General features: G+C 37.5%; 1 protein-coding gene and 1 long non-coding RNA gene across 2 annotated transcripts; both read right to left on the reverse strand.

Moving 5' to 3' along the window:
• Positions 1–14,220: 14,220 nt before the first annotated feature.
• LOC131160111 ((S)-hydroxynitrile lyase-like) lies at positions 14,221–15,337 on the reverse strand. The gene is made up of 2 exons (XM_058115453.1): positions 15,221–15,337; positions 14,221–14,799 (listed from the first exon to the last, which is right to left on the reverse strand). The coding sequence occupies exons 1-2, from the start codon at positions 15,335–15,337 to the stop codon at positions 14,221–14,223; spliced, it is 696 nt and encodes a 231-aa protein (XP_057971436.1).
• An 11,770-nt stretch (positions 15,338–27,107) lies between these two features.
• LOC131159598 (uncharacterized) lies at positions 27,108–50,710 on the reverse strand. The gene is made up of 3 exons (XR_009137837.1): positions 50,447–50,710; positions 27,776–27,844; positions 27,108–27,522 (listed from the first exon to the last, which is right to left on the reverse strand). It is a non-coding gene; the product is annotated as an uncharacterized LOC131159598 (long non-coding RNA).
• Positions 50,711–72,089: the final 21,379 nt, after the last annotated feature.

The following is a 72,089-nucleotide window of genomic DNA, read 5'->3' on the forward strand; positions in this document are numbered from 1 at the left end:
GGTAAAATCATTGGAGTTGGTAAGGTTGGTAAGGAAACTTCACTTGTCATTGATCACGTGTTATTTGTTGATGGATTGAAACACAACTTATTGAGTATAATTAAATTATGTGATAAAGGTTATAAAGTCTCATTTGAACATGACAAATGCATTGTAGAGAACAAATCTAAAAGCAAAGTACTGTTTACTGTAGATCGTAATGAAAATGTCTACACCACTAGCTTTGACAATCTTGCTTCTGAACATGCTACTTGTTTTTATGCTATGAATGAAATTAGTTGGATTTGGTATAGGAGACTAGGACATGCAAACATGGACTTGATATCTAAACTAGTTAAGGGAGACATAGTTAAAAAATTACCTAAGGCTAAATTCGTGAAAGATAAAATCTGTGATGCATGTCAACTAGGAAAACAAGCAAGATCTAGTTTTAAGAAGATGAAAGTTACTACGAGGCCACTTCAAATGCTACACTTAGACTTATTTGGTTGAAACCCAACTCAAAGTTTAGGAGGAAAATCATACATATTCGTCATAGCTGATGATCATTCAAGATATACATGAGTACTATTTTTAGGTCACAAAGATGAAGCGTGCGAACAATTCATAAGTTTGTGCAAGAAAATTCAAAATGAAAAGGGATATACTATCACTAAAATTCGAAGTGATAGGGGTAGAGAATTTAAAAATCAAGGCATGGAAGACTATTGCAATTCATTATGAATAACTCATAACTTTTCAACTCCTAGAACACCACAAAAGAATGGTGCAGTTGAAAGAAAGAATAGGTCTATACAAGAAATGGCCAGAACTATGCTCAACAAACATAAACTACCCAAGTACTTCTGGGCTGAGGTAGTAAATACCGTCTGCTATGTTCTAAATAGAGTTTTGATTAGACCATCTCTAAATAAAGATCGTTACGAATCATGGAATGGCCATAAACCAAACATAACGTATTTTCATGTCTTCGGCTGTAAATGTTTTGTGCTTAGATACAATGAACACTTAGGAAAGTTTGATGTAAAATCAGATGAAGGTATCTTTCTAGAGTATGCCTTAGATAGAAAAGCCTACAGAGTATATAATAAACGAACATTAACTGTATTAGAATCTATCCATGTAGTATTTGATGAGTCAAATCCCTTCTCCAAAAAGACTTATGAGGATGAAATTGAAATAAATAGGGAATTTGAAAAACTGTCTATGAAAATGATTCAGATAAGAGAAATGAAGTTAAGGAACCATCTGCTAAAAATAATCAAATTGAAAATGAGATTAATGAACCACCTAAAGAATGGAAGTATATAAAGCAAGGTGGAAACCATCCCAAATCTAGGGTAAAGCTTTATACTCAATATTTGGATTTTTGACAGTTGAGGAAGGTGTTATACACTTAGAAATACTGAACTTTAGTTATAGGGAATATTGTTTCCAGGGTGTTGAGTTGAGAACCCTGCGGGTGCGGGGCAGATTTTTTTAGGGGTTTTTCAGGAATCAAGTAAAGAGATAAACTAAGCTAGTATTATATAAAAAAATATGTATACTGTTATAGCACTTGGTTTTAGGAAAATAAATATATTTATATATGATTTATATTTGGGAAAATATTGTTAAAATGATGGTATGTGGAATATGTGAAAAACCTTATAGTGTGGCATGAGTAAAAATGTTATGAAATACTATTTTATGGAAATGTGATTATGATACGAATTTTTATAATGGAAAATCGGCGTATGGGCCTAGATTTTTATATGTTTTACTAGTGTACGAGTCGTGCTATGTGTATGATTTGCCAGCGTATGGGCTGAGCTATGGATATATTTTGTCGGCATACGGGCTATGCTATGGATGTGATTTGCCAGTGTACGGGTTGTGCTATGATATGATTTGTCAGCGTACAGGCCGAGCTATGGATGTGATTTGCCAGCATACGAACTGTGTTATGATTTGCCGGCGTACGGGCTGAGCTATGATAAAATGTATAATACCGGCGTATGGGCCGATGATTTTTATGATATACGTATATATGCAAAATGACATGATCGATTTGATAATTAATGATATGAGATATCCATGTATCATAGTTTTCGTATATGTTATATGATATCAGAACCTGATTGGCTTGGTCTAGGCTAACACTTGCACGGTACCATTACTATGTGTCTATGGTCTTTGTGATCATGATATATGTGTTAACGCCGCTGTACGGAGTGGTGTGAGATTGGATGGTCGATGTAGTTTTTAATAAGTGTGTGAGCGCCCCTAGTGTACGGACCAGGTCTAACAGACCCATCAGACTTACAGACTGTACTTTTGACTTGGCAATAGTCGGCCAACCATTGTCAGGTTTCGCCTTCGGGCCACACAAACCAATCATGTGGGGGTAATACATGACATTAGCCAGCTAACCTACCAGAAATGTTTTTGTGTTATTATTACTATATAAGATGAGATATGTTTATGAAAATACAGTATGTTCTGCCATGTTTTGATGATATATATATATTTTTCTAGATTTGACAAAACAGTTACTGAATATGTTATGTATGGTATATATATAACAAAGAATACTCATATTGCCACACACTAGCATTAGTTTATTTCCCTTACTAAGAGGTGTCTCACTCTAAAATTTTATAAACTTTTCAGGAGCCCCAGATAGGAGAGCGGGAAAAGCCCCGCTGATCTAGAGCTATTGATTTGCCCTCTATGAAGGGTAAGTTTTTGTAGGGACAGTTAGATTTTGTAGGAAATGCCCCTAGATATGACTTTTGGGATGTATAACTGAAATACAGTGATTGTAGTAACTCTGGTATTGTGATATATGGTATTGAGATGTATATGATTGTATGTTTCCAGCTACTTAGGCTTCCGTTATGTGTTCTGATGTATCCTTTGTACCCATGGGTCTAGGTGGATTATGATCTACTAAGGTGAGATTTGTGATATTGGTTTTATTATATTTTATTTTTTAAAAAAATGTGGAAACTAAGTAGGTCATCACTTGAACCATCACGTGGAGTAGTCACACGATCCTCACTTAGAAACATGGTTAGTCATTGTGCATTCCTATCTCAAGAAGAACCTAAGAATGTGAATGATGCAATTAAGGATGAATCATGGGTGATGTCCATGCAAGAAGAGTTAAACCAGTTTGTTTGATAGAAATAAAGTATGAACATTAGTTCCTAAACCTAACGATACGACAGTTATTGGAACAAAATGGGTATATAAGAACAAGAAAGATGAGCATGGGATAGTTGTTAGAAAGAAGGCAAGACTAGTACCTCATAGATATAACCAGGAAGAAGGAATAGACTTTAAGGAAACCTTTACACCTATAGCTCGAATGGAAGCCATTCGAATGCTTTTAGCCTATGCTGCTTTTAAGGATTTCAAGTTGTATCAAATGGATGTCAAAAGCGCATTTTTAAATGACTACATAAGTGAAAAAGTTTATGTAGATCAACCCCCAGGTTTTGAAAACCATAAGTATTCAAATAACATTTATAAACTAACAAAAGCCTTGTATGGTTTAAGCAAGCTCCTAGAGCTTGGTATGAAAGATTAAGTTGTTTTCTACTAGATAATAGATTTATCAGAAGGAAGATAGACACAACACCTTTCATAAAGTCTAAGAATTATAACATACTCCTAGTTCAAGTACACATAGATGATATCATATTTGGAATAACAAATGAAGAGTTGTGCAATAAGTTTGCAAATAATATGCAAAATAAATTTGAAATGAGCATGATGGGTAAATTAAATTTCTTCCTAGGACTTCAGATCAAACAAACAAAGTATGGAATTTTTATAAATCAATCGAAGTACATTAGAGATGTGCTCAAAAGGTTTAATATGGAAGATGGAAAAATACTAGGGACACATATGAGCTCTTCATTGAAATTAGACAAAGACGAACAAAGTATACCAGTGGATGTCAAGCTTTATCGTGAGATGATTAGTAATTTACTATATTTAACTACCAGCAGACCTGACATAATATTCAATGTATGTTTGTGGGCAAGATTTCAGGCTGCACCAAAAGAGTCACATTTATTAGCTGTCAAACAAATATTTAGATACTTGATAGGAACCATTGAACGGGGATTATGGTATCCTAAGTATACATCCTTTGAGATTATTAACTATTCAAATGCCGATTTTTCTGGTAGTAAAGTGGATAGAAAAAGCACGAGTCATACATCATTCCCTAGGACATTCTTTAGTATCATGGTTTTCAAAGAAGCAGAGTTCAATTGTTCTTTTCACAGCGGAGGCAGAATACATAGCGGCAGAAAGTTGTTGTGCCCAAATGTTATACATGAAGCAACAACTGATGGATTTTGGATTAAGTTATGATACAATTCCTATAAGATGTGACAATACAAGTGTAATAAACATCTCAAAGAATCCTATATTACATTCACGAACTAAACATATAGAAATTAGACATCATTTTCTTCGTGATCATGTACAAAAAGGAGATGTGACACTTGAGTTTGTATGTACAAATGAACAATGGGAAGATATATTCACAAAACCACTTTCCGAGGATAGGTTTATCCAGATTAGACGTGAATTAGGTCTTATGCATAGTCGAGAAGTTGTCTAGAATTACATTAGACTACATACTTGCGGGGGGACCAAAATTAACAATTAGTTGAATTTATCGTATTTGGTATCACACTTGACAAAATTTTCTAACATTTAGTATCAGAATTTTTCCAAGGTCTCTTGATATCTGGCATTGAACTCAAGACATGGTTATCACATGGTTAAGTGTTTGGATTTTAATGACTGATTTTCTTATACATGCCTATGTAAATTGAAATACTGTGTTTGTACACATTGACATTTGATTCCATAACACAAATATACATTAGAAAGGCTGAGGAGTAAATTGAATAACATAGGGGGAGAAGTTGAGAATTGTTTTGCAGAAATGAAATATTTAAGTCAGAACATTTGGATACCTACCTTTTTGTTGATGTCAAAAGGGGGAAAGGATATAAGTTTTATAGAAAAAATAGTTTATAGCAAGCATAAGTTTGCAAAAAGGGGGAGAAAAGCACACAAGCACATGAGTTATACATGCAAAACTATTGCTTGTTTTTACATTGTATATGAGCATATTTCATATTGCTAAATTTTTATATTGTGCATTATTTGAGGGGGAGCCTTGTTAGGTGTAAAACTTTTTTCTATTTCTACTCGTGTATTTGTCGTAATAAAAAAAGAGAGAGATTGTTGACTTTATGAGTCCGATCCTATTTTGATAATGACAAATCACTTGGTATTTGATATGTGCATTGACAGTGTGAATAGGAACATTATTTAGCATGCAAGGAAGTTTAGGAATTCATGGAAGCCATGAGAATTAAAAAATATACAACCAGGCACAATCCATGGAACTAAAAGAGGAGAAGAATGGAGATGCAAGCGTCAAGTTCAAGATAGTCATGGGAATGGGTATTTATATTTCACTGTATTTGCATATTTTATATGATATATCTAGAAGCTCAAAATCATACCTTAGACTGACCTTAGGATACATGCATATCATGAAGAATTTATTTAAAAGAGTCTAAGTTAAACTGAATTTTGGAGGCAAATATTTAGAGGTCTCGTCGACGAACTCAATGGCTTTGTCGATGAATGCATGAAGGCCACTCGGTGATGAACACCTTGTTCTCGTCAACAAGAAAATATAAAAAGCAAAAAAATTTCAGACAGGCCTCTCGTTGACGAACTCACGTTCATGCCGATGAACGAGTGTTTAACACTCGTCAACAAATGTCGAGCGCAGAACTTCGGATCAGCGGGGATACGCATTAAATTTTGCTAAGATAAAATGATCAAACTGCTGGGATTAAACCTAGGGTTGAGAACACATATAAAATTAACCTAAGAACCCTAATGCCTTACTTTTTTAACATATCTTGAGAGCGTTCAATGGAAATTCTCTACCGGCCTGCATTCCAACTTCTATACATCAAGTTTTGGGCATTCTCATTCAAGAGTCAAGAGCTTTCATTCATATCTTACTACAACGTTTCATTCATCATGAGGTTTGAGATTTGTTAAAAGTATTTTACACATTTAAATCTTATTTTTGTTTTCCCTTAACTCATAATATATATATATATATATATATATATATATATTACCTAGGAACAAAAATAACAATCCGAATATTGTATTCACTGATTTAATATACATACTTGAGAAAAAAATTTGATTAAACTAAACTCTTTGAGATATTCTTGAATAATTTATCGTTCTAAGATTGACTACTACAAAAACTATTTGATTGCGCAATTTGAGAGTGTTTTAAACATATATGTGTGGGAAATCTTTGGAATATTTCAAGTCATATTTTTATTCAAAGAGTTAATCTTACAAATTACTTGATAGTTGGAACCTAGATTTGAGTGCTACTAAAATTTTTTTTTTACAAGGATCATATCTTGATTTTCCTGCATCAAGTGGATTGGTTTGAAACCCTAAAATCTCCAAAGTGTTTATTTATAAGAAATTAATTTTTTGGAGATATTATCTTGAAGGTAATTTTGTGAAGCATATCATACATATAACGATTTTATCGTTACATACATATTGAGCTTCAAGTTTTATCATATGAATATGTATTAGGGATTTCTATTGTACTCACCAGTTTGTGTAGAAGCATTGTTGAGTTTTTGCATAATAGTTATATTATAATCACAGTTCGGGTTGTGAACCAAGTTTGAGGAGACAGATGCATCTCTTGTAAGCAGCGGATTAGGAGAAAGTTGTATCTCTTGTAGGTAACGGATTATAAGGGAAGCTCTGTCCCAGTTAAAGGAGCAGAGATTTAGTGGAATCCTTATGTGGGTTGCTCAAGGCGAGGACGTAGGACGGGTTGGCTAAACTTCGTAAAAATTGTACTTGTCTTCTCTCTTCCTTTAACGCATTTCATTACCTATCTTGCGTGTGTGTATGTTGAATAACCTTAAAAAACACTTGGTAATTAATTGGGTATAGTTGAATATAAACTTATTGGATTGAATTAATTTGAAGCCCTGGTGATTGTTTGTGTTAAATCTTAAAATAAGGACTAATTGATGAAATAAAATTAAATATTTTCAAAATACCCAATTCAGCCCCCTCTTGGGATTACACCTGAATTCACACTCAGTCAAAGGTGCAGAAGGATGTTCAGAAGTTTATTCAACAAAACATGTATGGAGGAATAATGCTCTCTTGCTTTATGTATGCATGTAATTGCTTGTGATGCTATAATGTAGGGATAAGTCGCTATAACACAAGCCGACATGGCAGGGCATAATTGAATAAAACACGTTGATCTATCTCATACTATTTCATCCAATCAGGCCAACCATATGAGCTCATGATATGTCATGAGGCCATATCATCGAGCATTTTCCAATGCCAAACCGCAGTATTTACGGTAAAGATTTGGTTTCACCATAGGTTCCCATAAGTCGGTTTCATTGTTGTATTTGATGCTAATAATGGATCTCTAATGGTTGTAATTCTTACAACCAAATTCCCAAAGCCTTTTGTAATTTGCTAAACCATTCTGTTTCATAGTTGTATTTGATGCTGACAATGGATCTCTAGAGGTTGTCCTTTTTACAACCAAATTCCCAAAGCCTTTTGTAATTTTCTATATCCTATTGGTCGATATGATATTCCTAAATTATGAGTTTAGAAGGTTACTTATATTTGTGTGACATGAGTATAATATTTTCATGAAAATTATATTATATTGAAATAATATAATTTTTCCAAGATAAGTAAGTTATACCAGTTTTTAACTTTCTTCTCAATTTCTCTCAAATCTTCAAACTAAGTGATGATCTGAAATCATCACGTGATTTTAGGAACGTTTCTCTGCAAGTTTAATGAAGCGAATTTTTGAATTGGATTTTCGAGACACCAATTGGATAAAACACGTTGATATATCTCACCTATTTCATCCAATGAGGCCTACCATATGAGCTGATGATATGTCATGAGGCCATATCATCGAGCATTTTCCATTGCCAAACCGCAGTATTTACGGTAAAGATTTGGGTTCACCATAACTCTGTTTCATAGTTGTATTTGATGCTGACAATGGATCTCTAGAGGTTGTCCTTTCTTACAGCCAAATTCCCAAAGCCTGTAATTTGCTAAACCCTATTGGTCGATATGATATTCCCAAGGAAAGAATGAGGCAAACACAAACAGTTTATTCCGGATCGAATTGAACAAAACACAAAACAAAGGGAACATTATTACTTTCTCTTTTCTTTTTCTTTTTTCTTTTTTGCTTTTTTACCACACAAGTCATATTATTCATGTGCTGGTTTCTTTCGGCACTACAACGCCGATCAACCAGAGCTCTTAGTAAGATTCAGAATTATGCATATTCTTCCGCAACCTCCACCAGCGGTCCGAGGGCCGCCGCCGGGTTCGTCACCGCCAGCAAATGGTCGCCGTCAACTTCATAGTACTTGTCAACCCCAAAGTTCTCAATCTCCCACAGCATGAACTCCGGCGGGATTGCTCTGTCATACTTGCTTATAATAAAAGTCCTCGGAATCGATCCGTAGCTCTCGTTCGTAAACCGTTTTCGTGTCTTCAAATCCGCTTCGAAGAACGACCCCGGCCTCAATAGCTTCTTCGCTAATGCTCGATCCTTCCAAACCAATGCACAGAGTCATTAGTTGAGAGAGAGAGAGAGAGAGAGAGAGAGAGAGAGAGAGAGAGAGAGAGAACCTGATCGAAGCCAAGTTGATAGAGGTCGGTGTCTGTTGGGAAATAAATAGACCTGGAGCAACAATCACAAACACGAAGAAAAGAAACACATACAATGAACACCGGATTTACGTGGTTCGGTCTAAACTGACCTACGTCCACGGGAGCACACCACTGCACTATAATCTGGGAGAAATAATACACGGAGGAGCCACTGCTCAACTCTCTCTCACTATCACACCTCTCTGCTTTTCTGCTCTCTGCACTCTGCAATACACACACTCTCACTTCACGCAGCTCACAAAAATTCACACATCTCACAACTCACAGCACATATATATATATATATATATATATATACATGAGAGGGAGTAAAAAATCAAATATGGTGGCTAGCAAATTCAACAAAGCCTGCAGAGCAGGTGGCCATCCATCTCCAGTGTCAAAGATGGTGGTTGGTTGTTGCGGCTGTCTGCGGCTCCATACCTGCAGAATTCAACAATCTCCCACTTGGAGGCGGAGACAGCATCTCAACCAGTGTATATGCAAATGTTGTGCTCATGTCTGTCTTCAATCATGAAGACCAACTGAAGTTGAGCATAACTTCAGTTTCTCTGTAGTTACCACCTTTGTCAACATGTCAGCTGGATTTCTGCTGCCTTGAATCTTTTCAAGTGCCAGTACTCCATCCTCTAATAGAGATCTGATGAAGTGATAACGCAATCAGATATGTTTGGTTCTGGAATGAAATGCTGAGTTCTTTGCCAGATGTATCGCACTCTGACTGTCGCTGTACAAAACATTCCTCTCCTGCTTCAACCCAAGCTCTGTCAACAAACCCTGAAGCCAAATCATCTCTTTGCTAGCTTCTTTCACTGCTACGTACTCAGCTTCTGTAGTGGATAGGGCAACAATCTTTTGTATCTGCGACATCCAACTAACAGCTGTTGTGCCAACAGTGAAAATGTATCCGGTGGTGCTCCTGCGGTGATCAATTTCACCAGCAAAATCGGCATCTACATATCCTTTGACTTTTAAGTCTCCTTTGCCGAAACATAAGCATTTATCAATAGTGCCTTTGAGGTACCTGAAGATCCATTTCACTACTTCCCAATGAGTCTTCCCTGGATTAGACATGAATCTACTGACTGCTCCCACTGCTTGGCCAATGTCCGGTCTCGTACAAACCATAGCGTACATGAGACTTCCAATGGCTGAGGCGTAAGGTACCTTAGCCATGAAGTCCTTCTCTTCATCAGTCTGGGGAACCTGATCCTTGGAGAGGCGAAAGTGTCCTGCCAAAGGTGTATTTACTGCTTTGGCGTTGCTCATGTTAAACCTCTGTAGAACACGGCCAATGTACTTCGACTGAGATAGCTGCAATGTTCCCTGTCGCTTATCTCTGGAGATTCGCATCCCAAGTATCTGCTTCGCTGAGCCTAAGTCCTTCATGTCAAATTCCATTGACAATTGCTGCTTCAATTTCCTGATCTCTTCTATATCTGGTCCTGCGATCAACATGTCATCCACATATAACAACAGAATGATATAGCTAGACTGATACCTCTTGAAGTAGCAGCAATGGTCGGCGTTACACTTTGTCAAATCATTCCTGTGCATAAAGCCGTCAAATTTCCGGTACCATTGTCTGGGAGCTTGTTTGAGACCGTACAAGCTCTTCTTTAACCTGCACACCAAATTCTCTTTTCCTTTCTCTGAGAATCCTTCTGGTTGATGCATGTAGATTTCCTCTTCAAGATCACCGTGAAGAAACGCCGTCTTCACATCTAACTGCTCAAGATGTAAGCCCTCCGAGGCAACAATACTCAGAACAGATCTGATGGTTGTCAACTTCACAACTGGTGCAAAAATGTCGGTGTAGTCAATTCCTTCCTTTTGCTCGAAGCCTTTAACTACCAACCGAGCCTTGTATCTCCTGGAGCCGTCATGCTCCTCTTTGATTCTGTACACCCACTTGTTGTGAAGGGCTTTCTTACCTTTGGGCAACTCAGCTAGTTCCCACGTTCTGTTGGAGGTGAGGGACTTCATCTCGTCCTTCATTGCAAGCTCCCACTTGCTCGCATCTCCTGCCTGACATGCTTCATCATAGCATTCGGGCTCTCCTCCATCTGTAAGAAGTAAATAATTTATATACCTTCTGTTTGGTATATGAGGCCGAGTAGATCTCCTAAGCTCCGGAGCTGGAGTAGGAGGCGGTGGTGCGACGATCTGCTCCACTGGTTCCTCCACCTGAGGATTCTCGGCATTTTGCTGTTGTGTCCCGACACACTCTGGGACATCATCCATATCTGCATAGGTTGGTTCTCTCTGAACTGGTTCGGTGGATTCAGCTGTGTGCCTATCTTTGTTCATCACTTTTTCATCAAAAATCACATCTCTACTTCTGATCACCTTTTTTTTTTCATCATCCCAAATGCGGTATCCAAATTCATCTCCACCATAACCGATGAAAGTGCATTTCCGGGATTTCGGATCTAGCTTATCCCTAACATGATCATTGATATGTACGTATGCAACACAACCGAAAACTTTCAAATGTGAAAGTCTTACCTCTTTGTTACTCCAAACTTCTTCTGGTAGGCAATAGGCCAATGGTACTGAAGGGCTTCTATTAATCAAATAAGCTGCTGTGTTGACTGCATGTGCCCAAAACATCTTTAGCAAGCCTGATTGCATACGCATGCTTCTGGCTTTTTCTGTCAACGTTCTGTTCATCCGCTCGGCTACGCCGTTGTGTTGAGGCGTACCTGGCACAGTCCTTTCCATTCTGATGCCGTGCTCATAGCAGAATTTCTTGAACTCGGTGTCAACATATTCTCCACCATTATCAGTTCTCAGCCTTTTGATTTTCAAACCAGTTTCGTTTTCTACCATTGCTTTCCAATTTTTAAAAGCATCAAAAACATCAGATTTATACTTCAGGAAGTAAACCCATACCTTCCATGAATGATCATCGATAAACGTGACAAAGTAATGCTTTCCTCCTGTAGACGAAACTGTTGTTGGTCCCCATACATCTGAATGGACTAGCTCAAGTCTCTCCTTCTTTGGGGTACTGAGGTTTGTCTGGAAACTGACTCTCTTCTATTTTCCAAATATGCAACCCTCACATGTGTCAATCTTCACTGACTGTAAATCACTCAACTTACCCTTTGAGTGTATTACCCTGAGTCCCTTCTCACTCAGGTGTCCGAGTCGTTGATGCCATAGGTTGCTATCATCATTTCCTGTAGCAACTGTAATAGACATACATGTATCATGAGTTACATAAAGAGTACCACTTTTCTTACCTTGAGCAATTGTCAATGCACCCTTCGAAATCTTCCATTCATCACCAATGAAAGATGTGTTATAACCTTCATCTGCCAATTGACCGACTGAGATCAAATTCTTCCTCGGGTCTGGAATATGTCTGACATCCTTCAGCTTCTATACTGACCCGTTCATTTTGATCTTCACTCTCCCCTTACCGGCAATGTCGCAAGGTTGATCGTTGCCCAGATATACTTTACCGAAATTACCTGATGTATACTCCTCTAGGCAATCTCTGCTGCAAGTGGCATGGAATGAAGCTCCAGAGTCTAACACCCAAGACTCCTTTTTGCTCTCCAAAGAGCAGATCAACAAATCATCGTTCTCGGAAGCAATATTTGCTTCTGTCTTTGCCCTCGTATCTTTCTTCTGACTTCTACACTGGTTCTTGTAATGACCAGTCTTTCCACAGTTCCAGCACTCAATAACTTTTCTGCTCTAAGAACCTGTGTCCTGAGTACCTCTGGAATCTCTGGATTTGGACCTCCTAGTCCTGGATCTGCCACGATTGTTAGATCGTCCATGCCCGCTTCCCTTTCCTCGGCTTTCCACATTCAAAGCTGAACTCGAAGTGGAGGCATTGTTCGACTACATTCTGATCTCCTCTGTCAAAATCATGCTGATAACCTCGTCGTATTTCAGCTTCGATTTTCCTGCAGAGCTACTGATCGCAGTTACAATACCTTTCCAACTCTCAGGCAGCTGGCTGAGAATTAATAGGGCACGGATTTCACTGTCAAAGGTAATCCCGACCGAGGCGAGTTGATCCGACAACTCGTTGAAATTATTCAAGTGTCTGTTGAAGCTTTCACCTGCAGACATGCTCATGGTAAACAGTCTCTTCATTAGATGTACCTTATTTGCGGCTGATGGCTGCTTATACATGTTCGATAGCGCATCCATAAGGGACTTGGTGGTTGTCAAGTGCTTGATGTTGAAGGCAACAGACTTTGCCAACATCATCCTCACAACTCCGAGGGCTTTTCGGTCAAGCAACTCCCACTCGCTCTCCTTCATGGAATCCGGCTTCTCCATCAGTGGTAAGTGCAACTTCTTACCAAACAAGAAATCCTCGATCTGCATTTTCCAGAAACCGAAGTTCGTACCGTCAAACATCTCGATGTGAGAGCTTTTCTGGTTCGACATCTCGATTCACTGATCTAGAGACGGAATTAGCTCAATCGGACAGCACGGTTGGATCCGAAACGGTCGAAAACCCTAGAAATGGCTTAAGCCTCGGTCAACCCTGCTGACGTGGCACTGTGGGACCCACTGCTGACGTGGCACTGTGGGCCCAACTGCTGACGTGGCACTGTGGGGTCCGCTGCTGACGTGGCACTGGGACCCACTGCTGACTTGGCGCTGACGTGGCGTGGGCCCCGGGGGCTGACGTGGCGGCTTACTTGGCGCCACGTGGCTCTGACGTGGCAGCTGACTGGCGCTGACGTGGCGGGATCTGGCTGACGCGGCGCTGACGTGGACGCTGACGTCAGCGTCTTCAATCTTCTGCTGGTCGCCGGACGTTCACCGGTGCGTGGGGGCACGTGAGGACCACTCCCGGCGTGCTACCGGCGCGTGGAGGCGCGTGAGGGCGTGTGGGAATGTCCTTTGGACGTTGTGGGCGCGTGCGGCTTCGTCTGAGCTCTATTTGAGCTCCGGTTACTGCCGTTGGCTTCGTCTCGGCGAGAGGAGTTCGATGGTAGCCTCAAAATTAAATTTTGAGCTACTGGACAGGGGCTCAAAATCCGGGATTTTTTCTCGATCTAGCGATTTTACTCCGACCAAAGCTCTGATACCAATTGTTGGGAAATAAATAGACCTGGAGCAACAATCACAAACACGAAGAAAAGAAACACACACAATGAACACCGGATTTACGTGGTTCGGTCTAAACTGACCTACGTCCACGGGAGCACACCACTGCACTATAATCTGGGAGAAATAATACACGGAGGAGCCACTGCTCAACTCTCTCTCACTATCACACCTCTCTGCTTTTCTGCTCTCTGCACTCTGCAATACACACACTCTCACTTCACGCAGCTCACAAAAATTCACACATCTCACAACTCACAGCACATATATATATATACATGAGAGGGAGTAAAAAATCAAATATGGTGGCTAGCAAATTCAACAAAGCCTGCAGAGCAGGTGGCCATCCATCTCCAGTGTCAAAGATGGTGGTTGGTTGTTGCGGCTGTCTGCGGCTCCATACCTGCAGAATTCAACAGTGTCGATGAACAGAGGGCCCAACTTGACGGTGGATATGTTTTTCTCGCCGCAGAGATACCAGGAGGAGACAGAGTCTTCCCAATCGTCGTAGATCTCGGAATACTTTTCGATGACGTAAGAAGGTGCGTGGGTGGTGTCAGGCATTAAGGCATTGAGGAAGACGGTGACGGCGATCTTGTTCGGATAGGCGTCCATGGCGATAGCGGCGTTGATGCCGCCCATGTTGTCCCCGACGAGTACCACCTTCTCGTCTTCGGGGAGGGCCTCAAAGAAGCTCAGCAACGGTTGTGTATACTGATCGGCAGAGCAAATGGCCTCGATGGGCTGGATGTCGACTCCGGAGGCCGACATGTCCATGGTGGTTACCTTGTGGCCGGCGGCCTCCAGCATGGGTCGGAGCTTGAACCAAATCCAGGCTCCGTGGGCAGCTCCATGCACCAGTACGAAGTGCTTTCCGGTGCTGTTGCTTTTCTCCCCCTGCACAGACCTAGGAAATTCAGGTTGAGAAAAGACATACATTTTTTGAGAATCGAAATATAGTGAAACATTAGTTGACACGTCCCGTATGCATCTGTGAAACATGTCATAAATTTAAACAAAATTTACTATGAGCCAAGTCGTATTGTACTGGAAGCAACTAAGTATGAAAATTTCAAATTTATAAATTCATGTCCAAGTTTATAATTAAATGGAATCCAATTTGAGGGTTTGAAATTTCATAGACAGGATTTTATACATCTTCTCGTTACAGCTAAATTCACTATGTGCATGCTATGTATACGCACGGTATGATTTAAATAGAATTAGCCATGCGTGCTATAAACATGAAGCTTGCCGGCAGGCCGATGCACGTATTCGTGCAGCATATTTATGAGCTAAAACCGAGGTATATACGTACATGGCCACCATCGTTGAGGCGAATGGTTGCTCGGCAGGCATTGCAGAAGAGCACGGAGGAAAGGCAGAGGAGCCCTACAATCTTCACCACAACACTCATCTTCTTCTTCATCCCCATTTTCCTTTATTCTTGTTTCTGTAAATATGCAGACAGATATATAGAGCAACTCTGGTTGAGGAGGCTGATGCTCAATGCTGGGCTATTTATAGATCCATGGAAGGGGGAGGGGCATGGGTATTTGGCCTGGTATAGCTTCACCATGTTAAAGTTATATACATTAAAGATAAATACATTGTCCCACGAACTAAAAGCTTAAGTTTTTAGATAAAGTGAAATCAAATATGGTATCGGAGCTCGTATTTATTGTGTGTTTATCTCTACACGAGTCGGGAGAGTGTTAAAGCTTATACATTGTTGACTCACAACCTAAAAGTTTAAACTTTTAGATAAAGTAGTAATCTAGCACACCTCATCCCCATTGTAGTTCGTGCCTGTTGTGAAACTTGAGATTGTTCCACCTAACTTTATCACAGTTACAATTGTACAGGTAAATAGAGAGTGAATAATTGTGCAAAATTATACCAGGTAAATTCCCAAGGAAGTGGGGGGTCACAATGAACCGCTTAAATCCCTCTTTCCTAGACAGAATTTTCCTTAGACATGTAATTAACACAATATATTACTACAACTATACCCGACAAAAGTTAACTACTGAATAGATAAAAGGAAGAACACTAGAATTAATGAGGTTCAGCTAATTGTGCCTACGTCCTTGGACACTATCAATCAATATTTCTCTATTGTAGAAATATTACAAAATGAGAGAGAGAAGAGAGAATGTGCCTAAGAGAGAAGTAGGCAATTTTGGGGATGAGAATACAAATGGAGGTGATGGGTTTATATAGGTTAGGAAAAACCACTATTACAACCACTAATCACCTATCTTTGAAAAATAGCCCACCATTGAAGACTTCAATGGCAATGGTAGGCTTCTAGAATGAGCCATAATTCAACAAATCTCCACCTTGGCGAAATTCCATCTCTTAACATCTCTCATAGATTCCATAATGTCTACAAACGCGCTTGTAGCGCAAATATATCAATTTTCAACAATGTTGATCAAGTTCAAGCAATGTTGAAACTTGATCACACTCACCACTTTTGTCATCATATCAGCAAGATTCTCAGTGGTTCGAATCTTCTGGATTACTACTCCACCTTCTTCCAGAATTTCTCGAACAAAGTGATATCGAACGTCGATGTGCTTTGTCCGTGAATGGTAGACTTGGTTCTTTGCTAGATGGATAGCACTTTGGCTATCACAATGCACCTTGATGTGCTTATGTTCAATTCCCAAATCTTTCATCAATCCTTGAAGCCAAATTGCCTCCTTCACAGCCTCTGTGACTGCCATATACTCTGCCTCTGTAGTGGACAAAGCAACTGTTGACTGTAAGGTAGACCTCCAACTAACTGGCGCTTTCGCAAGAGTAAAAACATAGCCAGTAGTTGACCGACGCTTATCTAAATCACCAGCGTAGTTGGAATCACAGTATCCAACAATACTATGATCACCTTGCTTATCCTGCTCAAATATTAGTCCAACATCTACCGTATACAAAATGTATCATAGAATCCATTTCACAGCTTGCCAATGTTCCTTTCCAGGATCATGCATATACCTGCTCACAACTCCAACGGCTTGTGAAATATCGGGCCGTGTACACACCATGGCATACATCAAGCTACCAACAGCACTTGAATATGGTACTTTTGACATGTATTCTCGTTCTGCTTCAGTTTTTGGAGACATAGATGTATTCAGCTTGAAATGAGGAGCAAGCGGAGTACTAACAGGTTTTGACTTCTCATCCATACCAAAACGCTTCAGTTTTTTCCTCAAATATTGTTTTTGAGTCAAACAAAGCCTCCCCAATTTCCTTTCTCTTCTTATCTCCATACCGAGAATTTTCTTTGCTTCGCCTAGATCTTTCATCTCAAACTCCCTATTCAACCGAACCTTTAGTTTGTCAATTTCTGTCTGACTCTTGGAGGCTATCAATATATCATCAACATAAAGAAGAAGATATATGAAAGATCTATCTTGTAACTTGAAAAAATACACACAGTGATCATATTTGCTTCTTCTGTATTTTTGCCCCATCATAAACTTGTCAAATCGTTTGTACCACTGCCTTGGGGATTGCTTTAATCCATACAACGATTTTTCAAGTTTGCACACCATATTTTCTTTTCCAGCAACTTTGAAACCTCCTGGATGAGTCATGTAGATTTCCTCTTCCAAGTCTCCATGTAAAAATGCAGTTTTTACATCTAATTGTACTAGTTCCATATCCAATTTTGCTACCAAAGCCAATAAGATTCTAATGGAGGAATGTTTTACTACTGGAGAAAATACTTCATTGTAATCAATTCCCTCTGTTTGTGCATAGCCTTTAGCCACCAACCTTGCTTTGTAGCGAACACTATTCTTGTCAGGAAATCCATCTTTCTTTGTATATACCCATTTACACCCAATTGCCTTCTTTCCCTTCGGAAGACTAACAAGCTTCCATGTTCGATTCTTATGAAGGGACTACATTTCTTCATTCATGGCTTCCCTCCACTTTTCTTCTTCCGAACTTTGGATTGCTTCATTGTAGGTAATAGGAGTATCATCGTTTGCAATTGGAGATGCGTAAGCCACCATGTCAACAAAGCGAGCAGGCTTTCTAATTTTTCTCTTTGGCTTACTCAATGCAATAGATTCATGTTGCTGTGGAGGTTCTTGGGTTGAAACCTCTTCTACAGGCGACTCTTCTTCTACCATAGGAGAGTCTTCATTTTCTAGGTAAACAATTCTTCTATCAAACTCCACCTATTTTGGAGCACCATCTTTTTGCTCAACACTTTCTGTTGTCACCTTTCTTAAAAAAGTAGATTCATTAAAGGTAACATCCCTGCTGAAGATTATTTTCTTTGTTTCTGGACACCAAAGACGATATCCCTTTACTCCAGAGGTGATTCCCATAAAGATTGCTTTCTTAGCCCTCGGATCCAGCTTTGATTCCTTGACATGATAATAGGCAGTGGAACCAAATACATGTAAGGAATCATAATCTGTAACAGGCATTCCAAACCATTTCTCCAATGGTGTTTTACCACAAATAGCAGTAGATGGTAGGCGGTTGATGAGGTGGCAGGCATATGTCACAGCCTCAGCCCAAAATTCTCTACCCAACCCAGCATTGGATAACATACACCGAACCTTCTCCAACAATGTTCGATTCATACGTTCTGCCACTCCATTCTGTTGTGGTGTACTTCTCACTGTGAAGTGTCGTATAATACCTTCATCTTCGCAGACTTCAAGAAATGGATCACTTCTATATTCTCCACCATTATCTGTACGGAGGCACTTGATCCTTCTGCTTATTTGAGTTTCCACCATATTTTTCCATTTGAGGAAGACTCCAAACACTTCATCCTTAGTTTTCATAGTATACACCCATACTCTTCGAGAAAAATCGTCAACAAAGGTCACATAGTAGTGTTTTCCTCCCAGTGAAGTTGTCTTGGAAGGTCCCCACACATCAGAGTGAACATAATCCAAAATACCCTTGGTATTATGGATTGCAGTACCAAATTTCACTCTTGTTTGCTTCCCTTTGATGCAATGTTCACAGAAATCTAGCTTGCAGGTCTTTGCTCCCTTTAATAATCCTTGATTTGTAAGAAGTCCCAAGGATTTTTCACCTGCATGCCCCAAGCGTATATGCCATAACCTAGTTGCTTCTATTTCTTTATCATCAGAAGAAACTGTTGCTGCCGTCCCAATAACTGTACGACCTTGATAGTGATACAAGTTATTGTTCTTCCGAATTCCCTTGATTACCACAAGTGCACCAGAGATGATCTTCATGACTCCATTTTCTGCTGTTACTTTGAATCCCTTTGATTCTAGGGTTCCCATAGAAATAAGATTCTTCATCAAACTTGGTACATATCTAACGTCTGTCAATATTTTGATTGATCCATCTTGATTCCTCAAGCGGATTGAACCAATCCCATGTGTGGTAAGAGGGATATCATTTGCTGTGTAGACGACTCCACCTTCTAGTTCTTTAAAATCAAAGAACCAATCCCGATTGGGACACATATGATGGCTACACCCAGAATCTAGTAGCCATATACATGAAGAACTAGTTGATGGCGTAGCAGCAAGCGAAAGATCTGAGCTTCCATCTTCGTACTCAGCCACATTTGAGATGGCCTTTCCTTTATCAGGTTTGCCTTTATTCTTTAGCTTCGGACAGTCTTTCTTCCAGTGCCCCTTTTCCCGATAAAAGGCACATTCATCTTTGTTTGGTCTGGACCTTGACTTGGATCTCTCTTTCTTTCTACTATTCTGGCTTTGTGAATGGCCTCGAACTACTAGAGCCTCGTTGGCTCCACTTGTGCTTTCAAACTTGTCCTTCTTCCTCAATTCATAGCTATACAAAGCAGCACAAACCTCGCCAAGAGACACTTTATCCTTTCCATGGAGTAGAGTAGTTTCAAGAAACTCAAACTCCTCAGGAAGGGATCCCAACAACATCAAAGCCAAGTCTTCATCTTTAAAAGTCTCATCCAGATTAACTAGATCAGTAACCAACCTATTAAAGTTGGTGATATGATCATTCATAGTGGTACCTGAGACATAAGTGAAGCGAAATAGTCTCTTCTTCATATGGAGTTTGTTCTAAGAGCTTTTCTTCAAAAATTTCTCCTCCAGTGCCTTCCACAACTTGTTTGCAGAAGTTTCCTTACAGAATGCATACTTCTGTTCTCTTGAAAGACACGATCGAATTGTACCACATGCTAACCGATTGATGGTCCCCCATTCTTTCTTCTCAATATCTTCTGGTTTCTCTTCTTCAATGGCAATGTCTAGACCTTGCTGAAAGAGAGCGTCTAGAACCTCACTTTGCCACATCCCAAAATGACCAGTGCCGTCAAAAATCTCCACTGCAAATCTGGCATTTGTCACAGTAGTTCTTGCCAAAATAGACGAGTTTGATGTGGATGCTTTTGCACTATCTGCCATAAATGCTATTCAATAGTTGCCGATGCGGAATGCCAATAGCCCAAGGAAAACTTTTCTGATGTGGAAGATCAGACTAAGCTGCAACCACAGAGCATACTAAGAATAACCTTGGCTCTAATACCAATTGTTGTGAAACTAGAGATTGTTCCACCTAACTTTATCACAGTTACAATTGTACAGGTAAATAGAGAATGAATAATTGTGCAAAATTACACCAGGTAAATTCCCAGGGAAGTGGGGGGTCACAACAGACCGCTTAAATCTCTCTTTCCTAGACAGAATTTTCCTTAGACATGTAATTAATACAATATATTACTACAACTATACCCGACAAAAGTTAACTACTGAATAGATAAAAGGAAGAACACCAGAATTAACGAGGTTCGGCTAATTGTGCCTACGTCCTCGGACACTATCAATCAATATTTCTCTATTGTAGAAATATTACAAAATGAGAGAGAGAAGAGAGAATGTGCCTGAGAGAGAAGTAGGCAATTTTGGGGATGAGAATACAAATGGAGGTGATGGGTTTATATAGGTTAGGAAAAACCACTATTACAACCACTAATCACCTACCTTTGAAAAATAGCCCACCATTGAAGACTTCAATGGCAATGGTAGGCTTCTAGAATGAGCCATAATTCAACAATGCCTTCCCTGGACCTTGCATACATACGAGTTTTGTGCATCGAGTTGCATTTTTTATTTTTTTTACTACTCCTAATAATAATAATAATAATAATAATAATAATAATAATAATAATAATAATAATAATAATAATAATAAATTAAAAGACACTAACATCTCCTTAGGCTTAATGAAAAATATGAATTGATTATAAAGTTTTAAAAATCTTAGAAACCTCCCCTTAAGTTTGTAGAAAAAAACACATAACTCTTTTAAAGTTTAAAAATTGTAAACCTCTCTTATGGTTAGTCAAAAAGACATTAGAAGATGGTTGGGTTTGAAAAGGGAAATGTCAACAATTAAAGTTGCAGTGAAATGGCTTTGTAAAGAAGAAAAAGGGAAGAATTTTCTGGTTGCAGGAAGGAGAATTGGTCTTGCTGCCTCTGTGTATTTCCTGTGCCACTTCAGAAACAAAGCTAGATTTGAGGGACACTACATTTCCTCTCCTAAAATGATTAATGTAATACAAAAATTCACATACATGAGGGTCTTTGAAAAATTTAATTTGTATTCCATTGATTAGCTTCTCTCAGGTTATCTAGATTATTGGAGTATTGATAGGTATCTGATTGGCTTTTTATAGCCCCTGGGTATGTCCAGGTCTGAATTATTTCTTTGATTTTAATTGGATGAGGAATAAAATTCCAAACAACCTGGGGATGCCTAGAGTACTTGTAATTATGCATTTTGTTATGCATTTTGATCAATATACATTTACCTTTTGATCAAAAAAAAGACATTCAAAACCTCCACTTATATTTTAGTAAAAAGATAAAATTAGTGAGCAATATAATTAAATATCACAAAAGTTAAATGTCCAAAAATGTGTGACATTTTTGAAATCTCGAGAGAGGTTAATGTTTTTTTTTTTCCTCGTCAAAATAACGTCAATAGAGATTTGTGAAATTTTTTAAAATATCATGAGAATCTTTTTACTAAGTCTCAAAAGATGTAAATGGCTTTTGTCCTAATAATAATGTCACTATTTTGTTCTTACATAATAAATATTTTTTTATTTGAAATGCAAGAATATTAATTATTGAAGCATACAAAGAGTATAAAAATAAAAAGGAAAATCAACAACATAGTAAAGAGAAACATAAGAAAAAGAAGATAAAAAAAATAAGCTTTGAAAGGAAAAAATTTAAATTCTTAAATTAAACAAGTACAAGAAAATAAATGTCTTAAAAATTTTTATAAATAAAATATGATTTTCTAAGGTGTTGATTCGAATGCGGAGCGGAAACACACATAACTCGAATAAAATCAAACAATAAGACTACACGACACAAGAAATTACGTGGTTCGACGATTTGCCTATGTTCACGAGAGCAAGCGACTAATTTTCACTATCAAATTCGTCAAGAATAGATCAAGGGTTACAAATATAGTTTATATATCTAACCCTATACGCACAGAAGACTTAAAATGCATCTAAAACACTTTTATAACAATTCCCTGAGGAAAATACTCCGAACAACCCAATTTATTGATCTTCTAGATTCAAATTCTATGATCTAGTTACTCTCCGTTAATGTAACACCTATTTCTCCCCTTCCAAACCTTCCAACAAATAGGGGCAAGAATTGAATACTACACTTTCGATCTTTAATCTTTAATATATTTTAAATGTCAACTGCGCAAAAGATAATAATAATAATAATAATAATAATAATAATAATAGAAGTTGGAGTAACCCAATAAAAGTTGTAGAAATTCAAAAAAAAATTAAGTTCAAGACTCGATAGTTAACGAATAATGTATAAATAAATATTTTAAAGATTCCTAATCACTCTTGCTGAGGAAATGTCGATTGGGTATTTGTCAACTTTTCTTTTGTGCAAATCACATGTGAAAATTCTCCACCCACAAACTATTGGGAGGGAAAATATATATGAAGGGCTGATAAAATATCAAATTTGTTTGTAAGAAAAATGTCATTACAAATTTGAATGACAACATTGAAGTTTGTTGGATAGAAAAATCATTAGAGAAACAAACTTTGAAACTCTTATCTGCGAAGATAATACAATATAAAACATAATCTCTATTAGCATCAATTTGCTTCGATTCTAATAATAATAATTGTGATGGTGATGATGATGATGATGATGATGATGATGATGATGGTGGTGGTGGTGGTGGTGGTGGTGGTGGTGGCGGCGGTGGTGGCGGTGATGGGTTTGAAAGTAATGGTGTGAATCAGATATTTGGGGTATGAATGGATGAGGAAAAAGATACATGTAAGCCCCAATTATGCATATACATGCATGCAAGTATAAAACATTTAATTTGTATTTATTTTCTCACTAATAAAATTGTTGGTGGGTTCAACAAGCTAGAAAATTTTATATGCTTCTGAACTATTGACATTATATTTTTAATGATAATTTTGTTCCGCTCACAGACTGACACATGAACTTTGAATCCATATTATTTTAGGAAAAATTAAAAAATTAAATATGAACCCAATTAAATAATCCATTTGATCCATAATTGGTGGGTTCAACAGTTTCTTTCTGGGCGGCCTCTTCACCCCGCCGCATGCCCCGTCGCCTGCAGCTTTTCTAGTTTCTTCTTTCCCATCTTTTTCTTCCTCTCTTTCTCGGCCTTTTTCTTCTTCTTTTCTTCTTCTTTTGGAAAGGGTCCAACTTTGTTTAAAGGTTTGTCCATTTGATAGCTAGAAATAGTTGTCATTTAAATTTTTAAATGATTTTAAATTTATATTGTAATTGGGAGTGTAAATACCCCATTTATCCCAAACTTATATAGCGGAATTTATTTTCTAAAATCTAATTTTAGTACTCATTTGTGTTGAGAATTAACAACAAATTCTCAAAACATGTAAGAAACAAAATAGAAAAAGAATACACATCAAAGAAAAAAAAAATCAATCACACGCACAAGACAATATATACGTGGTTCGGCCATTTTGCCTATGTCCACGAAATTATAAGGATTTCACTATTATCAGAAAAAAAAAAAAATACAGAGAGTGCGGCGATACAATACTCTCTCTCTTGCTCTCTCGCGAAGTATGATGGTTGATCAACCCTAATCACTATAATGGCGATTTTGTGCACGGCAATGGGCTACAAAAATAGGCCTAAAAAATTTTTTCCGGGGGCATTGTGTTGGGCTTTTGTGGAGCCTAATTGCGATCAATCTGGATGATGATAACCCGACTTTTCTTTAATGAGAGATTTCTATCCTAAGGTTTAATCCATGAAGCGAAGGATTGGGTCTGTTTTGTAGCCCATTTAGAACCCTGTGTGCAACATATAAAATGATTGTTTTTTGGTGATAAGAAAAAGTGGTCACACTTCGTGAGAGAGAGAGAGAGAGAGCATTGTACAGTCGCACTCTCTGTATTTTTCTTCCTGATAATAGTGAAATCCCTGCAACTCCGTGGAGTAGGCAAAATTGTCGAATCACGTAAATACTATCTTGTGCGTGTGATTGATTTTTCTTTGGTGTGTATTCTTTCTCTATTTTGTTTCTCTTAGGTTTCGAGAATTTTTTGTTAATTCCCAATACGTTGCCCTCGGACCCCCACGAGTACAGCTTAGGCCGCTTAGTCCATGAGTGTTGCGTCTTGGGCCTAACAGCCCAAGCCTTCGCTACATGAACTAAGCCTTAAGATAGAAATTTCTCATTAAGAAATTAAGGTCAAGTCATCATCCAGATCAAATGCAACTAGGCTCCACAAAACCCAAAAAATCTCTCACTTGGAAACTAGTTGAAACACCAATATCAATCGCAATCCTCTAAAGGAACAATCCCTCATCCCTGCAACTCATTCTCCTATCCTCAAGCTAGAAGACCAACTGAAGCTGCACACAGCCTCAGCTTCTCAATAGTGACACCCTTAGTCAACATGTCTACTAGGTTCTTAGATCCACAGATCTTCTCAAGTACTACTTTTGTATATGCTTCGACTTTGAATGAAATGCCGAATTTTTAGTAAGAAAAATTGCACTTTGACTGTCACTGTGTAGAATGCATATCTTCTGCTTCTTACCTAATTCGTCTAAGAAACCATGTAGCCAAATCATCTCCTTTCCAGTTTCAGTTGTTGCAACATACTCAACTTCTGTAGTAGATAAAGTAACAATCTTTTGTAGATTTGAAGCCCAAGATATAGTTGTACCACCTAGAGTAAATACAAACCCCTTAGTACTCTTTCTACTATCATTATCACCAGCAAAATCAGCGTCTACATAACCCTGCAATTTCAAACTTGCACCCCTGAAGCAAAGACATGTATTTGATGAACCCCTTAGATATCTCAAAATCCACTTGACTGCCTCCCAATGCTGCTTTCCTGGCCTACTCATGAATCTACTCACAACTCTCATTGCATGTGCAAAGTTTGGCCTTGTACACACCATGTCATACATCAGGCTACCAATAGCTAAAGCATAGGGTACCTTCCTCATATGGTCCCTTTCTTCTTCTGTCTTTGGTGACTATTCTTTGCTTGGTTTGAAATGACTACCCAAGGGTGCCCTCACTGGTTTGGCTTCATTCATGTTAAACCTGTTAAGAATTTTATTCACATACTCTGATTGTTGTCGCGGCATCTCAGAGCGCGTGTGCCCCGGGGTCGGCGAAATAAAAAATCTTGTATTTAAATTTTCAGAAAAAAAACAGGAATGGAGTCTCCATTAACCTTTTAGTGTGGTTAGAATATTTAATTACTACCCCGTTAAGGATAGAATTGGTCTGCGTTACCAAAGCTGGGATCGGGAGTTCGGTTACACGAGAGGATGGTACGAGCACCTCCTACGCGTCCGTTCTTATAAACGATACCTAATTAATTATGAAATTATCCCTAAGTAAATTTGAAAAGTCTTTTAGGTTACTCCTTTTTGTGAATTTACAAATACACATACAAAATAAACAAATTATACAAAAATATATGCAATACATATATATATATATATATATATATATATATATATATATATTCCCTCTGAACCGAGGTACATGAAGCTTAACAAGCTTGCACCCTTTATATTGCAATCATAGGGACAAAAATCAAGAAAATATTTTAAGAAAATACACTCCCAAATTTTGAAATTGTTTAGAATTTTTTTATAGGAAAATACTAGTATGGAAGGTTTTAATATATATTAATAGGATAATAACTTAAGATATTAAACTATCACAATGCATATAATAATAATAATAATAATAATAATAATAATAATAATAATAATAATAACGCATATTTACTAAAATATTACAAATGTCAAAATAGGTAATAAAATATCATATTTTAAGAAAATACACTCCCAAATTTTGAAATTGTCTAGAATTTTTTTATAGGAAAATACTAGTATGAAAGGTTTTAATATATATTAATAGGATAATAACTTAAGATATTAAACTATCACAATGCATATAATAATAATAATAATAATAATAATAATAATAATAATAATGCATATCTACTAAAATATTACAAATGTCAAAATAGGTAATAAAATATCATATATATATATATATATATATATATACATATATATATATATATATATTAAAATACTAAAGATACTATAAAAAGTAATACCATCTATTAAAAAATGCCTTAATAAGTAAAACTAAATATTAATTATACCATAATATTCTACACAATATCATACTAAATATAATAGCAAAATATATACCAAAACACTAAACTTGCCATAATGATTGATACCTTTATATGTAAACATGATAAAATATTAGAATACTAATACTAAATATTCTAAAATATTAATATGAGTATAAATAACACATACAATAAATAAAACCCCAAGTAACTAAAGCTAGACATACATTAACGATGAAAACCCTACATAAAATATATATATATATATATATATATATATATATATATATATATATATATATATATATATGAACATGAACATGAACTATAGGAAGAGACATAACAACCATGAAAACCCTGCAAGAAGAACGTTAACCATTTTATATATATAACAACTACATCCTAAATATGAATATTAGACATACCTGCATACAATGAAAACCCAAACATTAGATATTAAAACAAATAAAAAACAAGAAAAGAAAAAAAAAAGAAAAAGAAAAGGAAAAAATGCATGCATGGGTGTGTGTGTGTGTTGCTGTGTGCATAAGCGTGTGCATGTGGTGTGTGTAGCTAGTATGCAGGGAACTCATGAAGGGGGAAGAAGTCGGAGCCCTGGCCGGAGGTAGAAGGTATGCTGGCTATGGCGATGAGGATGACGAGTTGCTGGGTTGTTGCAGCGACAGATACCGGTGATGACGACAGGGTGGTCCTGTGGTGGCGAGGACACCGTGAAGAGAGATACCAGAGTTGTGACTGGTGTGGCTAGCGTTGGATTATGCGTCTGAGGTTGCTAGTCCGAGAGATGTTGTAGAGCCAGTCGTAGGTTGGCTTCAGTGGTGGCTACAGTTGTTGTGATGCTCGCCGGCATGAGAGAGGCGATGAGGGTGCGGGCTGCATGATGGTAGTGGCAAGTGTCTCGTCTTCTGCAGCTGTGGATGTAACAACTTGCTATTTAACTGGGTTTTTTTTTTTTATACTATAATATTTATAATGCCCTAATACCAAATAAAATTAAACTTAACCTAAGCAGCGAGAAGCTGAAATCAAATAAACATAACCATATATAATTATATATAATACTAGAGTGCTAAAATGTTTCCCAAAATATACAGGCACGACTGTCCCCAAAAATACCCTAAACTAGCTAGGGCTATATAGAAATACTCCAAAACAAATACTCACTCTCTGCTGACAGGGCAGTATTGAAGCCCCTCTATCTACAAGTCTGATCTACTCGCCTACCTAGATCACCTGAAAAATGTTAAAGTAATTGGGATGAGCCAACGCTCAATAAGACGAAATATGTTATTGCTAGTATGTGGCAGATGAGTTACAATACTGAGAAGATCTATTTCTATATAATCACATTTAACTGAATCTGAAAATACAATACCAGTAATATAATTCATCACCTTTTTCCTGTTGATTAACATTTCTTTACTTTAGGTTTCTACTCAAAATACTTCTAATAAATATATATATTTTCTATCTCTGTAAATCTATATAAACATAGTAATAACTGAAAACTTCCCTGTGGATAATTGTGTGTCATGATTTAACCCCTCATGACAGGGTTGTGTGGCCCGTAAGCGAGATCTACCCTGGCTGGCCAGCCATGAATAAATCACTATACTCCATAGTCTAATCAGCCCTCCTCAACCCATATCAGATGGGGAGTCTGTCCACTCGTGGGCTCTATGCGATCAACTTTTATACCACGTATTATCTGAATAAGTGGTTGTACTCTATATATTGTATGTAGCTACGACACCGTGCTCTGTAATCTGTAATGGTCTAATAGGGTCTGATACTATATAATACATCTCTATATACAACTATCTGTTTTACCATGATTCTATAATAACTGTATAAAGCATGATATTGTGATAAACTGTATCTGTATCAACTGTATTTTTGAAATGAATTGTAAAACTATATGTCATGGTACTGTAACTGTATCTGTATCAACTATATAATCATGGTATTCTGTAATTACTATAAATATTTCCTCTGTCTATATTTTCTATAAAACATAGCTCTGAAAATACTTAAAACATGTCTCTGTACTATATTTATATTCTTAAGCCACAAAGTAATTTAAAACATATTATACCTAATGGATAAACTGTAAAACTGTATTAATTCTTGCTGTGAATAATAATCTGGTATAAATATATATACTATGCTGAAAATCACTCTAAATTTGCCTAGCATAGCATATTTCCCTTACCTGACTATTAAAAGCCCTTATTGTATACCGATCCTACCCCTCGCAGGACTCTCCACTCAATACCCTGAAAACAACATTTACTAGAACAGAATATCAATATTTCTTTGCCTACATCATTTCCTATAACTAATAGAAGGCCAAAAAATGACTAAAAGGTCTTACGCTGATTCTGGGAAGAAATTCGACTTGATCCCACCAATGATCCGCCCCAATAGACTTGAAGAGAACTCCTCCAGGAGTGTCGTGGTGGCCTCAGATCGACAATCTAACGACTGACGGGGCCGAAATCGAAGAGAGAAAGGGGAAGGGCTGTAGAGGAGAAAGAGAAGAGGGTCTTCACTGAAATTCCGCATAAAAACTGAGTTTAAGCACTATATATACTGCAGGACTTGTCGATGAGCCACATCACCTCATCGATGAGTCCTGTAGAAAGTTCGCCAACGAACTTGCACCCTCGTCGATGAATTTCAAACTTCCAAAAATCTTTCTCAGTATCTTTTCATTGACAAGACGGAACCTCTTCAACGAGATCTTGAAGAACCCTCGTCAACGAAACCCGTGTGTTCGTCGACGAGGCCTAGGAAATTTTCTTGGAATTATCACCTCCAAAATGCAATGTTGCGTTCGTCGACAAAGTCGTTTGCCTCCTTCTATTACTATTTCCATTCTCCTTCCTCTTTATTATTTAAATATCATTATTCTTCGGGCCATTGCACTCTCCCCTCCTTTTACAATTTCTTCCTTGAAATTTACTATTTGTATTTCCTTCTATCATCCCATAAAGGCAAATGGTCTACTTATTTTATTACCTGCCCTCACTTATGGCGGAGGAATACCGTGGTTACATAGGTAGTTATGGGAGATTACAAGTATAAAAGAAAATTCTCCTAAAACCAAAATACTACCTATCATATACGCTACATTACAATTCCACTATGTTAAACAAAATAAAATTACTATTACTTTAATTATACATCACTACTATAACCTACTAAACAAGTGGGGGTATTTCTGTCTAATCTCGCTTTCAAGCTCCCACGAAGCTTCTTCTATTGCGTGATTCCTCCATGGGACTTTTACCAATTGTATATTCTTATTGCGCAATTTATGTTCTTTTCTATCTAAGATCTGTACTAGAGCTTCCTCATATGCTAGATCACCACTAAGTTCCAATTCCGCATAGCTAATAATATAGGAAGGATCTAGGACGTATTTCCTTAACATAGATACATGAAACACGTTGTGAATCCTGAATAGAGATGGTGGTAAAGCCAGCTGATAGGCAACTGACCCAATCTTCTTGAGTATCTCGAATGGGCCAATGAACCTAGGGCTCAACTTACCCTTCTTCTCAAATCTAATGATCCCCTTCAATGGTGCGATTTTCAGAAATAAATGATCAACTACTCCAAATTCCAGTTCTCGATGGTGAGTATCTACGTAGCTTTTTTGCTAACTCTATGCTGTACTGATTCGATCTCGAATGAGTCGGACTTTATCGTATGCTTGCTGAACTATCTCTAGCCCCAAAACTCGCCTCTCACCCAACTCACTCCAATATAAAGGGGAACGACACTTCCTATCATAAAGTGCCTCATAAGGAGCCCTACCTATGCTAGCTTGATAGTTGTTGTTGTAAGAAAATTCCACCAATGGCATACACTGAGTCCAGCTACCCTAAAAATCCAAAACACACGCTCGCAACATATACTCGAGTACCCGAATAGTTCTCTTTGTCTAACCGTCTGTCTAAGGATGGAAAGTGGTGTTGAATGCTAGCTGAGTCCCTAGTGCCTCCTGCAAACTCCTCCCGAACTGCAATGTGAAACATGGATCACGATCTGAGATTATGGATACTAGCACTCATGGGGTCGAACAATCTCCTGCATGTAAATCTCCGCTAACTTGTTCATAAGGTAACTAATCTTAATGGGCAGAAAGTACACTGTCTTCATCAACTTATCAACAGTCATGCAGCGCCGGCGGTAGCCCCGTAACAAAATCCATAGATATGTGATCCCACTTTCATTCAAGAAGGAAAAGTGACTGCAACTGCCCTGCCGGCCTCTAGTACTCAGCCTTTACATGCTGACACGTCAAACACTACTGCACAAACTCTACTATTTCCCTCTTCATGCCACTCCACCAGAAATACTCCCGCAGATCCCTATATATTTTCGTACTGCCAAGATGGACAGTGTATAGAGATCTATGTGCCTCTTCTAGAATCGTCCTCCTGATACTGTCATATGCAAACACACACAATCTGGTGCGAAATCTCAAAGCCCCATCGTCAAAAATGTTGAATTCTTCCCACTGACCATCCTGTATTCTGGCTATCACTTCTGCCAATTCCGGATCATCCCTCTGAGCAATTTTAATTCTCTTATAAAGTGTAGGCTATACAACGAGACTGGCAATAAGCGCTTGAGGATCATCTTCCAATAACTCCATGCCAAGTCTTTCCAAGTCCATCAAAATTGGGTGCTGAACTACTACGGCTAACTGTGCTGTATTTTCTTATTTACAGCTTAGTGCATTAACTACCACATTTGTTTTACCTAGGTGGTAACTGATAGTGCAGTTGTAGTCCTTGATGAGTTCTAACCATCTCCTCCGGTGCATATTCAACTCTTTCTGTATAAAGAAATACTTTAGGCTCTTCTGGTCAGAGAATATTTCACATCTCTCACCATATAACTAATGTCTCCAGATCTTTAGTGTGTGCACCACTGCAGCCAATTCTAGATCGTGAGTAGGGTAGTTCTTTTCATATTCTTTCAATTGCTTGGATGCATACGCCACCACCCTACCATGCTGCATCAGTACACAACCAAGCCATTTCAAAGACGTGTTACTGTAGATAACATAACCATCATCTCCCGATGTAATCGTCAGAACTGGTGCAGTGACGAGCCGCTTCTTTAATTCCTGGAAGTTCTACTCGCACTCCTCATCCCACACAAATCTGGAATTCTTCCTGTTCAAACGCGTGATAGGTCCTGATAAAGCTAAAAACCCCTTAACGAATTGTCGATAATAACCTGCCAGCCCCAAGAAACTCCTGACTTCCTACACATTCCCTAGCTTGACCCAATTTACCACTGCGTCAATCTTGCTAGGATCCACTTCTATACCGTCTCCTGGGATCACATGGCCTAAAAATGCAACCTTCTTAAACCAGAACTCACACTTACTAAACTTGGCATAAAGCTTCTCCTCCTGAGTCTCTGAAGCACCTACCTCAAATGCACCTTATGATCCTTAAAACTCCTCGAGTACACCAGTATATCATCAATGAAAACTACTACAAACAAATCTAGATACTAGTGAAAAACTCTATTTATCATATCCATGAACACGATTGGGGCATTCGTCGAACCAAACGGCATAACGAGGAATTCGTAGTGCCATACCTAGTCCTAAAAGCTGTCTTTGCAACATCCTCTGCTTTTACCCTCACCTGATGATAACCTGATCTGAGGTCGACCTTGGAATATGCCTGTGTACCCTAGAGCTGATCAAAAAAATCATCAATAAGGGGTAGAGGATATTTATTCTTAATAGTAACCTTATTGATTTCTCTATAATCAATACACATCCTCAGAGACCCGTCTTTCTTCTTTACAAACAACACTGGAGCTCCCCATGGCAATACACTGGGTCATATAAATCCCCTATTTAGCAAGTCTTGCAACTGATTCTTCAATTCTCCCAACTTAGCTGGAGCCATACGATAAGGAACCTTAGAAATCGGTGTCGTCCCTGGAGATAGATCTATGGGAAAATCCACCTCTCATTCGGGAGGCAGCCCTAGTAGCTTCTCTAGGAAAACATCTGGAAATTCTCGTACGACTGGGGTACTGTTAAGCTTCACTTCGTTTTCTAACACTTCCTTTACAAAAGCCACAAACCCCTAACTTCCTTCCAGGGGTAATCTACTCACCTGCATTACTGATACTAGCTACGATGGAGCACGTACATGAGAACCAACAAACCTGAATTCTTGCCCACCAAGGGGTCTAAAATTTACTTCCTTCTAAGAACAATCAATACTGGCGTGATTAGTTGCCAGCCAATCCATACCCAATATAACATCAAACCCACACATCTCAAACACAATTAAGTCTTCTGGTAACACTCTCCCTTGAATTTCTATTGGATAGCCTCTGAGTACCCTTTTACACCTCAACACTGACCCTGACGGTGTAGCTACTGACAGTTCTCTATCTAATATTTGAGTCTTACTTCCAGATAATTTAACGTAGGATGCAGAGAAAGAGGAATGAGTAGCACATAAATCAAATAAAACAATAACGGAATGTGATAAAACAGTAAAAGTACCTGTCGCCACATCTGCAGCAGCCTCAACATCACCCGGCGTCAACGCGTTGACCCTCGTTGGGGACACATTCCTCTGCTATCCTCAACGAGGCGCTTGATATCCTTCCCAATAGGGCCTGGGAGCTGGGACCTGGTCTAGCAGCCCTGGGCATGCACGTGTCATGTGGTCGAATCTCCCACATCGATAGCATACATCGCTCCCTACCCGGCACTCCCCTGGATGACGTCTCTCGCACGTCTGACATACCAGGACGATCAGTGCACACTGATTTCCTCGAGATCCCGCCATCTGCCTCTTATCTCCCCTATCGCGACCTCCTCTCCATGGACTCTTACTGGAGCCAGCCTGAACCCTAAGGTGCTGGTCTCTTCCTCCGACTATGAGCTGCTAAACCCCTCTGAATACCACTCTCAATGATCGCAACTCTTTCTACAACCTCCGCAAAAGTTTGAGCCCTAAAGCCTATCACCTGCTCAAATAGATTCTGCCTCAGTCCTTCTTTAAACTTTCTTATCTTTTTCTCTTCATCAAGTGCTAGATGAGAAGCAAAACGCGACAACTTGATAAACCGATCCGCGTACTTAGATACGGTCATCTACCCATGTACTAGATGCATAAACTCTGCTGCCTTCACGCTCTGAATGATAGCAAAGAAATACTGCTCGAAGAACAGCTCCTTAAATCGGTCCCACATCACTGGTACTGGAACCGGCCTTTGCTCCTCTATCAATCGCGGTGATCTCCACTAACGCTTCACCTCCCCTCTCAACTTAAATGCTACAAATACTACCTTTTGTTCATCCGCACAAAGAAGCACAGCTAGCGTCTCTTCGATATCCTGGACCCAAATTTCAGCTACAATCGGGTCATCTCCTCCAACAAAGGATGGGGGCTTCATCCGCGTAAACTACCTGATCGAACAGCCACGCTCCTTAGAGCTCCTAGTCATCTCAGCCATCACCTACTGAGTGATGCTATGCAGTACAGCATCTGTATCTCCTCCACCTATGCTGGAAGGTCCTAGTCTATCCTCCCCAGCATTCGTGCTGCTATTTCCTAGATCCATCCTGAAAACAAGAAACACACTTAAGTACCTCATCTCCTACACTGACCTATCTTAATTCAAAATTAACTACCTTCCCTGACCTTAACTCAATATCCAGTTCTGTCACCTAGACACACGACTCGATAATAGTTTACTATGGTTTTCCTAAAATCGTCACCCTAGGAAAAACATAGAAACCACCACAGAAATCTTGTATCCAGAAAACCAAACAAACCTCAAATCCTTTTCCTATACTCTGGTATTGCTTCAGCTGCACTCTAAAGTCTACAGAACCTAGCAACCTAGGCTCTGATACCGAATTGTAATGACCTTCTATTTAACTGGGTTTTTTTTTATACTATAATATTTATAATGCCCTGATACCAAACTGAATTAAACCCAACCTAAGCAGCAAGAAGCGGAAATCAAATAAACATAACCATATATAATTATATACAATACCAGAGTGCTAAATTTTTTCCCAAAATATACATGTAGGATTGTTCCCCAAAATACCCTCAACTGGCTAGGGCTATACAGAAATACTCCAAAAAAAATACTCAATCTATACTGACATGGCAGTATTGAAGCCCCTCTACCTGCGAGACTAATCTGCTCACCTACCTGGATCACCTGAAAAATGTTAAAATAATTAAGATGAGCCAATGCTCAGTAAGAGGAAATATACTATTGCTAGTGTGTGGCAGATGAGTTACAATACTGAAAAGATCTGTTTCTATATAATCACATTTAACTGAATCTGAAAATACAATACCAGTAATATAAACCATCACTTTTTTCCTGTTGATTAAAATTTCTATACTTTAGGTTTCTACTCAAAATACTTCTAATAAATATATATATATATTTTATGTCTCTGTAAATCTGTATAAATATAGTAATAACTAAAAACTTCCCTATGGATAACTGTGTGTCATGATTTAACCCCTTATGAGAGCGTTGTGTGGCCCGTAGGTGGGATCTACCTTGGCTGGCCAACTAGGAATAAATCACTATACTCCATAGTCTGATCAGTCCTCCTCAACCCATATCTGATGGGGAGTCTGTCCACTTGTGGGCTCTATGCGATCGACCTTTATACCACGTATTATCCGAATGGGTGGTTGCACTCTATATACTGTATGTAGTTACTGTACCATGTTCTGTAATCTGTAATGGTCCAATAGGGTCTGATACTATATAATACATCTCTATATACAACTATCTGTTTTACCATGATTCTGTAATAACTGTATAAACCATGATGTTGTGATAAACTATATCTGTATCAACTATATTTTTTAAATGAACTGTAAAACTATATGTTATGGTACTGTAACTATATCTATATCAACTATATAATCATGGTATTCTATAATTACTATTAATATTTCTTCTATCTATATTTTCTGTAAAACATAGCTCTGAAAATACTATAAAACATGTCTCTGTACTATATTTATATTCTCAGGTCACACAGTTATTTAAAACATATTATACCTAATGGATAAACTGTAAAACTATATTAATTCCTACTATGAATAATAATCTGGTATAAATATATGTTGGCCTTACAAGGGTTAAAACCTTGTTATCTTGTTTTAATGCTAACAAACAAGTGAAATTTAATGTATTTGTGTGAGTAATGATATTTTAGGGCTCATATATGAGAAAGCAAAGGTCAAAGTGATCAAGAGGATCAAATGAAGCTTAAAAGAGTCCAAGCATGGATTTAAAGATGATATATGAAACCTTGAAGAATATGAAGACATGAATGAGTTGTTGAAAGCCAAGGAATATTAAAGTCCAAAGAGACAAAGAAAAGAAAAGTGAAAAAGCTCAAAGAATATGAAAGCTTGAAGAAAAGATGGAAGCTTGAAGAAAGAAAACATGAAGACTCGAGAACCTAGAATGAGAAAAGTTTTAGAAGTTTTCATGTAAGTATTTTAAATGTTTAAAATTTCGTTTGTAATATTTTGAAGCTCTTAGGTTAACTTCTTAGATCTAAATACCTTTTAAAATATCTGTAAAATAATTTTATAAAGTCAAAAATTATTTTAAAAAGGTTAGAGTCATTTTTGGAATAAAAAGCAACAAAAAGAGTTTTTCCATTTGTTGTCAGTTTTTATATAGCTGCATTAAAGTGAATTTTTCTCTATCTAAACCTCATTATTTTAAAGTGTTCAACATGAAAGTTTTACTATTTTCTCTTAGTTTTCATTTCACACCAAGAACACCTAATTTGGAGTTATACATAAAAAAGTTATGGCTAAAACACTGAAGCGGGGTCACTGCTGTCAGTTAGCTGAACACTGTTCACGGGAAGGACTTTAGATGACTGAACAACTGACTTCAGTCGACTGAAGAATAAGTTCAGCTGATTGAAGTATTTCCAGAATAGGTAGAAAGTTGCAGCAATGACTTCAGTTGACTAAACTTATAACTTCAGTCAACTGAACACTGTTCAACGGGCAAAAATTTTAAAACTCTTGTTTTTTAAATATAGCCGTTTGAGTTCTAAACTTTCTAAAATTCTGGGAAACTCTCAAAGTAAACTTTTGCAACATGGAAACAAGTTTGAAAGCCTATAAATACATGTTTTTGCAAATCAAAATACATCCAAGAATTGAAAAATCTGCTTGTAAAGCTGAAAGTATTCTTGTTCTTCAAAACCTCTCTTGCTCACTCATTGAAAAATTCTTTTGCTGAGAATTCTAAAGTGTCAATCCTTCCTTCTCTGAATTTCTACTGCTAATCCTTATCTAAGAAGGATATTGGTGAATTCTACACTTGAGCTTTATTGTATTTCATATTGATATTTTACATTCAAAGTATATAGTGCTGAAATTGTACTTGTAGACACCCCATTTTTACCCAGGCCCAATATATGTATTACTATTATTATTATTATTGTTATTTTATTATTATTATTATTATTATTATTATTATTAAGATCTTATTATTATTATTATTATTATTAAATTCTTTTAGTATTAGTAGGATTATTATTAATTTTTTAGGACATTATATTAGTATTTTATTCTTATTTTATTTATTATTATTATTATTATTATTATTATTATTTTATTATTATTAGTTATTATTACTTTTATTTTTATTTCTATTTATATTGTTATTATTATTATTATTATTTATTATTTGCAGTATAATTGACATTATTTTTAATTATTATTATTATTAGTATTTTTACCTTTATTATTACTATTATTATTATTATTTTATTTATTTATCTTTGTTATTACTATTATTATTATTATTTTTTTATTATTATTTTTACCTTATTATTATTATTATTATTATTATTATTATTATTATTATTATTTCCTTATAACCATAATAGTAGTATATATTATTTCCAAAAATAAAGAAAAATACCAAAAACCGAAAAAGGAAATGTTTTTAGGGTTTTTTTTTCAAAAATTATTTTTATAAGGGGGGGGGGGGGGGAGCGCACAGCCACAGGCTGAGGAAAAACCAAAGAAAAAAATTTTTCTGTCTCCTTTTTCTTCTTCTTCTTCTTCCCGGAGACACAACCTCACGCACGGCCTCCCTGTTTCTAGTTCTTCCATCATCTCTTCATCTCCTAGCCACCTACCCCGCAGCCTCTGCAACTCTCTCCGGCGACGACTCCAGCCACACCTACTGCCAACCCACTGTACAACCACCGCCAAGACCTCCCTGCAGCCTCCGCTCGAGCCTGTCTCCAGCAGCTCCTCTGCCAGCCCCTGTTCCTAAAGCCATCGCCGTCAACGCCATCACCGCCATCACAGCAGCGGCAGAAGACCTCCAACTGCTGCAGCCACGCTCCGACAACAGCTCCGACTGCAACCCGCTGGAACCTCCACCGCCGCCACTGTCTTCGGGCTCCTCTGTTCTCACTGCTTCCTTAGCACTATCGTCTCCGGCGTCCCTCCGAACACAGCAGCACCGCCACGACGCACCACGCCAACCTGCTGTCGCCTCAGGCCAGCCGGCGGCCCTCCAGCCACGGCAAGATCCGGCTGTATCCCTCTCCAGCCTCCTCTGTAAATACATGCACACACACACCTTATGTTTTAATGTTTAAATTTTTCTTTATTTTATCCTTGTTATATATATTAAAATTGTTGTTGAAGGTTTCTTTTTATGTTGATCATATTGTTATTATTATTTGTATATTGTTATTAGTAAATTGCTTGGATATTATTATTGCCATTATATTAATTGTATTAACATTATTATATTGATTTTTACTTGTATTAGTATTACTTTGTTTGTATTATTATTAGTAATGTTATTATATTGTTGACTTATTATTATTAGTATTATTATTATATTGTTGGTATGTTCTTATTATTATTATTATATTATTGGAGTACTATTATTATTGTTGTCATTTATTAGTTATTATCTAATGTGCATATATATTATTGTTATTGCCTTATATGCTTATTTGTATATTTATATAATTTTGAATGCACATTTTTTTTTTGTATAGTTTGTATATTTGTATTTTTGTTGTGATTGCCTTATATAATTATTTGCATATTCATGCACATTCTATTGTATATTAGCTTACATATTTTCATATTATTATTGTGTTTCAATTTTAGGTTTTTTTTTATGTTTCCATATTGTATAGTTTACATTTTAATTGTAGGATTGATTTGTTTCTTTAATTATTTCCATATTGTATATATTTATATATATTGTTATATTGTTATTGTTGTAGCGAATATTCCGATAGTGTATTTTGTTATATTGTTATATATATGATTTATGTGTATTTATTTTACATATTATTATTATTATGTGGCATATTTGTTTTATATATATTTTTACATACTAATGTGATTGTTATTATTATGACCTTATATATTTATATTTATGTTATTATTGGTTGCATATTTTAATTGTATATCTAATTTGCATGTATATATATTTACGTAATATTATTGTCTATTATGTATTCCTGTGATATTATTGTTATTATTGTTGTAATTATCATGTTAATATTTAGTTGATCTTATTATATAGTTATTTTATGGTTTTCATCATTGTCATATTGATATTGCACATTTTGTATTATCATTATTGTCATATTAATATTGTATATTAGGGTAGTTATATTGTTATAGGGTTTTCGATTATTATTATATATTATTTAGGGTTGATTTGTTGCCTTAATTCAATTAATTGTTTTAAATATATATTATTGTCTATTAACATGTTAATTTTTAGGTCGATTTGTTTCCATAATTTCAGTTATTTCCATATTTATTATTTTGCCTTTTTGCATATTAGTTTTAGGGCAGATTTGTTTCCATAATTACATTAGTTGCTTCCATATTTATTATTGCATTTTGTACATTTATTTTAGGGTTCAAATTGTTTCCATAGGGATTAATTGTTTCCATATGTGTATATATTGAGTATTAACTTTAGGGTTTTGATTATTTCCAGGTTGTTATTATTGTATTTATTCCTGTTAATATCTTATTATATGGTAGTGTATTATTGTCATTATTAGTATTATTGTTATTGTTATTACGTATGATATAGTATCATTATTATTATTATTCTAAGTTTAGTATTATTATGATATGAGTTACATTATTATTATTATTATTATGCGTGTATTATTACTATCTATTAGGTTCGTTTATTATTAGGGTAAGTTATTAGGTGCTATAAGCAATTTATTATTATATAGTATATATAGCATATATGTATCCCTATTATTATTACATGTATTATGGTAATTTAATTTCTTAGTTTATTATCTTATTAATATATATTAAAACCTCCCATACTAGTATTTTCCTATAAAAATCTTATATACAATTTCAAAATTTTGGGAGTGTATTTTCTTACTCATTATCCCTATGATTTTATTGCGGGGATATGAGGCTTCGGGCATCATGTACCTTTAAGCTCTGAGGGAATATATATGTATATATTATCTTTATTTATTTATTTATTTATTTTTCACATATATTTATAAATTCATAAAAATGAGTAATTTAAAGAATTATTAGATTAACTTAGGGATAATTTCATATTAATTAGGTACCGTTCGTAAGAACGGGCGCGTAGGGGGTGCTCGTACCTTCCCCTCGCGTAACCGAACTCCCGACCCCAACTCTGGTAATGTAGACCGTTCTACCCCTAACGGGGTAGTAATCATGTGTTCTAACCGCACTAAAGGTTAGTGGCGACTCCGACATTCCAATTCTTAATTGAAAATTAAAATTGATTTTCATTTCGCCGCTCGGGGCACACGCGCACCCGGGACGTCGCGACAGTACTAACTTGCTCTTTGAGAGAGTATACTTGTATGCAAATCTTCTCTTGTGTTTCTTATAGTTCTTTGACATTCCAAGGGTTGTTTGGATCGTTGGCTAAGCAAGGAAATATTGCTTAGAGAGGCGGGCTCTAGCCTATGTAAGGAGTGACCGAATGAGAGGATATCATTTGGAGAAGGCGGGCTCTATCCTTAACCAAGGAGTTTTGTAATCGGTATTGTTCCACCCGTTAGCAGAACTGAACTAGTGAATCCTTTGGTGGTTTACAAAAGGCGAGGACGTAGGCTGGTTATAAGTCGAACCTCGTAAAAATCTCCGTCTCATTCTCTCTTTCCCTTACTCTTTATTTTCAGCATATTTAAATTATGTGGATGGTTTAAATTTGAAAATCATATACACTACATATATTTGGAAATCAAACAAAATTAAGGTTTAATTTTGATTTGAGTTGCGAAAACCGAAAGGGAGTACGTTGGTTACACCATATCTTGCGAAAACCTTACGGGAGTACGTTACTTGGTTAACATCCCAAAGATAAGTCTACCAAGAGTTTATTTAAGTTCTAAATATTTGGAAAGAGTGATTTGATTCATCTATACAGGGCTTTACATCAGCAAGCATAAATTTTCATTCATTATAGGGCTTGGTTGAAATTTGGCAAATATAAACAAACAACCATCTTGAGTTGTTATATTACCAAAGTGCTGAATACTTTATATCTTGGTTTGGTTGTTTGTTGTTTGACTTATACTTGGAAAATAAATTGATTGTTTGGTTTGAAGATTGTGTTTAATTGATTGGTTGTTTAATTAAGTTGTTGTTTGATTGATGAAATTAAAAAAATAAGTTAAAGAATTGGTTAAGTGTTTAAAGAAGTTAAGGATTCTTAAAAGAAGTTAAAAGAAAGTTTTAAAAGTCAATTCACCCCCACTCTTGGGAAGCTATTCCTAATTTCAATATATATACTGCACTGAAAATTATACTAAATTTTCCTAACATAGCATATTTCCCTTATCTGACTATTAAAAGCCCTTATCGTATACCGATCCTACCCACCATAGGGCTCTCCACTCAACACCCTAAAAACAACATTCTCCATAACAAAATATCAATATTTTTTGCCTACATCACTTCCTACAACTCACAGAAGGCCAAAAATTGACTAAAGACCTTACCCTGATTATGGGAAGAAATTCGACTTGATTCCACCGATGATCTGCCTCAGCAGACTTGAAGAGAACTCTATCAGGAGCATCATGGTGGTCTCAGATCGACGATCCGGCAACTGACGAGGCCGAAATCGAAGAGAGAAAGGGGAAGGGCCATAGGGGAGAGAGAGAAGAGGGTCTTCGCTAAAATTATGTGTAAAAACTGAGTTTAAACACTATTTATACTGTGGGATTCATCGACGAACCTGCACCCTCGTCAACGAATTTCAGATTTCCAAAAATCCTTCTTGGTATCTTCTCGTCGATGAGACAGGACCTCATCGACGAGACGGGACCTCATGGACGAGATCCTGAAGAACCCTTGTCGACGAAACCCCTATGTTCGTCGACGAGGTCTGGGAAATTTTCTTAGAATTATCACCTCCAAAATGCAATGTTAGCGTTCGTCAATGAAGTCACATGCCTCCTTCTGTTACTGTTTACATTCTCCTTCCTCTTTAATATTAAAATATCATTATTCTTTGGGTCGTTACAATGGAGGGTTGTGATTTCGGTGTTGAAGTAGGGGGTGTCTGGGCTGGGCATTGCTGGAGGTGTGGCCAACTGGTTGTCTTGGGTGGAGCTAGTTCGGAGTGGAGGATTGGGGGGGTAGAGCGGGGGAAGGAGAGGAAGGTTGCTATGGGAGAGTTGAAGGAGATGGGAGAGGGATGGCTGCCATGAGGGGGCTGCGTAGCAACAAAAGAGTTTTTTTCTTGTAGGGTTACCTCAAACCCCTTGGCTGTGTGTTTTCTTATACGTGTTATGTGAGTTAGTGTGTGTGTTCACTGTGTGTGTATTGTGTGTGAGTGAGTGTGTGTGCCAGTGTGTGAGTGGTGTGTGTTGTGTTGTGCATGAGAGCCCAGGGAACTCGCCATGGGTCGCCCGAGTTGATGGGAGTGGCTGGAGTTTTCTATGACACTGCAGTGGTTATCGGAGGGCCGCTAGGATACTCACGACCGTGAGTTGCAAATGAAGATGGTGAAGATCGCCTGGCTAGTTACTGGACTGAGGAGGGAGCCCGGTGGTTGCAGCAGAGGCTGGGGATGGAAGCCACGATTGGGCTGTGAAGGACCTGGTGAACGAGGAGTGGTAGGACGGAGATAAGGGGAGACCAGAGTTGCTGCTACTGTAGCATGGTGTAGGACTGACGAAGTCGTGGCCATGAGGGTGGAAGGTGACGACGAAGGCAGAGGGCGACGGCGATGGTGCGTATTGGCCACTGGGCTATAGGGGTCTTGAGTTTGTGGGAGAAGGGGGCTCGGGTCTGGAGTTCTTGGCGATAGGAAGGAGAGGCTCACCAGCGTTGGTTCTGGAGTGGTGCTCAGGTGTTCTCAATGGGGCTCATGGCAGCAGCAGCATGGAATGGCTGGTGGTGGGGTTGTGCAGCAATGAGATGGAGCAGATGGCCGGGAGTCTTCTCCTTGGGTCTATGGGAGACTGACTGTGAGAAAGAAAGAAAGAGAACCGAGAGGGAGAATCAGGGAGGGACTGAGATGAGAGAAAAAAGGAGCGAAAGAGATGAGAGAATGAGAGAGCAGGAAAAAAAAAAGCATTAGCTTTTTTTTATTTGGCTCTCCGCCCCCAACTGTCTAGCTGTGTGTATTTTATGTGTGTGAATGTGTGATTATATAGAAAATAAGGAGGTAGAGAGCCTAGGGTTTTCGCCCTCCCCCTCTCTTATCCTTTTCTTTTTTATTTTTTATTTATAATAATAATAATAATAATAACAACAACAACAACAATAATACTAAATAATAACAATGACAATAAGAACCATAATGATAATAATGATAATAGTATAATAGTAAAATAATAATATTAATAATAATAAAGTAATAATAAAAAAATAAAGATTAATAATAATAATAATAATAATAATAATAATAATAATGATGATGATAATAATAATAATAATAATAATAATAATAATAATAGCAATGGTAAAAATAGTAAAATAATAATAATAATAATAATAATAATAATAATAATAATAATAATTTTGTTGTATTTGGCCTGGGTAAAAATAGGGTGTCTATAGCTGTGAAAGTTTCAATAGCCTTATCTTTAATGATTCTCATACTAAGGATTTGCTTTGCAATTCCCAAATGCTTCATTGCAAACTCTTTTGACAATTGCTTTTCTAGATTGTTAATCTCCTCAACACTAGACCCTACAATGAGCATGTCATCTACATACAACAGTAGAATGATGTAAAAATTGCCAAAGAACTTAACATAGCAACAGTGATCAGTTTCACATCTCTTGAACCCAATTCTATGCATAAAGCTGCCAAATTTCTTATACCACTGTCTTGAAGCTTGTTTTAGGTCATACAATCTCTTTCTCAATTTATAGATTAGATTCTCTTGTCCTTGGATAGTGAATCCTTCAGGCTGAATCATGTAAATGTCTCCCTCCAAGTCACCATGAAGGAATGTCGTCTTCACATCTAACTGCTCAAGATGTAGGTTTTCTGCAGCAACCATTCCCAGTACCAATCTAATTATTGACATCTTCATAACTAGAGAAAATATTTCTATAAAGTCAATGCCCTCATTCTGCTGGAATCCTTTTACAACTAATCTATCCTTGAAACGCTTGCTACCATCATGCTTGTTAGCCTTGGTGTATTCCCTAGAGGGGGGGTTGAATTGGGTATTTAAAATTGTGTCCTAGGTTTAGCTAATCAAAGACCAGTATTTCACAACCTAGGGTCTTTCTATATACACATAAGCCCAAATGCGCAGATATGTGGAAATTAAATCATGTGCAACATTCATAAAATAACATACACGTGTAGAAAATAAATTACAGAGAAATAAAGTGCACACACAATATGTTATCGGGGTTCAACCAACTATGCCTACCTCCCCACCTCTAGCTCGCAAGCCTAAAGGTTCTACTAATAGTGCACAGGGCTGACCTCAACCTACAACCGCACCTTACCAGGATAGTGCACCTAACTTTCCTAACCGGGTCTAAGCCAATCCGGAACTATTCAACAGGGCTAGTCTCCCTCTTCAGGACCACGCCTGGAATACAATAAATATGAAATTTTTCATACAAATAAATGCTTATTAACTAAGTAAACTATGTACCAATTCAGCACAAGCACTAATTGATGCACACCAATAATGTAGGAACTATAAGCTCAAGGGTGTATATGTGCAAGCAACACTTAGTATAATATATAATCTCAAATATGCACAAGAGTGTTCAAACAAGCTATTCCTTGAAAACCAAGTATACCAAATCTCAACGTAAGATTAGTGTTTCAAAGATGCTAACAATAATATTCAAACAAACTCAACAATATTTTCTCAATGTAGTAAGCACAAGAGTTGTTTGAAATCAAGCTTGTAAAATATTTTTGCATACAAAAATATAGGCTAAGGTATCTTGCAATATCAATGCAAAGACCCACAAGACACTAAGTTTTCCCCACACAAGATTTATTAGTTTAAATCGGTGGGAAAACTTATGCTTAGCTCTCAATATTAAAATCAATCAACAAACAACACAAATGAGAGTATTAAGCAAAATGAAGTGGAGTATAAACACTCAAGGCACTCTCACAAAGCTTGGATGATCAAAGAAATAGGTATATGAGAGTGTATGGGAGTAGTATGAACAAAATAGGATTTGGAAATTTAAGAGAATTTTGGCTTAATCTTATTTACTAATCCTCACTAATTTGTGCAAATGGAGGCATATATATAGAGAAGGGGCAAATTATGACCATTGGGGACTCAAAGTTAATTTTAAAACTTGTTTTAATTATGTTTAGCAAAAATAACCATGTTTAACCGTCTTAACCATGGCAAAAATATAAGACAATCTGAGAGTTTCGGGTGGCTAAACCACGGTTTGTTTGCCCAAACAGACTAAATGAAAAAAGACATTTTTTCAAGTTCGGTCACCTGAGTATGAGTTCAATTTGCTAAAACAGGCGATTTCCACACTGTCTGCGATTTGGGTGCCCGACCCTGAGTTCGGTCTACCGAACCCATGTGTTCGGTAGCCTGAGGTAATTTTGAACATGAAGTTCGGGCTGCCAAGTTGGTGAAAAAAGGTCAGAATAGCGGTTCAGTCGCCCGACGGCGCTACGGTCAAATTGGTTCGGTCTCCCGAAACCAAGTTAACCTTCTAACTTGTCAAGGGTTTGGTTGCTCAAGGTGATTTTGAACACCAAGGTTTCGGTCGCCTGAATCCTCACAATTTTACCCTCTAAGTCCTGTTTTATTTCAATTAATCCCCTGATAATATATGTGATATTGGGGACTATTTTGCGTGTAAGTGCAAGGACCTAGGGTCTTTTCTAAGGTTTTAAGCAATTTAACTAAGCCTTAAAAACCCAGCTTCAGTCGACAGTCTTGAGCTTATAAGTTCCTATATGCATGATGCACATCAATTATTACAGACCAATCTTACTTTACTATTAGAGACACAAATTAAACATAAAATGAATTACAACACAAAATAAAACTTCTGGGTCTTTAGTCTTCAAGTCTTCACGTGTCATCAAATGATCTTGCTAATATAAGCCTGCACACAAACTTGACAAATATTAAATACAAAGTATTTGTTATAATCAAAATAGGGTATGACCCGTAGGGTCAACAATGCTCATTCTTTATTCTATATACCTACTTGTTGTGCAAAGCCTTCTTTCCTACTGGCAATCTAGTCAATTTTCATGTCTAATTCCCCAACAAGGAATCCATCTGATCCTTCATGGCTAACTCCCACTTGCTTGAATTTTCATCTTGCAAGGCTTCATCATAACACTCTGACTCGCCACCATTAGTCAACGGGAGATAATTTAGAGCGGGTGAATAACGTTGTGGAGGTCTAATGGTCCTACAAGATCTACGGACCGCAGCTACAAGTGTACTCTAATCTTCCTATGATTCTACATTCTCTTTATCCTCTTCACCCCTTTCTTGGATAGTACTTTTAGTCAACTCATCTAAGTCAACAAACTCAAATTTCTTCTGATTTATCTCTGTGACATCTAGCACTACAGTTAACCTATCCTTGTACATAACTTGTTCATTAAATATCACATTTCTACTTCTGATGATTTTCCTATTTTGTTCATCCCAAAATCGATAGCTAAATTTCTCATCACCATAGCCAATGAAAAAACATATTTTAGACTTTGCATCAAGTTTACTAGGTGCATCAGAATCTATATAAGCATAAGTAACACAACCAAAAACTTTTAAATGGGAAAAATTTACCTCTTTATTGCTCCAAACCTCTTCAGGAAGTCTGAATTGCATGGGAACTGAAGGTCCTCGATTTATCAAATAAGCTACAATACTAACAGCATCAACCCAAAAAGTTTTTGGTAGTCCAGCATGCAATCTTATACTTCTAGCACACTCATTGAGAGTTATATTCATGCGCTCAATCACATCATTTTGTTGTGGTGTCCCAAGAATGGTCTTCTTCATATTCCATGTACTACACAATACTCACTAAACTCTCCATCTATGTACTCTCCTCCATTGTCTGACCTCAAACATTTTACTTTCAAACTCGTCTCTATCTCAACCATAGCCTTCCACTTCTTAAAAGTTTCAAATACATCAGATTTATTTTTCAAAAAATAAACTCATACCTTTCTGGTTGAATCATCAATGAAAGTAATGTAATACCTTGAACCTCCAAGGGATGCAACCGGAGAAGGCCCCCATAAATCAGTGTGCACTAACTCCAATTTTCTAGCCTTTAGTGTCATGCCAGTTTTCAAGAAATTTGCCCTTTTCTACTTTCCTAAGATGCAACTTTCACACAAGTCAAAATCACCGAACTTCAATTCAGGTAGTTTCCGTTTTGGCTGTAACATCTTCATCCCTTTCTCACTCATGTGACCAAGTCTACAGTGCCATAAGCTCGTATCAATACTTGCTTCAGCAACTAAAATTGTATCTCTTAGACTTGAGGTCATGTATAGAGTACCAGACTTCTTTTCATAAGCCAATACTCTGGCTCCCTTTGTAACCTTCCAAGTGCCACTAGCAAACAGCATTACATGCATGCCCTTCATCATCAAGTTGTCCAACAGAAATCAAATTCCTTCTCAGGTCAGGAATACGTCATACCTTCTCCAATAACCAAACATACCCATTGGGCAACAACATCCAGACGTTTCCCACACCCACAACATCCAAGGATGTACCATCAGCCAAATACACCATATCAAAATCACCTGCTACATAGTTATGTATGATTTCATGGTGTGAAGTAGTATGAAACAAAGCTCCTAAGTCCAAAATCCAATCATCAAGTGGACTATCTACTGCAAGAAGTAATGCATCATGTACCTCTTCTGTTACAGCATTAGTAGAGTCATCCTCATTCTTCTTCTTAAGACTTTTGCATTGCCTCCTAAAGTGACCCGTTTTCCCATAGTTCCAACATTGTCCGTTTTGGCCAAATCTAGATTTACTTCTGTTTCGATTATAATTTCTGGACTCTAATTTGCCCCGATCTGAATTTCTGTCACTACCTCTACCTCTTGTCTCAAGGTTTAAGGCAGAACCAGATCCTGAGATTTTACCGGCATCTCTTCCGCGAATCTTCTCAGCCAGAATTAAATCTCGTATATTATTGTACTTCTTTTTTTCTTCTCTTGTAAAGTTTCTTACTGCCATCTTCATTGCCTCCCAACGGTTTGACAACGAAGCCAAAACAATCAGTGCACGGATCTCGTCATTAAAATCAATTTCTATAGAGGACAATTGATTTGTGATAGTGTTAAACTCATTCAGATGTTGTGCTACCGATGCATTCTCTACCATCTTCAAAGTAAATTGTTTCTTCATTAGATGTACCTTGTTATTTGCTAACGGTATTTCATACATACTAGAAAAAGCCTTAATCATATCTGTTGTGGTCTTCTCCTTGACAACGTTGTGTGCAACAGACTTAGACAGAGTTAATCTGATAACTCCCAATACCTATCTGTCAAGGAGAGTCCATTCCTCAAGCTTCATAGTAGCAGGTTTTTCTCCTAGAAGCGGCAGATGCAACTTCTTACCACAAAGATAATCTTCGATCTGCATCCTCCAGAATCCAAAGTTTGTGCCATCAAACTTTTCTATTCCAGAAGCCTTTCTTACTTCCTCTACCATTGCTCCCACTCGAATCTAACCCTAGGCTCTAATACACGTTGTTGTGAATTAACAAAAAATTCCAGAAACCTATGAGAAACAAAATAGAGAAAGAATACACGCCAAAGAAAAAAAATCAATCGCACGCACAAGAAAATATTTACGTGGTTTGGAAATTTTACCTATGTCCATAGAGTTGCAGGGATTTCACTATTATCAAGAACAAAATACAAAGAGTGCAACGGTACAATAATCTCTTTCTCTCGCAAAGTGTGACAGCTGATCAACCCAAATCACCATAACGGCAATTTTATATCCTACGATTTGGGCCTAACGGCCCAAGCCTTTGCTCCATGGACTAAGCCTTAGGATAGAAATCTCTCATTAAAGAAAGGTCGAGTCATCATCCAGATCGAACGCTCCACAAAGCCCAACAATTTGGATATTTACTTAGTCCAATTTTTATATGCATAATTGTACAAATATTCATTAATACCATAAATTAAGAAAATACATTTAAAAAAAGGAAAAATAAATACATGGAAAATGAAAAAAAAAAAAACATAAAAGCAAAAAATGAAACAATAAAAAATCAATGGACAAGCATCTTCATCTTTGACCCTAGAAGTACAAAAGGAAAATAGCAATTAGATATGTGGAAATTGTACAATTAAACATGTGAGAGAAATCAAAATTTAAGGCAGGCATAAATGGATTAATTCAATTTAAATATGATTTATCAATCAAATTATGATTGATCAAATCATAATTAATTGATTTGTTCCCCTAGATCTATAAATAGTGAGTTTCAGAAGGGATCAAAGGGAAGAAAAAAAGAGAATTGCTTACGAAAGAAGGAGTAAGGAAAAAAATCGAGAGAGGAATATTGGGAGAATTTGAGGTTCTAAGAAAAGAAGCAAAAGGCTAAAGGGCATAAGTAGTAACGGCATTGGCAGTGGAGATTCAAAGTAACAGGCTTGAAGATTAGAGGAGATAGAAGACAGAGGTTGCTTTTTTAAATTTCGTTTGGTTGTATTTCAATTTCTTGGATAATTAAAATTATAAAATTTTAAGTTCAAAATTTTGTAATTTGAATGTGAGCAAGATTTTAAAATAGAATTCAACTTGAACTAAAAGGAAGAGCCTAATTAAGAATTTCCCTAGAATTCACCAAATAGATTTGGATATTTAAGCCTGATCCAAAATTCCAGACCCAGATCCAAAGCCTGGACCCAAATTTGGATCCGCCGAATCCGAATACCTATAACCCAGGTTAACCTAACCCAAGTCCAAGTCAATTGACCTACCTAGACTTACCTAGGACGTAGCCCATAGCCCAACAACCCAAAATCCATAGCCCAATACCTTTGACTCTACCCTAAACTCAAACTAACCCAAGTCCGTTAACCTAATAAACCAGACCTAACCCATTTACCCTTAACCTAAATCAATCCCTTGAACCTAGATTGAGCCAACCGTTAACCTAAACCTATTTGGACCATAGAAAAATTCCCATAAAAGCTTAAGAAACAACCAGAAAATCTAAGAAAATAAAAAAAGGAAATAGAAGAAAGCAAAAAAAAGAAGAAGGGGTTTTACCTCTGGTCGATCCAAGAAATGGGTCTGAAAAGGGGGTAGAGAACTTGAAGCTCTTTGTCAGGGTGTCTCCATTCGGACCTACAAAAGGAAAAGAAAACAAAGTAAGAGCAGGTAGATAGAGAAAATCAAGATCCAAGGGAAAGAGAAAATGGAATGAAAGAAATGCTAAGAAGGATGAGAGAAAAGATTGTGAGAGAGATTCAGAGAGTGAGATATGGGAGAGAGAATTAGAGAAAGTGGAGAGAGTGACAAAGCGAAAAGAGGGAAAGCAAGAATAGTTTGAGAGAGATAATAGAGAGAGGAAAAAAAGATTCGAAGATGTAGAGAGAGATGGAGTTTGATTGGAGAGAGAAAGCGAGACATTTAAAGAGAGAGAGAGAGAGAGAGAGAGAGAGAGAGAGAGAGAGGTGCATGAGAGAGAGAACAAGAAGACGGAGAGAAAAGAAAAGAAAAGAAAAGAGAAAAAAAAAGATTATATTAAATTTTCAAAAAAATTAAATAAAAAATAATAATTAATGGAACACGTGTCACCATACGGACACGGTGACACATGGCATAACCACGACTGCACATTCAAGGAGTGACACGGCGTGATCCTAGTCGTTCAAATTGTGTTTTCTCTGGACGGTTGGATCGCTACCACATCACCTTGCTACACTAAGTTCAAATATATATATATCTTGTGCCACATGTCGCCACTGTTGGCTAAGAAGTGGTAGCCCTCTTCCCTAATAGGGTCAATAAGGTCTGACTTAGATCAACTTGAGTTGACCCATTGATTTAGTTCAGACTGTTTGAATTGGTCCAACGAGTCATGAACTTCTCAATTCATTTCTTTAATTTAAAAAATATTTTTAAATTTATTTTTATTTTTATATTGGGAAATTGTAAAAAAAAAAATCAGAAACAAATATAAAAAAAATAGAAAAAAAAAATAAATATTATTTGAGTCATTTTGACTCTGATAACAAAAAAAAAAGTAGAAAAAATAAAAATACCAAATAATAAAATAGAGAAAAAAAATTAAAAATCCAAGAGAATTGTAGAAAAATTTTGGAAACTTGGAAATGTTTTAAAGATTCGTTTTACTCAAATTTGATGAATTTATTTGATTATTATGTGTATGTATGTATTATATTTTGTGTGTGCACGTCCTAATGGTTAAACCAAAGGTAAAGAGGTGTTATAAACCTTACCTATATTAGTTTTGAGAGGGGTTTATCTAATAAGATCCTCTGCTTTGGAAGTCTTATTACTAAATCACACCTTATTTCAATTTTTCTTTGGATGTTTTAATATTTATTTGCTTTTTAAGGAGTTAATTAAAGGCCACTAGATTTAGTATAAAGATGATTCATATTTAATTGGGTACCATTCATAGAACGGATGTGTAGAGGGTGCTAGTACCTTTCACTCGCATAACTAAACTCCTGATCCCAACTCTGAAAAATGCATACCGTTCCTTGACTTAGGATTAGTCTACAGACCAATTAACAAGTAGTAATAATGTGAAGTAACCGCACCTAGGAAAATACATGATACAATTTGCAAAACACAAAACCATTATTATTTTTATATTTTTGAATAAAAAATATATGATACAATTTTTCGCTTTCATTTTAATAACAATAGAACGAAAATACATTTTTTATCCTTAACTAAATGAGCATAAACTATAATTTTATGGGTTCTCAGCAAATCAACCCAATCAGTCCCTTGTGGAAAAGGCTGAAAATGAAATTGAAAATGAAATTGAAATTGAAATGGAGTCACTTTTCCTTTTTCTCTTCTTCTTTCCTTTTTCTGTAAAAATACCTTTCGTTATCTCCTCAGTCATGCCTCATGCAAGCATGGTTCTAATAATTGAGACAAATAATTGTAACACAGACAAAAGAAATAAAGAAGTGGGACTCCGCTGAAAGGGAATCAACAAGCTTTACGGTGTGTGCCCGCCCCTATCCTCACCACTTTTCAAAAACATTTACTGTATTTGAACACATGCACACATACATTCACGACAAGAAGTGAGTTCAGTTGAGTTGAGTTTAATTAAATTAATGTAGATATTTTATTCATCACATATGCATGATTATCATGTGAGGCCAGCCTATGGTCAAGCTTTTATTAAATTTTCAACTAATTTTGAACACGGCTTGTGCTTAAACCAAGTTTAATCTAAACAAAAACTTATTTGGTAAATTTATAAAACCAAAAAAGTTAATATTTTTTTTGTAAATAATAAAATTATCAAATACAAATAACTAATAAAAATGTCTATATAATCGTTTATGATATATTGTCGGAAAATAAACTAAGATATGAGTTGGAAAAATTAGAAAATTATGTATTAAATATTTATATTTGCATACAGTTATGTTTGGTTTGCATTATGTTTATTAAGAGGAATAGTATGGTTATATATATATATATATATATGAAAGTCTCCATCTATTCTCTTCTTGCTAAAAGTTCACTTGTTTGAGACCACACTTGAGAAGCAAAAAAAATAGAGGATGGATGATGGCCTCAAGTGCACTATCCTTTTAGCAAGCAGATCTAGACCTGGCAAAGATTACATCTTCTTTGGGTGATACCAATTGATTTGGCTTTAGCGTTATGCACTTGGAACTTCTCTAGACATAGAGGTTCCTTAAAAATTTTAAACTTGCAATTCTATTAGCCATATGTTGGGAAATTTGGAATGAGAGAAATGGGAGAATCTTTAGGGAGAAATGCTCATATGTATCAATGGTGTTGCACAGATGCCTTTCAGACTTGTTTCAGTCGACCCGACAAATAAAAACATGTGTTCATTAAGTTGAGAAGAGTTAGTGTATGCATTATCAAATCTAGATGGGTGATATTTGTTCTATTAAGTTTAAACTTGATTTTTGCCATTGTTTCTTCCCTAGAAGTTTCAAGCTTCTACCTTTTGACTTCCACTTTTATCATTTTAATGATATTACCTTTTCTATAAAATTAAAAAAACAAAAAAAAAAACAAAAAAAAAAAACAAAACAAAACATAAAAAAACAAAAACAAAAACAAGGAACCATGATAAGTCATGACTTCCTCTACCTCAACACATCATACTAGGTCGCCTATGAAAATAACCAAGAAAACTTTCCAAATAGATATTACTTGAAAAGAAGGAAATTTAGGGGCAATTGTAATAAAGAGTTAGATTCAAGAACTCCTATTTAAGGGCTAGAATCAAGAGATCTTTTGTAACTTCAAGTTTGACTTGGAATGGGTATAAATAAATTTTTGGCATATTTAGTGGGCACATCTCAATCCATTTCACCATTTTAAACTTTTAGAATTACTTAATAAATATAAAGGACAAAAACATCAAATAGTTAATGTCGCAACGTCTTAGAGAGTCGACTCCATACGACGAGCAAGGTAAAAAATTTCAAAATGTTTTAACCAAGTGATATAAAGCATAGTGTAATATATAAACTCAAAAATGGGTTACTTTTAAAATAATGGAGTTGCCACTAACCTAGTTATTCTACGATTAGGTTCTTGGTCATCGACTAAGGGGTTATGTGAAAGGTCTTGGGGGTGGATACATAGCCCTAGCATCAGTATTGATAGATCATTCTACATATCATGTTGAGATTGAGGAAGTGCATCAAGAGGCACCAAATCATGAGTCTAATATCACGCAGCAGCTGTAGGATGTTGTCCAAAGAAACGAGGAAATGTCGCAGCAGCTTGAAGTCATGATGTGCTGGAAAGTAGAGATTGATAAAATGCTCCACCAACGTCAAGGAAATGTTGCAGGTGGCTCCCCCTCTCTTAGTATGTATGTGTGTGTAGGTGTGTGAACATAAGTGTGACTCAAGATATATATATATAGACACACACACATATGTATAAAAGTGTTAGTGTGTGCATTTAGATATTAGTATATACTAAGTATGTGTATTAGTGTGTCAATGTGTCTAAGTGGGTGTAGGTTTGCGTGAATGCATGTGAGTGTATGTGTGTGAGAAGCATGTGAGTGGTGGCATGCATGTATATATGCCTAAGAGTGTGTCTATGTGTTTGTTTGCATGCATAACTATGATTGGCTGCATGTGGAGTTAAGTGTATTTGTGTGTGTGTGTGTGTGTGTGTGTGTGTTAGCATGTAAGTGTCTGTAGGTGTGTGTACATAAACCATTCCTATAGGTTAGTCGTAACTTATCATCCACCAGCTTTTGAAGATACAAATTCAAAATTGTTGAAAGTTGATCTGAATATAGATGAACTCCAGTCTTTGATCAATGAAATTGTTAGTGATGCTTTATTTTACAAAGGTCCCAAAGAGGTTCTGAATATCTTCAATTCATTACAATCGTTGCTCATGGAGCATTTGTTCTCTAAAGGCTTTATTGTTGGTTTGGATGATTTTTGTGCTCCAAGGATTATTTGGAGAAATATTCAACAAGATATTAGTGAGTAGGGTCAGTTCCGACACGTCAGTGACATTGAAGTGGAGGTGCCAGAGCTAATAGTACCCAAAAATTCCTCCCCAGCTGAAAATTAGATGCTTAGAAGCAAACTCAGTTTCATACCTTAGATACTTAGTTCATTTCAGAACTCAGATGTCCTCCTAAATGTACTATTTTAGGCCCCCATTTACCTTTGTTTTGCCCTCATTTATCTTGTTAATACCATTTCTTATCATAGTTCGGAGTTATGTAAGTTTGTTCATGTTTCAGGAAAAATAGGTTAAAACTAAGGAGTTAAGCAATACAAGAAACCAAGGGAGTGATTGGGAAGCACAAAGCTCAAATCAGATGCTCAACGAAACCCCTTAAGCCTCAATTCATCAAAAGAAATAAGACAAGGTTCTACCATGTGGTGCGACTTGCTACTATAGGGGGTAACTAGGTCACAGAAGAAAGACTCCAAGGTTCAGACTGAAAGAGAAATGTTGTAAGGTTCGACCAAGTGCTCAACCAAGTGACCCTGAGGGGTGACCAGGTCAAGAACTTGAGACTAACTGAGCCAGAGATACCGAGAGTCTCAACTAGTTGCTCAACTAGGAGACCCTGAAGGGGAGACTAGGTCGAGATCCTGAAGATTTTCTGAAGCTGAGATCCTGCAAGTCTCAACCATCGGTGTGACAAGGAAGAACCATCGGTGCGACAAGGAAGAACCATTGGTGCAACTAGGTCGAGAAGACCTAAATTTGAATCCCTGATTTCCCGTGAGCCCTGGCTAGGGCATGACTAGGGGAGAACAGGGATGCGACCTAGTCACCAGACGTGAACTGCTTTGCAAGATTTTCTACAGAACTTTCCTATTTTGAATTTTAAACCTTGTAAACCCTTTTGAATATAAAAGATAACTTTGTCTAAGTGTCTAGAGTTACTCTTTGGCCACTCTATGGTTAGCGACTAACCTAGAGAGTCTTTGGGTTCCATTTAGATTAGGATTTACTACTTTGCTTTTAATTCCTGTACTAGTTAATGCTTGGATTCTTCGACAACCGGTGACAACCTTCAAATTTATGGGTGTTTCCGCGAAGATAGCTAGTCTTTTGATTGTATTCCCGATCGTTGGTAACAAACTTTCGAGTTACAATTGAAGCTGATTTTCAATACATGTTCTTACTGCTTTCATTTAAATACATACACTTTAAATACCTGAATTTACTTTCCATGCAAGTTTACATCTTTGGTTGTGTTGAGACCTTAGGGTAAAGGATAGCCTAGCTAGGGATTCAGTCACTTATACTTATTAGGCTATAGTCCATGTACGGGGTGTTCTCGTGATCGCTAGATAGAGTATACCCTATGTAACAACCTCCTTATAAAGATAAATTCTCTACTATTTTAAAATAAAACAATTTCCGATGCAACGGAAAGCAAGTAACATGAAACACAACCTTATATATATACAATACCAGAGTGTCTAAATATTCCACAAATATTACATATTATACTGTACTCTCAAGACTGCTCATACTAATACCAGGGTTAACAAAATTGAACCCCAAAATACTCACCCTCAAAAAGGGCAAACTAATAGCTCCCATTTCTGTGATGCTACTTCACTCGCCCAACTGGCTCACCTAAAATATAATTCAACACTGGGATGAGTCAAAGCTCAGTAAGACAAAACATGTTATCACTAGTGTGTGGCTACTAAGATGTAGATCTGTAAAAATTTATCCAGTTTAAGAGTAGTACAAATAACTAAAACTGAAAATGCTGATACTACATAACATATTATAACCCTTTAACTACATAATTTAACATGTCAAACTGTATGAAGTTACTTTACATAATAATACTACTATTTCAGAAAGTCTGATAATACAATAATATATGAGAATATTTCTCTAGATGGTTGTATGTCATGATTTAACCCCTCATAACACGATTGTGTGGCCTGAAGGCTGGATCTATCTTAGCTGGCCGACCAAGGTAAACCACCCTACTTCTCGGTCAGATCGGCTCTCCTCAACCCATATCTAATGGTGAGCCTATCCACAACTAGGCACGATCGACCTCATACCACTTACTATCTGAGTTAAGTGGTTGCACTCTGAACTAAATATCTGTATATCTGTAGCTACGGTACCGTGCTATGCTTTCTGATCCATCAGAGTATGATACTATATAATACGTTTCTATATACAACTAACCGTTTTACCATGATTCTGTAATAATTGTATCTTTCTGAGATAAACTGTAAATCTACTTGTTATGGTGCTGTAAAACTGTAAAATCATGGTATTCTAAAAGATACTATAAACGCATTTCATTGCCTGTATATTCTGTAAAATATATTCCTGAAAATATTGTAAAAACATGTTTCTATACTATATTCATACTCTCATGCCACACAATAATTTAAAATATTTTAACCTCAATAATAAATTGCATAAATTTCTACTCTGAATAATAATCTGGGAAAAACATAAATTTCATACTAAAATCATACTAGGTTTTCCTAGCATAGCATGTTTCCCTTACCTAATTGTCGAAAAGCCCGTATCATATACTGGTCCTACACTCGCAGGGCTTCCTATTCCACGCCCTGAAAACCACATTTTTCAAAACAGAATATCAATATTTCTTAGCTTACATCATTTCCTACAACTTCCAGAAGGCCAAGAACTGAATAAAAGATCTTACCCTGATTCTGGGAAGAAATTCGACTCAATCCCACCGACGATCCGCCCCAGCAGACTTGAAGAGAACTCCGCTAGGAGCATCGTGGTGGCCTCAGATCGTCGATCCAGTGACTGATGGGGCCAAAATCGAAGAGAGATGGAACTGTCCAGGAGAGAAAGAGAGAGAGAGAGAAGAGATTTATGTCGGAAATAACGCGAAAAAACCAAGTTTAAGCCATTTATACTACGGCCTTCGTCGACGAGCCACATCACCTTGTCGACGAGGTCAAGAGACAATTCATCGATGAACCCTGACCTTCGTCGATGAAATTCAGAGTCACCCAAACTTCCTCTCGGTATTTTCTCGTCGATGAAGCTTGCCCTTATCAATGAGGTCCTGCTATACCCTTGTCGATGAGGACCAAGGAAAAATTTTTCTTTACTATCCCCGAAGTGCAACGTCGTCGACGAAGTCTGCCGTCTCCCTTCTGTTCATTTCCATTCCTATCCCTCTTAATTATTTAAATACCATTATTCTTTGGGTCACTACATTCTCCCCTCCTTATAAAATTTCGTCCTCGAAATTCACTTGTTCATACGATCCTTCCTCCTTAAAGGTAAATGGTCTACTTATTTTATTACTTGCCCTTACTTATGGAAGAGGAATATCGTGGTTACATGGGTAGTCCTGGGAGATTACAACCATAAAAGAAAATTTCCCCCAAAACCAAAATACTACCTAACCTATACTCTACATTACAATTACACTGAACTTAACAAAATAAAATTACCATCCTAGCATATATATCAATACTATAATTCATCGAACAAGTGGGGATATTTCCGTCTGATTTCCTCTTCAAGCTCCCATGAGGCTTCTTCAATCGCATGGTTTCTCCATAGAACTTTTACTAGTGGTATCTTCTTGCTACGTTGTTCTTGTTCTTTTCTATCTAAAATATGTACTGGAGCTTCTTCATATGCTAAAGTCTCAGTGACTTCCAGTTCTGCATGGCTGATGATATGGGAAGGACTTGGGATGTATTTCCTTAGCATAAAAACATGAAATACGTCATGAACTTGAAATAGAGATGGCGGTAAAGCTAGCCGATAAGCTACTGACCCAATCTTTTCAAGTATCTCAAATGGGCCAATAAACCTAGGGCTTAATTTACCCTTCTTCTCAAATCTCAAGATCCCCTTCAGTGGAATTATTCTCAGAAATACATGATAACCTACTTCAAATTCCAATTTTCGGTGGCCAGTATCCGCGTACCTTTTCTGTCGACTCTACGTTGCATTGATCCTGTCTCAAATAAGTCAAACTTTATCACACGCTTTCTGAATTATCTCTGGACCCAAAACTCTTATTTCACCTACTTCATCCTAGAAAAGAGGAGATAGGTATCTCCTACCATATAATGCCTCGTAAGGGTGTCATGCTAATGCTAGTCTAATAACTGTTATTATAAGCAAATTCAACTAGCGGAAAAAACTGAATCCAGCTACCTCCAAAGTCTAGCACATAGGCACGAAGCATGTCTTCTAATACCTAGATTGTCCTCTCAGTCTAACCATCGGTCTGAGGGTGGAAAGTAGTGTTGAATGCTAACTGAGTCCCTAAAGCCTCCTACAAACTCTTCCAAAACCGTGATGTAAAGCGAAGGTCATGGTTTGAGACTATGGATACCGGCACTCTATGGGGTCAAACAATCTCTTGTATATAAATCTCTGCTAACCTGTTCATAGGGTAGCTTACTTTAATAGGCAGAAAGTGCGCTATCTTCGTCAACCTACCAACCACTACCCAAATAGTATTCTAACCATGCGGTGCTGGTGGCAGCCTAGTAACAAAATCCAGGATACGTGATCCCACTTCCATTCGGGAATGAAAACTGACTACAACTGACCAGCTGGTCTTTGATGCTCAGCCTTAACCTGCTGGTATGTCAAACACTGTTGCACAAATTCGGCTATTTCCCTCTTCATGCCACTCTACCAAAAATACTCTCGTAGATCCCTATACATTTTTGTACTTTCAAGATGAATAGTGTATAGAGATCTGTGTGCCTCTTCTAGAATCATTCTTCTGATGCTGATATCCGCAGGCATACACAATCTAGTGCAAAATTTGAGGGCCCCATCATCGGCAATACTGAATTACTCTCCCTGACCATCCCGTATTCCAGCAAGCACCTCCACTAACTCTGGATCATCTCTCTGAGCAGCTTTAATTCTCTTATACAATGCAGGTTGTATCACTAAATTGGAAATAAGCACCTGAGGATCATTCTTCACTAATTCCACACCGAGCCTTCCAAGTCCATCTAAATCGGGTGCTGAATTGCTACTGCTAACTGCGCTGTATCCTCTGACTTACAGCTCAAAGCATCAGCCACCACATTTTCTTTACCTGGGTGGTAACTGATGGTGCAGTCGTAATCCTTAATGAGTTCCAACCACCCCCTCTACCTCATATTCAACTCTTTTTGTGTGAAGAAATAATTTAGACTCTTATGATCAGAAAATATCTCACACCTCTCACTATAAAGGTAATGCTTCTAGATCTTCAGTGTGTGTACAACCGCAACTAATTCCAAATCGTAAGTAGGGTAGTTCTTTTCATATTCTTTCAACTGCCTAGACGCATATGCTACCACCCTACCATGCTGTATCAGTATTCAACCGAGCCTTTTCGAAGACACATTACTGTAGATAACATAACCATCACCTCCTGATGGAATCGTTAGTACTGGTGCAGTGACGAGCCGCTGCTTTAATTCTTGAAAACTCTGCTCGCATTCATCATCCCACACAAACCTGGCATTCATCCTGGTCAAATGGGTGAGAGGTCCTAATAAAGCTGAAAACCCCTCAACAAAACGACTGTAATAACCTGCCAATCCTAAGAAATTCCTAACTTCCTACACATTCCTCGGCCTACCCCAACTCACTACCGCATCAATCTTGCTGAGATCTATAGAAATACCGTCTCCTGAGATCACATGGCCTAAAAATGCAACTTTCTCAAGCCAGAACTCACACTTGCTGAACTTGGCATAGAGTTTCTCTTTCCTAAGCGTCTACAGTACCTGCTTCAAATGCACCTCATGATCCTCAAAACTCCTCGAATACACCAGTATATCATCAATGAAAACTACTACAAACTGATCTAGATACTAGTGAAAAACTCTATTCATCAACTCTATGAATACGGCTGGGGCATTCGTCAAACCAAAAGGCATAAAGAGGAACTCGTAGTGCCCATACCTGGTCCTAAAGGATGTCTTCACGACGTTCTCTGCTTTTACTCTCACTTGATGACACCCGGATCTGAGGTTGATCTTGGAATATACCCGTGCACCCTAGAGCTGATCAAATAAATCGTCTATACGGGGTAAAGGATATTTATTCTTAATAGTAACCTTGTTGATTTCTCTGTAATCGATACGCATCCTCATAGACCCATCTTTCTTCTTTACGAACAACACTAGAGCTCCCCACGGCGATACACTGGGTCGTATAAACCCCTTATCCAGCAAGCTTTGCAACTGTTCCTTTAATTCTCCCAATTTGGCTGGAGCCATACGGTAAGTAACCTTAGAAATTGGCGCGGTCCCTGGAGGTAAATCTATAGGAAAATCCACCTCGCGCACAGGAGGCAACCCAGGTAACTCCTCTGGAAAAACATTTGGAAATTCTCATACCACTGGGATGCCATCAATCTTCAATTCATTTTCAGATACTTCTTTCACAAACGCTATAAACCCCTAACCTCTGTCCAGGAGTAATCTGCTCGCCTACACGGCTGACACCAGCTGCGTTGGAGCACGTACTCGTGAACCAACGAATCTGAATTCTTGCATACCAGGGGGTCTAAAAATTACCTCTTTCCAACAACAATCAATGCTGGCGTGATTGGCAGCCAACCAGTCCATACCCAGTATTACATCAAACCCACACATATCAAATACAATCAAATCAGCTGGTAACACTTTCGCCTGAATTTCTATTGGATTGCCCCTAAGTACCCTCTGACATCTGATCACTGACCCTGATGGTGTAGCTACTAATAGCGCTATATCTAATGACTGGGTCTCACTTTCAGATAATTTAACATAAGATGCAGAGATGAAAGAATGAGTAGCACCTAAGTCAAAAAGAACAATAACTGGATATGATAAAACAGTAAATTTACCTATGACTACATCCGCAGCAGCCTCAGCATCACCTGGCGTCAAAGCGTAAACTAGCGCTGGGGCTACATTCCTCTAATGGCCTCCACGAGGTGCTTGATTTCTTCCCCGAGCTGCCTGATGTCCTCCTCGATAGGGCCTAGGAGCTGGAACCTAGTCCTACGACCCTGGGCATGCACGTGCCATGTGGTCGGGTCTCCCACATTGATAATATACGCCTCTCCCTGCCAAGCACTCCCCCGAATGACGTCTCCCACATGTCTGGAACACTGGGAAGGTCTGCATTCCCTGGTACTCCCAAGGTCCTACTATCTGCCTCTGGTCTCCTCTATCACGGCCTCCTCTCTATGGACCCCTACTGGAGCCAGCCTGGAAACCCTAAGGCGCAGCCCTCTTCCTCCGATTCTGAGCTGCTATACCCCTATGTATACCACTCTCAATGATCGCAGCTTTGTCTACAACCTCTATAAATGTCTGAGCTCTGAAGCCAATCACCTGATCAAACAAGTTCTGCCTCAATCCCTCTTCAAACTTCCTGGCCTTTTTTCCTTCATCGGGTGCTAGATGTGATGCAAAACGTGACAACTCGATAAACCAAGCTGCGTACTAGGATACAGTCATCCGCCACTATACCAAATGCAGAAACTCTACTGCCTTTGCACTCCGAACAACAGAAGGAAAATATCACTCAAAGTACAGATCTTTGAATCGATCACAAGTCACTGGCACTACCAACCTCTATTCCTCTATCATTCGCGCTGCTCTCCACTAGCGCTTTGCCTCCCCTGTCAATTTAAATGCCGTAAATACCACTTTTTGTTCATCTGTGCAAGGAAGCACGGCCAACGTCTCTTCAATATCCTAGACCCAATTTTCAACTACAATCGGGTCATCTCCTCTAGCAAAGGATGGGGGCTTCATCCGCGTAAACTGCTCGATCGAACAGTCACGCTCCCCATAGCTTTTGGCCATCTCGGCCATCACCCGCTGGGTGATGTTACGTAGAACGGCATCAGTATTAGCACCTCGCATACTAGAAGGTCCTACTCCATCCCTCACAGCATTTGCACTGCTACTTCCTGGATCCATCCTGAAAAACAAAAACACACTTGAGAACCTTATCTTCTGCACAGACCCTATCTATTTCATGCTACTCAAATCCTATATTTATAATTAACCGCTCTCCCTAATCTTAGCTCAAAATCCAGTTCTGCAACTTAGACACACAACCCAACGATAGTTTACTATAGTTTTCCTAAAATCGTCACCCCAGGAAAAACACAGAAACCACCATGAAAAATCTTGTACCCAGACCAAAGAACAAACCTCAAATTCTTCCCTATACTCTGGTATTGCTTCCGCTGTACTCTAAAGTCTACAGAACCTAACAACCTATGCTCTGATACCACATTGTAACAACCTCCTTATAAAGATAAATTCTCTACTATTTTAAATTAAAACAATTTCCTATACAGCGGAAAGCAAGTAACATGAAACACAACCTTATATATACAATACCAAAGTGTCTAAATATACCACAAATATTACATATTATACTGTACTCTCAAAAACTACTCATACTAATACCAGGGTTAACAAAATTGAACCCCAAAATACTCACCCTCAAAAAGGGCAGACTAACAGCTCCTCTTTCTGCGAGCCTGCTCCGCTCGCCCAACTGGCTCACCTAAAAAATAATTTAACACTGGAATGAGCCAAAGCTCAGTAAGACGAAACATGCTATCACTAGTGTGTGTCTACTAAGATGTAGATTTGCAAAAATTAATCTGAGTAAAGAGTAGTACAAATAACTAAAACTGAAAATGTTGATACTAACAACATATTATAACCCTTTAACTACATAATTTAACATGTCAAACTGTATAAAGTTACTTTTCATAATAATACTACTATTTCACAAAGTCTGATAATACGATAATATTTGAGAATATTTCCCTGGACGGCTGTATGTCATGATTTAGCCCCTCATGACAAGATTGTACGGCCTGAAGGCTGGATCTATCCTGACTGACCGACTAGGATAAACCACTCTACTCCTCGGTCAGATCGGCCCTCCTTAACTCATATCTAATGGGGAGCCTATCCACAACTAGGAACGATCGACCTCATATCACTTACTATCTAAGTTAAGTGGTTGCACTCTGAACTAAATATCTGTATATCTATAGCTACGGTACCGTGCTCTGCTGTCTGATCCATCAAGGTCTAATGCTGTATAATACGTTTCTATATACAACTAATTTTTTTACCATGATTTTGTAATAATTGTATCTTTCTGAGATAACCTGTAAATCTACCTGTTATGGTGCTGTAAAACTGTAAAATCATGGTTTTCTGAAAGATACTGTAAACGCATTTCATTGTTTGTATATTCTGTGAAACATAGTCCTGAAAATACTATAAAAACATGTTTCTATACAATATTCATACTCTCATGCCACACCATAATTTAAAATATTTTAACCTCAATAATAAATTGCATAAATTTCTGCTCTGAATAATGATCTGGTAAAAACATAAACTTCATACTGAAATCATACTAGGTTTTCCTAACATAGCATGTTTCCCTTACCTATCTGTCGAAAAGCCCCTATCGTATACTGGTCCTACACCCGCAGGGCTTCCTATTCCATGCCCTGAAAACCACATTTTTCATAACAGAATATCAATATTTCTTGGCCTACATCATTTCCTATAACTGTCAGAAGGCCAAGAACTTAATAAAAGACCTTACCCTGATTCTAGGAAGAAATTTGACTCAGTCCCATCGACGATCCATTAATACTAGTCTCACACTCGTAGGATTTTCTAATCAATACCCTGAAAATGAAAACTTCCAGTATTAAACTTCAATATTTTCACGTGTATATCATTTCCTATAACTACCGCAAAACCAAATTTGGTTTAAAAAGCCTTACCTCAACTTAGGGATGATTTTCAATGGAGTTCCACCAATAATCCGCTCCGGCAGATATGTAGAGAACTTCTCTAGGAGCATCGTGGTGGCCTCAGATCATCGATCTGGCGAGCGATGGAGCTGGAATCGAAGAGAGAGAAACCGTAGGGAGAGAGAGAGAGAGTGAAATTTTTCCTTAATTCTGAAATTTAATCCGGGTTTTTTATATTTATAGGATTGGATTCGTCGACGAGCCACATCATCTTGTCAACAAGTCCTTCAATAATTTTGTCGACGAAACCACTCCTCGTCGACAAAATTCAGATTGCTCAAAACCTTTCTTGATTTTTCCTCGTCAACGAATCTTACCTTCGTCGACGAGCTCCTCTTATACCCTCGTTGACGAATCCTATGTGTTCGTCGATGAGGCCCTGACAACTCTTCTTGGTTATTCCTTCCAAAGTGCATTGTCGTCGACGAAGTCGACTTCCTCCTTCTGTGACTGTTTCCATTTCCCTTCCTCTTTATTATTTAAATCTCATTATTATTTGGGTTGTCACACTGGCTCTGAGGGAATACTTATATAATATTTATTTTATGCATTTCTTTACACTTTTTGAAAGGGAGTAATTTCGAAGGCTTATTAAATTTAATTTGTGAGATAATTTTTGATTAATTAGGTATCATTCGTACGAATGGGCGCATAAGGGGTGCTAATACCTTCCTCTCGCGTAACCGAACTCCTGAGCCCAACTCTGGTAACACAGACTGATTCTTCCCTTAATTGGGTAGTCATCAAGTGTTCTAACCATACTCCAAAAGGTTAGTGATGTCACACCTCGAACCCCGAAATGGGACTCAGAGTTGAGAATGTAACCTAACATGTCCCTGTATCATACAATCATCAAAAGATACAGTACAATGGATGAGGATCGTACCCCTTGGGGTTCCTAGGCACCCTAGACGCATCCAATCACCACATATGCGCAGCAAAAAAAGTCATTCTATATCAATACATATAGTACCATACCCTCGTCGACGAATCCCCTGTATTCGTTGACGAGGACCAAGGAAAAATTTTCCGTTATTATCCCCGAAGTGCAATATCATCGACGAACACTGCCGTCTCCCTTCTATTCTTTTCCATTCCTATCCCTCTTAATTATTTAAATACCATTATTCTTCAGGTCACTACACCCTAGTTCCCGATTGTGCTCCGGACGTTTGGTGCACCTTTGCTACTCTATGTCACTCTAATGGTTCACTTGACTAGTTAGCCTAATACGGATCGCTAAACAGACATAGCTAGTGCGCATGACAGTCTAGGCTTGATTCATAATCTGAGACCTTGTTAATTTAGGTGTAATCCTTAGAGGGGGGATGAATTGGTTATTTAAAAGTATTTTGGTACTTCAATCCTTAATTGAAAATCCAAACATACAAGCACAAACTTGGATATACACCGATTTCATTATTATACAACTTAATTGATTTAATCAGTGGATATCTCTATTAATTCAGTATTACCCAATTATTCTCACGTATTTTAGATGTTCATATATACCAATATTTAAAGCATGCACAGCAGGTATAATATGAATATAAGTGCGGAAATATAAAAAGTGATACAGAGAAAGCGTAGACATCAAATTTTTAACGAGGTTCGGCCAAACCCGCCCTACGCCCTCGCCTTGGGCAAAACACCCAAGGATTCCACTAATTTGCTCCTTAAACCCGGATGGAACTTCCTATTACAAATTGCTGCTTATAAGAAGCGTAGCTTCCTCCTACTCCGCTGCTTACAAGAGGCACAGCTTCCTCCTGCTCCGCTGCTTACAAGAGGCACAGCTTCCTCCTACTCCGCTGCTTACAAGAGGCACAGCTTCCTTCTCCCCAGTTCACAACCCGAACCATTAATACAATAAATTGATAAAATTCCTGAACACTCAGACACTTCTGAACAAGCTAATGAGTACAATAAAATTCCTAAAACACATTCATAGGATATAACTTGAAGCTCAATGAATGTATGTGATGATTTCAATAATAATCAAATATATGATCTTTGTATATAAAGATATGTATGATGTGTTTTCTCAAAGATCTACACCCAATGCAAGTATATCCAAAAATTTATTTTTCAAATAATATGTGTCGGAGATCTAGGGTTTTCTCAAATAACTTTTGTCACGAATAAAATAATATTAAATATTTGAATAAAAATAATATCAAGATTGCTTTAAAGAATTTAAAGTCCTAGAATGAACTTTTCCCATAAGATTTTTCAAACAAAAATATGAAACTTAAGGTTCTTGCTCTCTTAATAAAATATTAAATAAAAATATGAGAGAAGAAAAACTTTTACAATGAAGATTAAATGCTCAAATATAAAACCTTGTATACCAAACCTCAATATCAAACGTGCTAGCAAGATGTGTGCGTGATGCCCTTTGTGAAGCTGAGAGAATGCCCAAAAGATGTTTGAACTTGATAGAGTGTAGGCAAAGTATGTAAAAGTTTGGAAATCTGTTCAAAATCTCAAAAGGTAGCCAAAAACTCATGCTCTATGATTTATTTAAAGGTGTTCTCGGCCTTAGGTTAAGTTATGGCCGTTGAACCAATTTAATCAAGAAATTTTCGCGCGTATCCGCGCTGAACCGACGTTCTTCACGAGCGATCTTCAGTGTTTTAGGCATAACTTTTACTATAGAACTCTAAATTGGAAGTTCTTGATGTCAACAGAAATCTAAGAGAAAATTCCACAACTTTTATTTTTAACACATTTTAAGATAAGAAGTCATAGATTAATAAAAATTCCCATCAATGTGACATAAGAAACATGAAGGGAAATTTTCTTCTACGTTCACCTTTCAATGTGTTGGCCATATCATTTTCTATATGTTTCCAAATTAGAAATTCCTAGTATCAACAGAAAGTTAAGAGAAAATTTCACAACTTTCATGTTGAACACTTGTTAGGATAAGAAGTTATGGATTGAGAAAAATAACCATTTATACTGTCCGATCGACTGGCCGGTCAACTAATCCCTTTGTAAAAATTAGTTTTTACCCCTTATGAAAAAGGTTTTTCAAGCTACTTGGAGGTCCTATAGTCAATCTAAGGTCATATTTGAGCTCCCAATTATATCTTATGAAATATGTAAATACAAGTGGGACTAAACACACATTACAACTGAAAATCTGAAGTATCTTCATCCTTTTGCTCTTTTAATTTCATAGAATATGTCATGTCATATGCGCTTCAAGTTTCTCCTAGCTTCCATAGCATTTGTATCATCCGTGCATACTAAATAATGATCTTACTAAAAAGGCTCAATGCACAGATGAGATAATTGTGTTTTGTCATTATCAAAATGGGATCAGACTCAAAAAGTCAACAGACCTGATTTCTAGGCGTAGTGCTAACAAAGTTTTACATGCTTTCATAGTTGTTAGAAAAACCATTTCAAAATCTCTCATTTTTCCTTTTACACAAGGTGTAGTAGACTAGGCTGGAAATGGTAAATAACTACACTATAGTCCCTGTGGATCGACACCCGGCTTACTCACTATTCTAATCAACTTGGGTTAGTTAGGTTTATAAATTTTATCTTTGGTAGTTAAAGACCCAAGTCTTGACTAGCCTACCAAATTTTGGCACCATTGCCGAGGACTCAACTACGATTGTAAGCCAATTTCTAGTTTAGAGTGTTACTGCTTTATTTTTCTTTGTTTTCTTTTGTTTTTGATTTTTGTTTAATGCTCTGAAGTCTTGATTGTGTGATGCATGCGTATATGTTGGGTTTGTGCTCTTTGGATCCTAAGTTAGTGCCTATAGACCCTGAGATTGAGAGATCCCGTAAGTTCATTAAGAAATCCACCTCTAGTCCTGAGTTAGCCGAGTCGTCTAAACCTAAAGTCATAGCTGAACGTCCTCCGATTCCCACCTTTCAAATCCCAGAACCTTAGGCTCCCTGCCAACCCTTGGTGGAGAAGGAACCTTTTCGGCCCCTAAGAGACCACTCCACACCCAATATATACACATCACCATCTTGCATCCGATTTCTGAAGGTCGAGGCTGCACAATTTGAAATTAAGACTTCCATCATCTCGATGCTTCCCAATTTCTTTGGGAATTCGACTGAAAATCCTTAACAAGCATCTAGATGAATTTCTTGAGATCTGTTCCATCATCTGTATACCTCATTTTGGTGATGATGCCCTCCGTTTGAGGCTTTTCCGTTCTCTCTTAAGGACAATGTCAAATATCGGTTGAATTCCTTAGAGCCGAACACGGTGATCAACTGGATCACCATGCAATATGAGTTCTAGAAAAAGTACTTCCCCATTGGGAAGACTAACCAGCTGAGGAAGGTCATCACTAGTTTCTCCCAATTGGATGGGGAACAATTTTTCAAGACTTGGAAGCACTTTAAGGACCCTTTGCGCAAATTCTCACACCACCAAATCCCTAGATGGCAATTAGTTCTGACCTTCTATGAAGGATTAGCTAAGCGTGATACAGCCTTGGTATATGCATCTTATGGAGGTACTTTCCTCATACGAGAATGATGTCTGCGATTCCTTTGAGAACATTGCCAAGAATTCTCAGCAGCATGTTGTTGCTGCTCATAGACCAACACAACCATTTTCTTCCCATCTTAAGGGAGTCTATGAGTTAGCCGTTGGCCATGACCTTGCACCCACTCTACACACCAGTGTGAAAAGGTTAGATCAGTTCTTGTCCTTAGGACAGCAACCTCAGCCTGTGGCGTGTGTAGAGGTGTGTGTCATTTGCTCTGATCCTTCACACACATTTTATAATTGCCCTCATGAGCCTCCCCCGCCTGAGTTTGTGCAGGAGGAAGTTAAGGTCACCCGTAATTGGTACGAAATGTCGCCCAATGACCCTTATTTGAATAAGTACAATCCTGGGTGGAGTAAGCATCCTAACTTCTCTGAGAGGCCACAAGCTCCAGGTTTACAAGCTCAAAGATCTCAATAATCACCCACTGCTCCACCTCCTCACCCATACCAAACTTCTCAAAATCCTCCCGTTTTTGCCCCTAGATCTTTAACTTATCAGCAACCATCTCATCCTTAGCCCCAATACGATAGATCTTTTCAAGAGATGGTTCTAAAAGCACTCAAGGGCATTAAGGCTAATTGCCAAGTTGATCAGCAACTACTCCACTCCCAGTCTATTTCCAAACTAGAAGCCACTCTGGGGTAACTAGCTACGTACCTCCTTAAATAGGAGAGATGAGGGTATAGTAAGTTGCCAAGTCAGCCTCTAGTGAACCCTAAGGGTGAGTATGGGGTAGATGTGAGCCGACTGTTGGTTCTTCGTCATGTCATGAGTAAGCCCAGGCTGTAACCATTCTTTGGAGTGATAGATAGTTAAATAATAGGGTTGGTGGCAAGTTAGACCACGAAAAGGGTAGGGAGAAGATGAGGGAAGAACCCAATGATGAACAATGTAATCCTCCTTCTCCTAGTTCGTTACCTGATACCAAGACACCTACCCTCTCCAATGATGGAGCACTTCCACATTGTGTCCATGTAGTGCCATTCCATGTAGCTCTTTATGCACCCTCTAAATCTAAGAAGGAAACCAATGTCAAGTCCATCATGGATAGATTCCGACAAGTCAAGGTCAATATTCCCCTCTTAGATGTTATCAAGCAAGTGTCTGCATATTCCAAGTTCCTTAAGGACTTGTTCACAAAAAAGCATAAATTGGGGTGCATATGAACAAATAAGTTAGGTTGACCAAGCATGTAAGCTCAATTCTTCTAGGTCACATTCCTCCAAAATTTAAATACCTCAGTCCTGCCACCATCTCATGTGTATTTGGTGATTACACCATCCATAGGGCTCTTTTAGATTTAGGAGGGAGTGTGAACCTACTTCCTTACTCGGTCTACAAGTAATTAAATTTAGGAGAGCTGAAACCCACCCTGGTCACCTTGAGTTTCGCTGACCAATTAGTAAAAAAGCCCCGGGGTGTGATATAATGCCCCAAAAATAATTATTACACGAGGATGTAATGGATTCTAAAATTTTATATATATAAAATAAAAATAATTAATTAATTAATCAATTAATAATTATTAATAATTAAATAAAAATAATATAATATACATTAAATATATATATATATATATATCTATGCATACGTACATATATGTATACAAGTAAAAGTTAAATGTATATTTTATAATATATATATATATATAAGGTATCAGGATGCTTCCTACAGAAGCATCCGGAAATTGATTTCAAATGGATCCTACGCAACCTCCCCCCCTCCCCTCCCTGAGTCTCCCGTCTCACCTCTGTTCTCTCTCCCATTTCCCTTAATTTCTTGGTAGATATTCAGCCGATCGGAAAACGGAAGGTACCACTGGGTTCCTAACTCTGCCACCGACATTTCTACTGGAGCAGATTTGTCATGGGCGTGGCGTAGGCACCATTCCTAGGGTAAGGTAACTTTTCCCTATTTTCTTAATTTCTTCTTAGATCTTTAGCCAAATCAACGATCAGGTACCACCACGAGATCCTAGTCACGATTGTCGCCATTTTGGCATGAGTAAATTTTCAATTTGGGTTTTCTAGGCCCCACTCCGAAGCGAGAGTGAGATTTGCAGAATTAGGTAAATTAGTTATATTTGAGGGTATAATTATTTATTTGGAATTTATGAGCATAAGAAATGTTAAAATAGTACTTTATTTAGGGTTGATTTAATTGAACTATGATCATTGAATTCAGGGCTTGGGTAAGCGCCGCGAATGTAATTTCAGGACCCTACGAGCATAGTTCAGGAAAACCAAGGTAATTTGATTATTTTGGAGTTTAACAATTTATTTAGGTTATTGGGTGCCTAGGAAATTATGTTGGAATTTTGTTGAATGTTCAAAGGAAATGGAAATTGTAGGTTTTGTGTTGGATATGCTACGGGCTCAGGATTGAACTGTGTGGGCATCTCAGTAAGCCAAGTAAGGGAATAAATTAAGTCAAAATTTTCATGAAAATACTTATTATTCTACAACAATTTATTTCAGAAATTATGATATAAAATAATGTTTGGAAAAATTACTGCTATTTATAACGAATGTTTATGTATATTATCAGGGAAAATGGTTTAATTTATGTGGCCTGGATATAAAATCTTATGATTTATGTGATGGCAAAATGTTATGTTTTCAAAACCTTCATGCTATTATTGTTTTCGGGAAATGGATAAAATAATACAGGAATTATATTTTTCGTAATTTATGTGAAACAGCGCATGGGCCGTAATTTATAAAACGGCGCAAGGGCCGTAATTTATGTAAAACGGTGCAAGGGTTGTAATTTATATGATACGGCGCAAAGGTCGTAATTTATATGAAATGGTGCAAGGGCCATAATT

Source organism: Malania oleifera, chromosome 7 (genome assembly GCF_029873635.1).
Source record: "Malania oleifera isolate guangnan ecotype guangnan chromosome 7, ASM2987363v1, whole genome shotgun sequence".
Classification (NCBI taxonomy): Eukaryota; Viridiplantae; Streptophyta; class Magnoliopsida; order Santalales; family Ximeniaceae; genus Malania; species Malania oleifera.

Bases quoted from the DNA above. Each gene is read 5' to 3' on its own strand.
- LOC131160111 (XM_058115453.1), bottom strand. From the start codon at position 15,337: ATGGGGATGAAGAAGAAGATGAGTGTTGTGGTGAAGATTGTAGGGCTC. The intron at 14,800-15,220 runs GTACGTATATAC...AGGTCTGTGCAG, and splicing joins GCCTCAACGATGGTGGCCAT to GGGGAGAAAAGCAACAGCAC.